Here is a 55,391-nt window from a genome sequence, read left to right on the forward strand (position 1 = left end):
ATACAATTCACCTGGGTTCGATTCCTGGGTTGGGAAGATCTCTGGAAAAGGGAACAGCTACCAACTCCAATATTCTGGCCTGGAGAATTCCATGAACTGTAGAGTCCATGGGGCAGCAAAGAGTCGGATATGACTGAGCGACTTTCACATACCTATATGGTTCCAAATACCATAGATGTAAACCATATATGTAGCCCAAGGGAGGAGGGCTTTCTATTAATATATATTCTCTTTAATTAATTCCCACCAAAATCCTTTGACACAGGTCCTTTATTATCCCCATTTGGCTGATAAGGGAATTGAAGCCTTAAAAGATTAACTTGCCCAAGGTCACACAGCTACTAAGGGGGAGAGCTGGTTCCCAAATCAGCTCTTCATCACCCTGCCATACTCCCTCATGGCACAAAAGTCTTAGTCCAAGGTCTGCATTTGCCCGCTGGATCTCTTCTCTATTAGACCTGATTTCTATTCACTGCCCTTGAGAAGTTTGCAAAAAATCACGTCACTGCGGGAGGACAAAGGCTGGGCAGCCCTGATAAGATTCAGAGAATACCCTGTTGGCTCAGAGTGTTCCCAGGAAACTTGCTGCAGATGTAAAAAGATGTTACAAATTCTCAACACTTCTCCCTTCCACTGCTCCCAAGGTTACACAATCAGAGTCTCTGGGGATGACACCTGGAAACCTGTATATTAGAGACTTCCTGGTGGTCCAGTGGCTAAGACTCTGGTGCTTTCACTGCTGAGGGTCCAGGTTCAATTCCTGGTTAGGAAACTAAGATCCCACAAGCCATGCAGTGTGGCGAAAAAAAAAAAAACCTAGCACATTCTGATGCTTGTTAGAGCTGGGGGAAGGGTGTCTGGACAACACTTTCTGTGCCTTCTGGTTAACAAGCCAGCTCCTTTCAGGACTGGAGGTTTTTCTGGCTAGGAGGCAGAAGTCACCTCTCTCATGTCCTCCCCCTGAGCCTCAGGAAACAACTAACTGCACGAATGCAAACTCTAAAAGGTCTTCTCAGAGAGGCCAGCTCTGGACACCTCTCCCTAGAAGCCCTCCTTACCTTCCTCAGCCTCTGGGGGACATAATTTCAGGAGGGACACATTATCTGGGATAAGATGGAGGCTGCTTTTCACCTGCAAAGAAAGAGTAGGTCAGTACCAAATGCTCCCTTCACTTAAAGAGAAAACTGGGGTCGATTCTCTCACGCCCAGCCTCCTCCAGCTCCCAAGTCCACCCTGAGGATGTAGATATTACCACTGTCCCACAGGGACTCAGGAGCTCAGCTTCCCCAGGATCCAAAATTGGAGTACTCTACCATATGATATTACTTGTATGTGGAATCTAAAATATGACATAAACGAACCCATCTAGGAAGCAGAAACTTAAGAGAACAGACTTGTGGTTGCCAAGCAGGGAGATGGCGGAAGTTGTGGGGGTGGGAGTGGGAGATGGACTGGGAGTTTGAAGTTAGTAGATACAAACTATACTATAGAATGGATGGACAACAGGTCCTACTATATAGCACAGTGTCAATGTCCTAGGATAAACCATAATGGAAAAGAATATATATATATACATAACCTCAGATATGCAGATGATACCACCCTTATGGCAGAAAACGAAGAAGAACTAAAGAGCCTCTTGATTAAAATGAAAGAGGAGAGTGAAAAAGTTGGCTTAAAGCTCAACATTCAGAAACTAAGCATCTGGTCCCATCACTTCATGTGAAATAGATGGGGAAACAGTGGAAACAGTGGGAGACTTTATTTTGGGGGGGGGGCAGATGGTGACTGCAGCCATGAAATTAAAAGATGCTTACTCCTTGGAATAAAAGTTATGACCAACCAAAGGTCCATCTAGTCAAGGCTATGGTTTTTCCAGTAGTCACATATGGATGTGAGAGTTGGAAAGCTGAATGCTGAAGAATTGATGCTTTTGAACTGTGGTGTTGGAGAAGACTCTTGAGAGTCCCTTGGACTGCAAGCAGATCCAACCAGTCCATCCTAAAGGAAATCAGTCCTGAATATTCATTAGAAGGACTGATGTTGAACTCCAATCCTTTGGCTACCTGATGTGAAGAGCTGACTCATTTGAAAAGACCGTGATGCTAGGAAAGATTGAGGGCAGGAGGAGAAGGGGATGACAGAGGATGAGATGGCTGGATGGCATCACTGACTCAATGGACATGAGTTTGAGTAAACTGCGGGAGTTGGTGATGGACAGGGAGGCCTGGTGTGCTGTAGCCCATGGGGTGGCAAAGAGTCGGACACGACTGAGCGACTGAACTGAACTGAACATATATGTGAGTCACTTTGCTGTATAGCAGAAATTAATTCAACATTGTACATCAACTACACTTCAATTTAAAAAATACAGGAGTACCCTGATGAGGAGCACCCTTTCCCTAATACACTCTAAGGATGCAAGTTTCATTCCCCTTTCTTAGGAAGGAGCTAGCCATCCTGCTGTCTTGGAATCCTTGGCAATTTCAGGCCCCTCGCTCACCATACCCAGTGGGGACTTCAGTCCTCTCTGAATTTCCATGGACCTCAGTCCCCATCTTCCTGAATCTTTAGCATCGAGCCCCAACCTAAAAACCCAACATGCCCCAAATCCCAGCCCTAGATCCTCCAGTTCTTCCCTTAACCATCAAGGATCCCAATCCCTTAGGCTCCCTATACCCCCCGACACTCCAGCTCCTGGGAATCCCAAACTCCAAGCACACTCCAAACCCGTTCAACCTCCCCAATTTGTATCTTTCTGCCTCCAACGCCCCTAGCCCCTGCTTCCATTTCGTCTCCCAAGACCAACCCTAGAACCCTATCCTCAGCATTCCTAAACCCAGTCCCTCCGCGCTAACCGTCCCGGGAACCCGGCTGCACCTTCTCCGAGTACACTGGAACCGCCGGTGCCTCCCCAGGATCCAGCAGCAGCCGCCGCCGCCGCCTGACCAAGACCCGAGGGGCTCCACCCGGCTCTGCGTCCGCCCCTTCGCTGTCACTGTCGCTGTCGTCCCGGGACGCGGCCGGCACGGGGGATTCGGGGAGCGGGACCTCGGCCGCGGCCGCAGCGCCGCGCGCGGTTGCGACCTCCAAGACATCCTCATCGCTGTCGCTGACCAAGTCCACGAGCACCGAGTCCAAGGTGCGTCGAGCTGGGGATCGCTGGGCGCCAGGACGTCGGCTCCGGCCGCCCCGGGATCCCCGACCCCTTCGGCCGACGCCACCACCTCTGGGACAGCCCCGTCTCCTCACGGGCTCCGCCATGGCACACACCCGGTCTCCACAGTCGCCAGCTTCTGGTCGCCTCGCCCGGCCCCCTCCAGCGGATTCCGCCCTTCACTGGGCGAACCGCCTGCTAGTCAACACTTTTCCCCGCCCACGCCCTCTGGCTCCACCTCTCCGCCTTTTCATTGGTCGCTGCACCCGCCCATCACGCATTCACCACTGAAACCAAGGCGCCAAAGATTCCAATCAACCTCGGCACAATCGTCGTAGGTTTCGATTCGGTCCGGCTCACCCATTGGCCTGACCTGCCTTCTACAAGGCCCGCCCACCGAATGGAGTCTTTTTCCTGGTTGGTGGAGGAGCGAGGCATCCTGGGAATTGTAGTCCGCAAACCCTCAGGCTAGCGTGGAGGAAATCGGGCTGGCAATAGCTTTCAGACACCGCGAATCTCATGAGTGTCCACTTTCCTCTTTCCCCCAACTGCATGGTGGGCTCAGTAATTACACTACACGCCGACCCCTTGCATACGCCTCTCCTCATGTGCAGAATCGACGCAACACACACCCGGAGCCACACTTCAACACCATACTGCTGCTACTGCTAACTCGCTTCAGTCTTGTCCGACTCTGTGCGACCCCATAAGACGGCAGCCCACCAGGCTCCGCCGTCCCTGGGATTCTCCAGGCAAGAACACTGGAGTGGGTTGCCATTTCCTTCTCCGCTGCATGAAAGTGAAAAGTGAAAGTGAAGTCGCTCAGTCGTGTCCGACTCTTAGCGACCCCATGGGCTGCAGCCTACCAGGCTCCTCCATCCGTGGGATTTTCCAGGCAAGAGTACTGGAGTGGGGTGCCATCGCCTTCTCCGCAACAACATACAACTCTCCGAATTCCCTCCTACAGCGTTCCTCACACAGGACGTCCCGACAGACACTACACGGGCCATATCAACACAACATGCACTCTTGCAACACTCTCCCTCGATATGCACCTAAGAACACCCACCTCGCAAAAAACCTGGAAGGGCAAACACAAATGAAAAATAAGAGGTTTAATTCTCCCTGTTGAAAATAAGGATCGTGATTTCTCCCCCTTCACTCTTTCAGAATTTCTTTCTTGGAACTTTTCAAAATGTGTGTAAATCTGTGTGTGTGTGTGTGTGTTTCAGTTGAAGTAGAGTTGATTTAAAACGTTGTGTTCATTTCTGGTGTACAACACGGTGATTCAGTTTTGGTTTTTTGTGTTTTTTTTTTAAGGCTAGCTTTTTTTTACATCAACGTTTTATTTTATTTTATTTATTTATTTAGTTCTACCACTTTATTGCTACCAACCCATCTCCCTCCACCCTTGTGTACACATGCTCAGTCATGTAATCCCATGGACTTCAGCCTGCCAGACTCCTCTGTCCATGGACTTTTCCAGGCAAGAATACTGGAGTGGGTCGCCAACGTTTTATTTTATTTTTTCTTTTTTTGGCTGGACTGGGTCTTCCTTGCTTTGTGCGGGCTTTCTTTGGTTGCAGTGGAGGGAGGCGGGGTGGGCGGCTACTCTTCGTTGTGCTGCCCAGACTTCTCACTGTGGTGACTTCTCTTGTTGTAGAGCACAGACTCTAGGCATGGGCTTCACGGGATTGGTATTTGTGGTGCACAGCCTTAATTGTTCGGTAGCATGTGGAATCTTCCCAGACCAGGAATCAAACCCATGTCCCCTGCTAACGCAGGCAGACTCATCCACTTTGCCACCAGGGAAGTCCATGATTCAGTTTTATATATTTTTTCTTTTTCAAATTCTTTTCCATTATAGTTTATTACAAGATACTAAATATAGTCCTCTGTGCTATACAATAGGACTTTGTTGTTTATCTATTTTATATATAGTAATTGTATCTGCTAATGGCAAACTCCTAATTGATCCCAACCCACCCCCCACCCTTTCTCCTTTGGTAATCATGAACCTGTTTTCTTCTTCTGTGAGTCTGTTTCTGTTCTGTGAATAAGTTCTGGAGCCATCTTTTTGAAAGGCAAGTGTCAGGGGAAATAGCTCCAGCTCCAACGGGAGACTAACAGCCTAACTTGTAGAAGCTCTCCTGCAATATACAAAACCACTTACCATCTGAAAGATGCTAAAAGCTTGTTTCACCCTTGGATAAAAGCCAATCGCCATGAGAAAGTATGATCTACTACGTATGTCTAAAGGTGAAGTCAAGTCCCCTTCTTGAGGCCTAGTCATCGGAAACAGGATATGGTTTTGAATATTTATATTGAAAAGAGGATAATGGGTTATACCTGCTTGGCTTATATGAAAGTGTGAGATTTCTTTCGGCTTTTGCAATCAGTCTCTTAGGGCACTGCCTGTGATGTGCATCGCATTCTATTTAATGCTTATTTAGTAATAAAATGGTTTTCTGTCTCTACCACCTCTGTAGAGAGGTTTTCTGAGTTGGAAGAAGGTTTCGTTTTTTCATTATATTTTCCCAACTGACCCAGCAAAGACACTGGGTACCTCAGAGGTTACCTACCCTCCACACGCTACAGTATTCACACCTCCTATATCAGATGCACCTCAACACACACAGTACAGACACACCCCCTCCTACATGTCACACCTCCCACATTGCCTCCAATAGCATGACCCCTGTTGACCTAAACAAAAGTCAGTTATTGTAGAGAATTCCCTGGCAGTCCAGTGGTTAGGACTCCTCGCTTTCACTGCCAAGGGCCAGGGTTCAGTCCCTGGTTAGAGATCCCTCAAGGGGAGTGGCACAGCCAAAAAGACAAAACCAAAGTCAGTTATTTTTACCAGCAAAAATAGATTTATTCAGGAACAGTAGAGAACAAGGAAGTTATAGCAAAAGCCATAGGCAAGGCCAATAAACAGAGAAGGTCATTGTATAGGAAAAAAAGGGAAGACATTGGGAGGGGTTGTTTTGAAGGAATGTCCACTGGAGAAAAGTGGGAGTTCAGGGTAATGATGGCTTCTCACTGTCCGAGTTGCTGGGGTAATGGATTTCTTCTAGGAGATGAAACGTACATCTTTTCCTCTTGGGACCTGTAACTGAAGATTCTTTCCGGTCCATGGTTCTTCCATTAGGGTCTTTAACTGACAGTTCTTCCTGTAATTGATGATGAGTGTCTTCAACTGACAACTGTTCCTGTAACTGATGAAAGCATCCCCTTCAACTGCACTTTGGTGAGGGTTCCCTTTATTAATTTTCACACCCCTGACACCTCACACTATATATGCCATACCATATTTCACACAGAACGCCCACACAGCATAAAGCCAATACCACCTGTCTCTCACACACACAGGGTTCACATGGCTTGTGCTTCACACACCCATCCAATACAGCATCTTGACAGCCACCTACATCCTATCCCATCCCCCTCCTCTGCCACACTGATATCCACTACACATATACCTCAAGTTAGCCCATATCTTAAGTCCTCCAAATAGACTCAGCCAAAGTCAAGACTGAAGTCACACAAGCCCAGCAGGTGGGGCTGTTTCCCAAGGGACAAAGACTGGCTCTGGCAGCGTGGACTCCAAGGACTTCCCAGCCCCAGGAAATCATCTTCTCTTTGCAGCAAAGCTGGAAGAATAGAGACTGCACCAAAAGTCTTTCTGCCACCTTGGTCCCTACCTGAGCATGTTCAGCCTCTCAGTCGTGTCCGACTCTTTGTTACCCAAGGACTGTAGCCTGCCAGGCTCCTCCGTCCATGGGATTTCCCAGGCAAGAATACTGGAGCAGGTTGCCATTTTCTCCTCCAGGGGATCTTCCCAACCCAGGGATTGAACCCACGTCTCTTGTGTCTCCTGCATTGGCAGGTGGATTCTTTATCACTGTGCCACCTGGGGAGCCCCTCCCTACCTGAGAGGCTCCTGCAAACTAGGGGTGACTCTGAGGGCCTGAAATTTCCCTCAAGCCTCCGTCTCCCTAAATCCTGTTCACGAGCTATAAGTGGTCCAGTACCTGCCAAAGAAACAGATCATGAGATGGGGAAGTTGGGAAACTTTGAGCGTGGCCGTCTTCTGAGCAGGTCCCTACACTAGAGGAAGTCCTGACCCAAATGTACTGGGTGTCCTCTGGCTCTTGGGACACAGAGGCCCTTAATAAATGCCAAATAATTATAATAGCTAGGACTTCCCTGGTGGTCCAGTGGTTAAGACCCCGTGCTCCCTATGCAGGGAGCCGGGGTTCAATCCCTGGTCAGAGAACTAGAAACCCACATGCCCCAGCTAAGATTCCTCATGGTGCAACAAAGATCAAAGATCCTGTGTGCCACAGCTAAGGCTCAGCACAGCCAAATAAGTAAATATATATTTTAAAAATCATAGTAAAAATAGCCAATGTTCGAGTGACTACTATGCCGCTGTCAGATGCTTCATATTTCACTTAAGACTCATTAATGTAGCTATCATGACAATGGCTATTTTACAGAGCAGGAAACTGCAGCACAGAGAGCTTGAGTCACACAGTCAAAAAAGAGTGGATCTGGGATCAAACCCAGATAGTCTGATTCCAGAGCACTGGGCTGGAGTTGGCACACCTTGGTTCCTCTCTTCCCCCAAGCATTCCCCAGGTAACCGAGCTCACATGACTCGTTTTTGCCCTCCAAATCTTAGGACTTGCCAGAGTCCTTCATTGACTCCTCCTTTCCCATTCATTTCTTCATCTTTGCCATCCTCTGATTGGGTACCAGAGGCACAGAGAAGACCCAGACCTGAATTCACCCTCAAGGAGGAAGGATGCTTTCACTAAGAGTCACAAATTTACATGCTTCAGGCATAGACAGTAAACCTACGTGAATGAAGCACGGCTGGGTGAGAGACAATAGAGAATGGTGGGGACTACGGCAATATGGAAAGTTTACATTAGTTGACGGGTACGGTAGGGAGAGGGTGAATCTTGAGCTAGATGTGGGAATTTTATTTTCTTTTTTGCCACACGGACTGTGTCCAAGATGGAAGCCTAAGAAAATGCTGAAGGTTCATTTCCCAACCCCCACACTCCAAACATACACTATGCAAATATAACAGGAAGCATCACTTTCTTTCTTTTCTTTCTCTTAGTACATACCTGAGCTCAAAAGCAGGACAGAATTTTCCCAGTGCTAGAAATCAAGAAGGAAATCAAAGTCACAGCAGTGAAACAGAAGCCCATTGGAATGCTGGGGTCCCTAAGATTGGAGTTCTAATGACCACCTGGGGACAGAGGTCAAGTCTGCAGTTTCAGGAAGAGCATCGAGCTGAAACTAAGCCCCCTGCACAAAGCTGGGAGCTGAGAAAAGACTCTCTCCTGGGCACAGAAGACAGAGGGGGGAAAAATCCACCCACACACCTTGGCATACAGCTTGGAAAAAGTCATCAGAATTCCCAGAGCCATTGGAGTATGGGTTTGGATTCAGACCAAACCTCTAGGGTAAAAGCTTGCTCTGAATAAAATGATAAGAAACCCGTGTAGCCTGTAAAACTGTGGCAGAAGCCAAATCAAGCTGGCCCCAGGAGATGTGAGTGGGGCCCTGGGAACTCAGGGGACTCCTGCAGGAGAAACTAAGAATGCTTCCATGGTGACATCACCATGTACAGATGACAGTAATCACCTCCTCCCTAATCCTACTTTATAACTGGGAACACTGAGGGTCAATGATTTTGAGTAAGTTACTTAAAGTTGGTTAGCAATTAAAGTATTTAATTTCTCTGTGCCTCAGTCTTCTCAGCTTTAAGGCAACAATAACTTTAGTGTACCTTCCTCATAGGATTGTCATAAAGATAAAATGAGATGCTACTTGTAAAGCATTTATTAATATTAGAACTATGTCTGATACATCGTCCTATGAGGAAGGTATACTAAAATAGCTAAAATGAAAGTGTTAGTTGCTTAGTAGTGCCCGACACCGCAACCCCATGGACTACAGCCTGCCAGGCTCCTCTCTCCATGGAATTCTCCAGGCAAGAATACTGGAGTGGGTTGCTATTTCCTACTCCAGGGGATCTTCCCAACTCAGGGATCAAACTCGGGTCTCCTGCATTGCAGGCAGATTCTTTACCATCTGAGCCACCAGGGAAAAAGTAAGTTTTAAAGTTTCAGAGATAAGAAGGAACAGAGTCTCAATAATAAACACAGGACATTATGAAGAAAGAACTGGAGCATTAATAAAAGGGATTCTAGGACTTCCCTTGTGGTTAAGGTGGTTGAGAATCCCCCTGACAATGCAGGGGACACGGATTCGATCCCTGGTCCAGAAAGATTCCACATGCCGCAGGGCAACTAAGCCCATGCGCCCTAGAGCTCTGTGCTCTGCAACAAGAGAAGCCACTGCAATGAGAAGCCTACACACCCCAGTGAAGAGTAGCCCCACTCACCGCTACTAGAGAAAGCCTGCTTGCAGCAACAAAGACCCAGTGCAGCAAAAAATTGAAAAAAAAAAAAAAGATGTATGGCTGAGTCCCTTTGCTGTCTACCTGAAACTATTTACAACATTGTTAATCAGCTATACTCCAATACAAAATAAAAAGTTTAATTGAAAAAGAAAAAGAATTCTAGAAATAAAAATGTAGGTATTGAAAAAGTCCAGGCAGTCTTACAGAGAGCAGGAGAGGGATGAGGTTTCAGATACCAATTTTCAGAAGAGCATTGGAGCTGGGGCGGCCAGGCAGAAGATACCAAAACTGTCAATGACTGAGTCCATCTTTGCCTGAGACAGGAATCTGGGTGTGGTGGAGATTGCTACATCAAGTTTCAGGGCCTGGAGACGTTTAGCTCTGAAGTCTTGGTGTCTGTGGTTTACATCACAGGCAGTTTACCAGGTAATAGGCACAGTGGCTAGAACAGGAGCCAGATTTCTGGATTCAGCTCTGTGAAGTGCTAGTCATGTGACCTGGCCTCTCTGACTCGGATTTCCATTTACAAAACTGCACTTAGGAAGGGAGGGTGTCAAGAATGATATAGGTTCTGGAATTAGACTGCCAGAGTTCAAATCCTGACCCCGATCTTTATTAACTAGGCAAGCCTTGGGCATGTAATTTAGTGTCTCTGCGTCAGGTTCCTCATCTACGAAATACGGTTATTTGTGGAGGTAAAATGAGTTAATATACATAAACATACATACACATGTAATAAATATAAAATATTTTGATACAGTCTTGGCACATAAGAGCTTAATAACCTTGTGAGGTGATTGGAAAGATTAAATGTATTCATTGATGTCAGACTATAGTAGACGCTCAGTAAATAACAGTGATGGGACTTCCCTGGTAGTCAAGTGGCTAAGACTCTGTGCTCCCAAAGCAGGGGACCAGAGTTCGCACCCTGGTCAGTGAACTAAGATCCTACATGCCATGGGCAACTAAGCCCGTGTGCCACAACTAAAGAGAGCCACGTGCTGTAACGACTGAATGCTCTAGAGCCCATACTCTGCAACAAGAAAAGCCTGTGCTCCACAATGAAGAGCCTACACAGTAAGGGGGGGAAATGCCGAAGCTAAAGAGCCCACATGCCACATCCAAGATTGCAGATCGGGAGTGCTGCAACTAAGACCCGGGACAGCCAAATAAATAAAATAATAAATGGAAGTGATGACTGCCAATTCCTGGATTGCTTCCTCTTCAGTTGGTGCCCCTCATACAACTGCTGAATGAACCATGACTGAATGCCTGAATGGCGGGAATGGCAGGCAAGTAAGGGGGATGAGTGCAAGCCAAGTCACGGGGGAGAAGGCCCTGTGGTCCCCAAGACACAGTTCTCCCTCCTCCGCTGGATTCCAGAGGGGCTGGGAGCACCAGCGTTCGAATCTTCCCTTCCTCTCCCCCATAAGGGCACTGTGTCCCGGAATCGGAAGGGCTCACTGAGTTTGGGGTCCCAGGTGGTCAGTGATAAAGAATCTGCCTGCCATGCAGGAGACATGGGAGACGTGGGTTCGATCCCTGGGTCGGGAAGATCCCCTGGAGGAGAAAAATGGCCACCCACTTCAACATTCTTGCCTGGGAAATCCCATGAACAGAGGAGCCTGATGGGCTACAGTCCATGGGGTTGCAAAGAGTCAGGCATGACTGAGCAACTGAGCACACACACACACAGTTTATTTGGGGAGTGCAAAGGGGGCTGAAGTTTCTCTTGTGTACACACACACACACACACACACACACACACACAGAGTTACACACATCCAAAGGCTGACAAAACATTGTTCCAGAGGCTGACGCTGTCTTCTTGGGGTCCCAGATTTCGAAGTCGGGTGAGGACCTCAGGGCCCTGAAGAGGCTCAGGCTATGCAGAAGAAAGGGTGATGGGGAACAGGTCCAGCAGCCAGCACCCCACTTCCATCCCTATTCATCTCCCTTCTTTCGCATCCTTGGAGGGCAGTTCCCAGCTTACCTGAAGGGAGTCACCTGGTGCTCCACCCTATGCGAGCCCCTCCTCCCCATGCCGGCTCTGGTCCATCGGGATTATCCATGTTCTCATAAGAGTCTGCATCTGGTCAGAACCAGGAAGGGGTAAGATGTAAGTAGAGCCGGAAGTCAGCCAGGAGGGAGGAAGTCTCAGAGGACCACAGGAGGTGGCAGGAGATGCACCCACCTTCCTCATGATTGGCACCAGGCTGGGCTCGAACGAAACGGAGCTGGGGAGCTGCATACAAGATCCCTCTCATATCCTCATAGGATTGGGACCCTGTATGGGCAGGGCACAGAGAGTTGGAGGCCTAGGAGCCATCCTGGGGACTTGGGGAAGGGAAGCGCAGCCTAAGAAATGGAGGGGGGTCTTAGGGGCTTGAGCAATATTGTGCTAGGAAGGGTTAGCACCAGGTTCTGGGCCTTTGTTCATTGTAAGGTTTGGTCACATGTGGGTTAGATCACATTCATGGTCAGAGAAAAAGTCAAGAACAGAATTGGAAGGAGTCAGAGTCAGAGTTGTCAGGAGGTTGTAGAGAGAGCTTGGGTCAAAGCTGAGGTCTGCACTGGGGCTGGGGTGAGCTGGAGGTCAAAGTCCAGGCTGGAAGTACATTGAGACTGGGGCTGCTGTTGATGATGAGGGATGGGGATGGATACTGGGGGTCAGGATAGGCTGTGGGGTCAGTGCTGAAGTTAGGGTTAAGAGTCAAGTCTAAGGTCAGAATTAGGCTTGTGTTAGGGGTCAGAGCCAAGGTCAAGGTGGGGCCTGACTTCAGAGCCAAGGCCACATGAACCCAATCTGGGCAAGACAGGCAGGTCCCAAGCACTTCTCACCAAGGGAGGTTGCCTCCCTGCTGGGGTCCCAGGCTGATCCATGGGGGCTCAGGAAGTCTGGAGAAGGAAGAGGGAAGTCATTTCTGGCTTTTGAGTCACACACACACACACCCCACCTCCCCACAGGAACGTGACCATCCTCACACACACCTGTTGTCCTGGTGACAGTCGGGGCCAGTTCTTCATCTTCATTCTCATAAGACTCAGCTCCTGCAGGAAAAAGAGAACTCCAGGGACCACTCTGCCCTGTAGGGGATTCCCAGCCCTGTGGGTTCTCCCGAGTCTCCGAGGCCCCACGAGGTCCCCAGATTACCGTTAGAAAAGGAGTCTTCATCCTGAGGATCCAAGCTCCCTTCCTCAGGGTTCTCATAGCCGCTGCCATCTGGTGGGAAAGGAGGGGCATCCAACGAGGGCCCACAGCCCACGGCCCCGAGGAGGTGGGATGGGGGAGAGCAGTCTTACCCTGGGAGAGTTGGTCCTGCCCAAGCTTGGAGTCGTTCTCGTAAAACTCGGAGCCCTCTTCACTGTCCGGTTCCTCGTAGGCCTCCCCTTCCTCTTCTTCTGGGCCTGGGGTTCGGGGATGGAGGTGGGAACCGGGTCACGGGCCCCCTCCTTTAGGCCCCAGTCCACTATTCCTACCCCAGACCGCTCCGACACCTCTCATGTGAGTAATCACCACCCCCATCAATCACCGGTTCCTGGCGGGCTCCGGGACCCCGCGGCTCTGGCCTCCTGGACGTCGCTGCGCGGGTTTCCGTAGGACGGCGCGGCGGCTCCGAGGCCCGCAGCCCACCGCAGGGCGCGTCCTGGCGGGTGAGAAGAGATGGAGGCGATCAGGGCTACGGGCAGAGGATGCTTCCAGGCCCTGCTGGAGGACTCCGCATCTTGGTACCCAGCCTTGAGCCAGGGCAGAGGCGGGACCTAAATCTAGAGACGAAGTTCTGCTCTCGCAACCCGACTTACGGTCCCGAGTCCTGGGGGCGGGGATATGAGCTCTGGGGGCGGGCCTTAGTCTTGGGGGCGGGGCTCAGATGTAGGCGGGGCTCAGCATCGCGGGGGCGGGCTCTTCACTGAAGGCGGCGCTCCGAGCTCGGGAAGACTTAGAGCTCAGGAGATTGGAGGAAGATGCGTGGGGTGCCCGCTCTGGGTCAGGTACCTACCCGTGCCAGAGTGGGGCATGGAGAGGGAAAGCATGTTTCCGTACTGGCTGCTGGCTCCGTTTCCCGGGGGAGGCGTCACTTTGAAGAACCTGGGGGAGGAAAAGGGAGTTGCACTTGAGGCCAGGCCTCAAGATTTAGGCTAGGGCTTCCCTGGTGGCTCAGTGGTAGAGAATACGCCTGCCAATGCAGGAGACACTGGTTCGATCCCTGATCCTGGAAGATTCCACATGCCGCAGAGCAGCTGAGCCTGTGAGCCATAACTATGGAGTCTGTGCTCTAGAGCCCCAAAACCTCAACTACTGAGTCCACGCACTGCAACTACTGAAGCTTGCTCACCCTAGAGCCAGTGCTCCACAACAAGAGAACCGCAATGAGAAGCCCGGGCACCACAGCTAGAGAGTAGCGCCCACTCTCGGCAGATAGAGAAAAGCCCGCGAAGCAAGAAGACCCAGCACAGCCAAAAATAAATAAATAGAAATATTTTTTTAAAAGATTCAGGCTAAACCCTTCGAGGTTAAAATGTGGTCACTTGTTGAAACTTCCCTGGTGGTCCGGTGGCTAAGACGTGCTCCCAATGTAGGGGGCCAGGTTCCATCCCTGATTGGGGAACTAGATCCCACATGTTGTAACCAAGAGTATGCATGCCGCAACTAAAGATTCCACATACAGCAGGGAAGATAGAAGATCCTGCATGCCTGAACGAAGACCCAGTGAAGCCAAAAAAAAAAAAAAAAAGTGGTCACTTGTTATTAGTTAGCATCTCTCTTCTGACATAGCCTACAGAGGGATCTGTGATCATCCAAGGAGGACTTCACAGAGGAGGTGGCTTTGGTGCTGGTCTTTGAAGCCTGGGCAGCATTTCAACCATAGAGATGGGGAAAAGACACCATGAGCAGAGGAAACTGAGTGCAAAGTGTAAAGTCAAAGTGTAGGAGTGAGAGCGTGGAGGGCACTGGAATAATTACCTTCTAGTGGGATCTGTCATTCGCTTTCTTTTCCTCCTCAGGATCAGGGCTGGTGGGAGTTAAGGGGAATAATCAGAGGAGAGACTCAAGAGTGAAGATTTGGGAGATGCTGGGGAGATAACTTGGAGGAGATGGGAGTTCAAATTCCAAAGGGCTCGGGTCATTTGGGGAGGGTAGAAACGGAGGGAGGGCGGGATTCTGAGGTCTGTTGGGGAGGTGTGGGAGGGAAAATGGTTGTCAGACTGGCCAGAGTGGGCTCTCCTGAGGAAGGAGGGGTAAGGCTTTGGAAGACGAACATGACTCACCTCTTCGAAAATAAAGAAAACCCACCAGGGAAGTCAGGCAGAAGATCAGATAAATTAAAGTCGCAACAGGGACTTTCCAGACACCAGTCTCCAGCAGCCAATGCCATACTGGTAGGGGGAAGGAGCTATGAGATGAAGACCCCAGGCTGGCATCTTGCTTTTCAGCCTCAGTTCCTCAAAGCGCCATAAGTCTGAGAGACCCTGGCCAGATACAGATCCTCAACATCCCAAGCTACACGGAGTGCTCTCTTCCCTTCCTATGAGGACCCGGAACCTCGCACAGGGCCTGCAGCGGCATCTATTAAGCAAACCATGGACAAACTATGACTATCATCAGATGCTATGTTAGGATTTAGAGGAGCAAGATGATCAGCTTCCTGCTGCAGCTAAGAACAGCCATGGTCAGTGTGAAGGGCAGAGTGGAGTTCACAAGGTTAGAAGTGGGATGTGGCCATGTGCTGAGGTTAAGTTAGCAGGGAAAATTCAGACTGAGTATGAGAGCGTGGTTGCAGTAGCACGGTAGGATTGAATGAAGGGAGACAGAATGGGCAGAACATTATAATCAATTTGATGGATGGGTAAGAAAAAAGGAAGGATGCCCAGGTTCCTGGCGTGGGCATGTGGGCAAGGTGTCCTTCACTTACACAGGGCCACCCAGAAGACTATCGAGCTTGATTTTGTAAAGGTTGAGCTTGCAGTGTCCATGGGATATCAAATGGCAGTTCCAGGTGTTGGCTGGGTGTGGGATGTGATGGAGCCTAAAATTGAGTCACAAAGCCTGGTGGCCTAAAGAGGCCTGGGAGTCAAACAGGATGCGGGAGTGTAGACAGACACAAGAAGAGGGCTCGGGGCTTCAACAGTGAGGTGTGAGGGAGGGAGGAAGACTCCCCCAAAGTCTATGGGAAAAAATAACCAGTGGTAGGAGAAGACAGGGAAAAGTGGGTATCTCGGAAGGAAGGGAGGAAAAGAGCTGGGGTCGGTGCTCAATGTAGAGGTTGGAGTTTGGGATGATGAGGCTGGTACTGGGTCTCAGGTCAAGGGGCCAAGGTTGCCTAGCATCCAGTTCTTCCCTCTCCTCAGCCAGCCCTCCCTGCCCCAGCCACTCAGATGAGCCACAGTTGGGAGAAACTCTACCTGACTGGGCCGTGACCTTCAGCTGCATCTGGGTGGTCTTGTTGCCGTGGTCACAACGATAGGTGTCAGCATCTTGAGCTGTAGCCTCGGGCAGTAACAGAACCACCTTTCCCCCAAGGGTGCCCATGACCCACATCTCTCTGTGCTGGGCATGTTTGCTCACGTTTAGGCTCAGCAATTTGACATCAGGCTTCATGGGATACTTGTGGATCCAGGAGACAGAGCCTCTGACGAGGGAGGTACGGGAGGCCCCACAGGACAGCAAGAGCGTGGAGCCCGGGGCCACAGTGAGGTCTGGGGCAGGGAGAGCCACGGCTAGGAAGGTGTAATGCTTGGGGTGGGGGGTCCTCCTCCCCTGCAGATCATCCAGGTCCCAGTCACCATCCCCCCTCTTCCTGGCACCCCCCCCTCTGCCATCACCTTACCACGGTTGTTGCTCTGGTTCAATGTGCTATTTGATGGAGCACAGGCCGCTTCTGTGTGTGAGATCTCGTTAAAGTGGTCCCAGCCCCACACATGCAGCTGGGACTTTGTGAGGTGACCAGAAGAGGGCCTGGGGCCCGTTGAGGTTCTGTTCCCCGAGTCACAGCCTAGGTCATTGTGGTCTGAAGCATTCCACCGGAACAGTTTCCCTGGGAAGATACCCAGAACCAGAATACAGAGACATCCAGGAGAGGAAGAGAGATACAGAGACCCAGAAAGGCAGAGGCAAAGACCCAGAGAGAGACAGAGAGAGAGCGACTCAGAGAAAAGAGTGAAAGACATAGAGCCACGGCGCTGACGTCATAAAGCCACAGGGGTTTTTAGAAGCCACCTAAAACTAGCTTCCAGCTTGTCCCTCGGCCCCTCCGGCCCCTCCCTCCGGATTCATTTCAGCCGCTGGACCTCCTCCATCTCTGGTGGGCCTCCCTCTTCTCACCCAGCCCTCCCTGCCCCAGCCCGGACCTCACCGCTGCCCTTCACGCTGACTGTCCAGCCGGGCTGCCAGCCCTGCTCAGAAGGTGGGCCTGGCTGGCACAGGTAGAAGCCCCCCATATGTTTGGAGACATTGAAGAGAAACAGCAGGGTTCCCTGGGGCTCCTTCAGGGTGCCCAGAGGCCCCACATGGATGCCCAGGCCTGGTAACCCCAGGCTCAACTCTAAGAAGGGTTTTGATTGGGAGCCCCGAAACCAGGCCAGGTGTTCCGGGGGACCATCCGAGGAACCTTCAAGGCATGGAAGCACAGCATTGCCTCCCTCTGTGGAGAGAGAGAGAGAGAGAGGGACCGGGTGGGGTGGGTAGGTGGAAGCGGGGAGAAAGGAACCCCTAGGCCCCTTCACTCCTCACACTGGGTGAGGAGCCCCCAACCCCACAGCCAGGAGTGGATGAGTCCTCAGAGTCCTTCCAATCCCGCCCTGGATTTTACAGATAACAAAATGGAGGCTCAGAGAGGGTAAGTGACTCAGCCAAGGGCACCCAGCCGGAACCCAGATTTCCAGCCCTTCCATCCCCCTCTGCCCTCCGGACATACCTTTAGCCTCCACTAGGCGTGGATCCTCGGGCCTGACTCCCATAGGGGTAAGGAAGAGGAGGAAGAGGAGAGGAGGTGGCATGGTGGCCAGACTCCCCGGGGCGCCCAGCTTCGCCGCGCGGGGGATGCTGGGGCAGGCGGGGACCCGGTGGGCACTGAAGCATGGGCGTCTGTGGGGGCGGGCGGGCAGTCCCCCCGGAGAGGAAGGGGTGGTCACGCCTCAGGCCCTGTCTCCATGCACCCCTCCTGAACCACAAAACTCACCTCCTCCCTGCTACCCCGTTTTATTTTCATCTCAGCCCTTACCACCATGTGAATGACCTTGTCTGTGTGTTTCCTTATTTGATCGCTTTCTGTCCCCCACCTCCCCAGAATGTAAGCCTCCTGTGGCAGAGATTGTTTGGTTCAGACTGCACACACGGTGCCCCAGAACAGGGCTTGGCACGCTGTAGTTGCCCAAGGAATATTTGCTGAATGAGTGGGTTCAGACTCCTTCCTTCTCCCCCTCCTCCCCCCTTCAACCTCAAGCTCTGAATGCGTTTCCTTTCACACACACACACCACCCTGCTTCATTCATTCAACCAATATCTCTTGGGCCTTCTTCCACCTCCGTAAAATCAGCCCATCACACATAGGGTGGGATCCGGCAGACCTGAGTTTGAATCCTCTGCCTTTGCTGCTTGGCTAAATGTCTTCATCTTTCTAAGCCTGAGCTTCATTCTCTTTATCAACTGGGGATAATAATAGTAGTATCCAAAAATTGTTTGTGGAGATTAAACTGGATGATATACATACAGCATTTGTAGCCCATCACAGCACATAGCAAGCCCTCTTTGTCCATGAAAGACGAGGTCCATTAAGAGCTAAGGGTTCAAGTCATTTTGCCACTGGGGCTCCTTTGCAGAGGTCCTGAGAAATAACTGATGGTTAATGCCCCTTTGTCTCCAGATCTCCCCCCATGAAGCTCCTGCTTCAGTTATGGGAGGAACCCATTCAGAAATGGGAAGACTGAGGCCCCCCAAAGGGCAGGGTTGTCTAAGAGCAGGCATTCCGCTGGTGGTATAATTAGACATCAGAATGCAGGCGTCCTGACTCTTAAATCTTTTCTCTGCCTCACACAACCCCGTCTCCTCCCACCCTGCTTTTCCTCTCTCACCTCGCCCCACCCCGTATGTGAAGCTCTATGTCTGTCACTGCTGCAGTCACGCAGGGAAAAGGGCCAGGGACCCAGGAGACCGGCTCTCTTGGTTGCTGGTTCCCAGGCCCGTCTCACTGGGCTGTGGCTTCCTGTTTGCCTGAGTCGAACCTCAGGGGACCCTCCAGCTGCCAGGGCCCCCACTTCCCTTTGGTCGGGTTGGGGTGGCTACAGGGGAAAGACTGGGGCATTGGGAGGATGGAGGGGGCGAGGGAGCAGGACCCCGTGTGCCTTTCATTCAACAGAATCTCTCTAATCCCTTCACTGGCTACTCAGCTGCCTCACACGCCAAGTCTTCTTGCTAAAGCATGTCAGCCCCCTGCTTAGAACATTCCAACGACGGTCATCTGCCTAAAGTCAACATTCCAAACTACGGCCTCCAAAGGTCTGAGTGAGGCTACCCGTGACTACATTTGCTGTCTCAACCCTCTGCCAGTCTGCCCCCACTCAGGGCCTCTGCATTTGCTGCTCTTCTTCCTGGATTGACACTCGGCTCTGCGCTCCACTGGCTCCTTTCCATCACTCAAGTCTCAGTTCAAACGTTACTTCCTCACAGAGACCTTCCCTGACACCCCAGGTACTTTTTTTTTTTTTTTTTTAATTATTTAGTTGGCTGAGCTGGGTCTTAGATGCTGCATGTGGGATCTTTTGTTTCGGCATGCCAACTCTTAGTTGCAGCATGTGGGATCTAGTAATAGTTCCCTGTCCAGGGATCGAACCCAAGGCCCCTGCATTGGGAGCACGGAATCTTAGCCATTGGACCACCAGGGAAGTCCCACCCCTGGGACTTTTAATTTCACACCTCTGTTTTATTTCCTTCCCATCATTTGCCCCAGTCCCAAAGTCTGCTTGATTATTTTTCAAGTCTTCTCATTGGCCTCCTGCCCTAGATTACTCACTCTGCTGCAACAAGGGTCTTTACTGCCTGGTTCACTGACATCCAGAAGGTGCTCATTAAGTGTTGGTCGTATAAAGGAAGGAAGTTAGTTATGGTCACCAAAGGGAAAAGGGAGGGGGTTTATACACTAGGAGTATGGGATTAACGGGTACAGACTGCTATACAAAAAATAGGTAAGAAGCAAGGATTTACTGTATAACTCAGGAAACTCTATTCAAAATCTTGTAATAACCTATAATGCAAAATAATTTGAAAAAAAATGTAATTGAATCAGTTTGCCATACACCTGAAATTAACACAATATTGTAAATCAATTATAAAAAAATTAAAAATAAAAAGGAAAGGAAGTTAGGAAGAGTGACAGAAAGCTTTTCTCTTTCCCCCATGTACCAAGTCACCAAAGTTACTCCATTTCTGATCCTTAATAATTCTAGTGTCAATTTTCCCCTATTTTGGACTCTACTCAACCAGAACAATTTCAACAGCTTCATTTTTTCAAAAATATTTATTTATTTGGCTGGTTCGGTCTTAATTGCAGCACATGGGATCTAGTCCCCTGACCAGGACTTGAATCCCAGCTCCCTGCATTGGGAGCTTGGAGTCTTAGCCACTGGACCACCAGGAAAGTCCCTCAATAGCTTCTCCTTTGGGCTCTCTGTCCTCTACCTTTTACTTCCCATCCACATTGCTCACAGAGAGATTTTCCTTGGGATCAGCCATGTGCTTCCCCTGCTCAACAGCCTTCAATGACTCCCAGGGTCTCAGGTTAAAATCCAAACCTGATAGTTGACTGACTTGCAGGCATCATTTCATGCCCTCATTTCATGCCTTTCCCAAGAAACCCTGCCGCATATACAGGGAGTCTGGACTTTATTCTGAGGCCAAGTGGTTCTTGGGGATTTGTAAGCTAGGAGTTGACATGGTCAGATTTATATTTTCTAAAAGTCTCCTGCTGCAGTGGCAGAGGAGGGGGTTAGAGGGAGTCAGAGAGATCAGAAAGGGAAGTGTTCATTCATTCATTTACCAAATATTTACTATTTTAATAGTGTTACGGTTTATTTATTATTATTATTTTGGCTGTGCTGGCTTTCTTTAGTTGTGGATCTCGGACTTCTCATTGCAGTGGCTTCTCTTGTTTTGGAGCATGGACCCTAGGGTGAGCAGGCTTCAGTAGTTGCACCACCTGGGTTTCAGCAATTGTGGCACACGGGCTGAGTTGTGCCACAGCATGTGGAATCTTCCCAGACTAGGGATGGAATCCATGTCCCCTGAAAGGCAAGGTGGCTTCTTAACTACCAGACCACCAGGGAAGTCCTGTTTACTACTGTTTATTTACTGGACACCGTGCTTGTGCTGGGAAAATAACAGGGGACAAGAAAGACAAGATTCCTAATCTCATGGAGCTCTGATTCAAGTCCTGGGGCCACAGAAGGCTAAAGGGGGCCAGGTAATAAAGTTAACCAATAAACAATTGTTTATTATTAACCAATAAACAAATGGTGAGATGTCTCTCTAACATGATCTAATGGTGGACAGGTTATTGAGCTGGTGACTTTAGACAGCGTGGTCAGGGAAGGCTTCACTGAAGAGGTGACTTTTTAAAAAATTATTTATTTTTACTTTTGATTGTATCGACTTTTCATTGCCATGTGCGTGCAGGCTTTCTCTAGTCTCGAAGAGTGAGGGTTACTCTCTAGTTGCAGTGTGTGGGCTTCTCATTAAGGTGGATTCTCTTGTGGAGCACAGGCTCTAGGCAATTGGGTTTCAGTAGCTGCAGTATCTGGGCTCAGTAGTTGTGGCTCATAGGTATAGTTGCTCTGCTCTGTGGTATCCTCCAGGAACAGGAATCAAAGCTGTGTCCCCTGCATTGACAGGTGGACTCTTATCCACTGCACCACCAGGGAGGTCCGAGGAGGTGACTTCTGAGCCAAGACCTGGGGTGGAGAAAAGCTTGGTGTGTTTAAGTAAGGTCATGTTTAGTCTCTAAAAAAACTGTCATACCCTTCCACAAAGCTGCTATACCATTTTACATTCCCATCAGGAGTACTTGAGAAACTCAGTTTCTCCATCTATTCACCAGCATTTGGTATTATTACTCTTTTTAAATTTTAGCCATCCTGGTAGGTGTGCAAATAGGAAATTTGAACTTCCCTAATGGTTAATGAGGTTGAGTACCTTTTTTCATGCTCTATTTGCCATCTACATCAGTGAAACTCGTGTCCTTTGCCCATTTTCAAATTGGATTGAACCAGATTTTAAGCGGGGATGAGACAAGATCTGTTTTACAAAGATCACTCTAACTGCTTTGAGAATTAGCTAAGGGAACCAAACGGTGACACAGGCGGAGCAGGAGGCAGTGTAGAAGTTCAGGAGACAGATGATGGGGACTGAGGCTGGGTGTCAGCGCTGAAGATGCAGAAATAGGGACCCATTCAGGAATATTCAGTCCTTTGGAGGTAGAGCTTGCAAGACTTGCAGGCTCCTGGAATGTACTTTACAGAAGGAGAAGCAGGTTTGGGAGAAGGGGAATCAAGACTCTAGACTTAAGTCTGAGTTGCCTGTCACTGACTAGGGGAGATCTCAGGTCGGCTGTTGGAGGGAGAGGTCACAGATAATGAGGGCTTGACCTAGGGCAGTGGCCGACAGAGGAAAGGAGGGATTTGAGCGGCACTGGGAGGGGAAGATTAGCAGGAAGCGGTGACTGGCTGAATATCAAACTGGGGTTGGGACATGGAAGTTTCTGACTTCCACGACCGACGACGCGGGGGCCCAGGCGCCCAGAGAAGTGAAGTCGACCCAGCAGCCCTTCCCCGAGGGACGCGCCCAGAGAAGTGAAGTCGACCCAGTAGCCCTGCCCCGAGGGACGCTCCACGAAAGCGGAGGTGCAGGGAGGCTCGACCACAATTCGCTGTAACCTGAGCCAAGCTCCGGCGGAAGGGCGGCCAGGGACCGATCAAAGGGGTCAGCTCCGGGGACTGGGCGAGACCGCGAGAACTCTGTCCTCCTTAGGCTGAAGCCGGCGGGCGTCCCGGAGGACGTGTAATTTGAGCAGAGTTTCCAAGCTCACGCGGAGACGCGCGAGGCCTTTGATGAAAGAGCTACTTTGGGGCTTGAAGGGTAGGCGTCCTTGTCCAACAGTGCTACTCAAGAAAGAAGGCGGGGAGCGCCGGGACCCGGGGCCGCGGCCGAGCGTCCACTCGGCAATCTTCGGCTCAGGTTCGGCCACCGCCCCCCCAACTCCGGCCTCAGCCTCGAGCCCAGGGCCGATCCGGAAACAGCCGAGCGGATCCGGAAACAGCCGAGAAGACCCGGAAGCGGTGAGCGCCGTCACCAGGGAGTGCGGGAACCCGCCGTTTGCGCGGAGGCAATGGCGGCAGCAGCGCCGGCGGCCGCGGGCGAGGATGGCCGGCGGCGGCTGCCGGGGGCCGGTACGTGAGGGCTTGTCCGTGCACGCGAGGGGCGGTGAGGCCGGAGGCGGGGCCGAGTTCGGCGTCGCTGGAAGCGGGGGGGAGTGGGGGGAGCCTGGAGAAAGGGGCGGGACCACGCCGCCGGGAAAAAAGGTGGAGGGGGCGTGGCCTAGCGATGCAAGGTGGAGGGCCAGTGGCAGGTTAGAGGTGGGGCCCAGTGTGGGAGGGTGGGGCGGGGCCAAGTGGGAAGGGGGCGGGGCCACTGGAAGGGAGGGGACGTGTCAGAGAAAAGAGGGGATTGGGTGAACCGAGAGAGGAAGAGGCGAGGCTCTAGACAACACGAGGCAGAGCTAGGTGAGAAGGAGGCGGGGCAGGGGCGGGGCCAAGTGAGCAGGGTGGGGTTAGGTAAAGGTGCAGGGACCTTGGCTATAGTACTAAATTGCAGAACTTGAGGACTTGATACGTTGGGAATATTGGGAATCTGAGAATGATGAGAAAAGAGGCTGATCCCTGTCCTCCACAGCAATGGACATCCAGCCCCAGGAGGGGGCAAAAGTTGAGGCTGAGTCCGGGGAGCTCGTGCGGCTTCGGGCTGAGCTAGCAGGCGCCCTGGCAGAAATGGAAACCATGAAGGCTGTGGCCGAGGTGAGCGAGAGCACGAAGGCCGAGGCTGTGGCGGCGGTGCAGAGGCAATGCCAAGAGGAGGTGGCCTCGCTGCAAGCCATCCTGAAAGGTGAGGCAGTCGGTCCTCCCAGACTCCCTCGGCCCCATGAGGGGGAGTGCACGACAAGAAAGGGGTCATGACCTACACCCATGGGGTAGTTGAGCAGGACTGCCTAGCACAGGCAGGCTCGGGGACTCAGAGGAAGAAGCAGAAGCCTGCCTTTTAAATTTGCATAGAACCCCAGCCTGGGCTCCAGCAGCAGCTCTGTCAGTTCCAGCTAAGTTTAGCTCAGAAGGCTACCTCTTCCCTGGCCTCATGTCATTTCTTGTCCCTCACTAATGACTGATCAACCCTGAAAGTGAGCAGTTTCTCAGTTCCCCGAGAACTCGTTTGAGTCTCTGGCCTTCAGACTCAGCCCTGGGCCTTATCTCTGTAAATCTCATTATCTGGTTTCCTTGCTTCTCCAAGCACCCCTACATCTTCCCATGACCTCCACCTCCCCCGACACGCACCAACTTCCCTCTTCCCTCACGTCCTCTGTACTTGGGATACATCAACTCCCCTTGTCCCAGATCACCCAGTGTCTTTTCCTCTTTTCCTGCTTCTCCCCTAGTCAGAGGCCAGATTCTCTGCAATAGCTTCCAGTCACGTCCCACCCCTCTGCTTCCATGGCCACTGCTGTAGTGAAGCTCTCTGTCTGCTCCCGCATATTATTGCCCCAGCCTTCTTACAAGTCTTCCTCCAGTCTGTCCTTGACCTTGGCTTCCAGATTAAATTTCTTACAATTCCCATCCCACCATGTCATTTCCTTTTCTAACGACCACTCCTGGCTCCAGACTTCTCTGGGCCCATATTTCTCACATTTCAGGCATCCGTGTCCCATCTGTGCAATGTGATTGTCTCCTTGTATGACCTACCGTGTAATCTACTTGATATTTGTTCTTCAAATAGATCCACTTTTTAAAAACTTGCATACATCTATTTTAAAGGGAACTTCCTATTCCTATAAGTAACTGTGTCCTAAATAATAACGATAACCAATATTTATTGAGTGCTGGGCTTCACTGGTGGCTCAGATGGTTGAGAATCTGCCTGCAATGCAGGAGACCTGGGTTTGATTCCTGGGTTGGAAAGATCCCCTGGAGAAGGGGATAGCAGTCCACTCCAGTATTCTTGCCTGGAGAATTCCATGGACAGAGAAGCCTGGTGGGGTAAAGTCTGTGGGTTCACAGAGCCGGCCACGACGGAGCGACTGGCACTTTCACTGAACTAAATACTTGATGAATATTTAATCTTCATCAGAATTTCTATGAGGTAGGAACTTCTATCCATCTCCGTTTTACAGAGGAAGCTCTGAGGCTCAGAGAGTTTAGATAACTTGCCTAAGGTCATACAGCTGGAAAGGACAAGATTTGAACCCCGGCAGTCTGACAACAGAATCTTCACTTCTGATGTTAGTATATGTTAAAATAAATAACTATGGAAATGAAAAATGACCATGTTCCACTCAACATCGCCTTTAACTCCCACTGACCTGTGAAGATGAATTCTAAATCCTGGCATGGCATTCTGCATCTTCACTGCTCTTCTTCCAGCGTGTCCACTATGCCCCAGCCACACCATCCACTTTCCCACCCGTGAGCCTTCGAGCCCGTTACTTGATTAATGTGTCCGTTCTGTCCTTTAGCGCTTGCTGGTGTCTTTCCTGGCCAGGCAGGCAGACCGAGGGTCTCCTTCTTCTGCGACCGCCAAGCCCAGGAGTGGTCCTCTCACAAGCTCTTCTCAGACTGCTTTGTAACTTTCCATGGCTATCTTTCTCACTGAACTGTGGGCTCCTGGTGTCAGGGTTTGTGTCTGATTAATTTCTCTATTTCCAGGGCCCAGTTCAGAGTCTGGTCCAGGATGAAATATGACTATTATTAGATATTGCTTGTTATTCTTATGTATTAATAGCAACAGATAGCCTATCTTTAGCATTTATTATGCACCAGGAAGAGGGTTAAAGCCCTTCCCGATATCTTGTCATTTGATCCTGTAACAAGCCAGCAGGGTAATCATTAGCCGAGGACATTATGCAGAGAGGCAGATTGCCCAGGACCTTGCTGTCCTGTGCTCAGTCGCTCAGTCATATCCAACTCTTTGCGACCCCATGGACTGTAGCCCGCCAGGCTCCTCTGTCCATGGGGATTTTTCAGGCACAAATACTGGAGTGGGTTGCCATCTCCTCCGTCCAACCACGGAGCCTACTGTCATCACCGCTATGGTAAATGGCCTTACAGAGAGCGGCAGTGATGGAGAGCCCCCTGTTCGCCCCCAGGTAGGGCTGACACACCGACTCTCCCTCTCCTCTGCCTTTCCTGCCCTGCCAGACTCCATCAGCAGCTATGAAGCCCAGATCACGTCTCTGAAGCAGGAGCGGCAGCAGCAGCAGCAGGACTGTGAGGAGAAGGAGCGGGAGCTGGGGCGCCTGAAGCAGCTGCTGTCTCGGGCTCACCCCCTGGACTCCTTGGAGAAGCAGATGGAAAAGGTTGGAGTTGGGATAGCCTACCCGCCCCCTCTCCAGGGACTTGGGAAGATATTGAGGCAGCCAAAGGTGACCTTGGGGCACAGGGTTTTTTGATGTCCCACTGCCACGTCACTGGGAGCAGGGCACCCAGAAATAATTCTAGGTACTAACCCTGTACTCAGCACAGGAAAATTGGGACTTCTGTGGTGGTCCAGTGGTTAAGACTCCTTGCTTTCACTGCAGGGGCCACAGATTCATTCCCTGCTTGGGGAACTAAGATCCAGCATGCTGTGTGGCATGACTCAGAAAAATTAAGAAAAGTCATGTGTGGGGGGCGGCTAACATTTAAGGATACCTCTTATGCACTAGGTACTGTGGACAGACTCAGTCTCCCCAGTCTTTCCCCTGAAAGACAGGTCCATTAGATCCATTTAACAGATGAGTAAGGTGAGGCTCAAAGAAGTGTAGTCATTCTCGACAGGTTATACGCATAAAAAGGAGCAGATCTGGGACTTTCTTGGTGGTCCAGAGGTTAAGAATCCTCCTCCTGCCAATGCAGGGGACACGGATTTAATCCCTGGTCCCGGAAGATTCCATATGCTGCGGAGCAACTAAGCCCGTATGCTACAGTTACTGAAACCCAAGAGCCCTAGAGCCCATGCTCCACAATGAGAGAACCCACCACAATGAGAAGTCCATGCAGCACAGCTGGAAAGTAGCCCCTGCTCGCTGCAACTGGAGAAAGCCCATGCACAGCAAGGAAGACCCAGCACAGTCAAAAAAAAAAGAAGAAAAGAGCAGATCTGGGATTTTAAAATCTAGGCAGTCTAGTTCTAAAGCTTTGTTCTTAGTTTCTATGGTATATCATCACTTCAATTCCTGCTATCATAAACAATCATAGGAAACACATATTACCAAACTCTTCACCTTTCAGGGCAAGTTCACATCTCCCCCTCATTTGAGCCTCACAGCTGCCCTGTGAGGTAGGTACTTACCTCACATTATACGTGAGGAATGTGAGGCTCACCGTATACATGAGGCTCAGGGAGATGGAGTAAGTCTCCTGGTGAGAAGGACAAAGATCTAAACAGGAGCCCAAGAAAGGAAGGCTTTCAACCTACAATTTGCCTGCAGAGGCTGCCACTATACTTGCATTCCAAGTGTTCCTCAGGGAGTGGTTCGCGGGGTAGTGAAGGAGAAGGTTCTGCTAAATTAAATCTGCCGGGTATGGTGAAAAGAGGCACAGGCCCAGAGTCAGGAAGTTCTGATCCTGGCCCTGCATCCAGCCATCATTCATCCACTGTGTGGGCATCTGCAGAGCATGTACTGCAGGGCTTGAGATGGGATCGGAGGTGTTTTGTTTGGGCCACACAGGCTTACCCTACCTGTTGGCAGTGTTCACATAAGAGATTTGGAGGATTATACTGAACTTGTCTGAGATGGGTTTTTGAGTTACTCAAGAGGCAGGAATTGTATGAATTGGAAGAGGATGGATGAGTGGCCAATTTCTGCCTTGGACAGCTGGGTGGATAGCAGGGTCATTGTTGTTGACCTAGTGCTACAAGAGGAGAAATGGCAGTGTGAGTCAGTTTAGATTGGCTGTTCAAGGACAGAAGAGCCTGTCTAACACCGAAGTTGAGGTGTCCAGAGGCTGTTGACTGTGCAAGTTCAACAGAATCCCAGACCTGAAAAGAGCAAAAAAGAAGAGGCCAGCAATATGGCAGTGATGGAAGTGTGGGAAGACACGTCAGGTAGGACAAAGTTTGAAAACTCAAATCAACAGTGGCTTAAATAAGGTAAAAATTTATTTTTCTTGGGCTTTCCTGATGACTCAGGAAAGTTGGTAACTCAGTCAGTTGGTAAACAATCCACCTGCAATGCAGAGACCCCGGTTCGATTCCTATGTCAGGAAGATCTGCTGGAGAAGGCATAGGCTACACACTCCAGTATTCTCACCTGGAGAATTCCATTAATTATATAGTCCATGGGATCGCAGAGTCAGACATGACTTTCACTTTTCACTTTTATTTTTATTAGAGTTCAGAAGTAGACATTCTAGGACTGATGTGGCAGCTCAACAAGTTGTTAGGAACCCAGGCTCCTCCTATGTTGCTGTTTTGCCATAGGTAGCATACTGCCTCATGGTCCAGGATGACTGCTTGAGCACCAGCCATCACGTTTGCATTCTAGCCAGCCAGAAGGAGGAGGAGGAGGAGTAAAGAAAATACACCCTTTCCCCTTGAGGGGTTGACCTGGAAGTTACACCCAGCATGTCTGCCTACATCTCATTAGCTGAAACTTAGTCATATGACCATGCTTAGTTATAGGGAAGCTGAGAAATGTAGATGGTATTCTAGGATTCAGGTCATTAGCCCAGCTAAAAATGTGAGGCTCTATGATTAAAAAAAGGGACACATGATATTGGGGGAGATAGGTATGTCACTCTACAAGTGGGCAACAGGAAGGCAGTTGTGACTTTAGCCACCTACCATGTGACCTGGGGTAAGCCTCGTAAGCGCTCCGAGCCTCTGTGTTTCTCTTTCTAAAATGGGGGTGATAGCATGTACCTGGGAGGATTAGAAGAGCTGATGTGCTTGGAGGGAAAGCTCTGAACAGGCCTGAGGCTCCTGCAGTCAGGAGGACTACCTGTCACTACCCAACGCCCCTTCCCCTTCCCCAGGCCCACGAGGACTCGGAGAAGCTGCGGGAGATCGTGCTGCCCATGGAGCAGGAGATCGAGGAGCTGAAGGCGAAACTGCTGAGGGCCGAGGAGCTGATCCAAGAGATCCAGGTGAGGGGGTGGCCAGGGGGCGCTGAGGGAGGCAGGGGCCCTGCGGGACCCCAGCCCCTCAGCCTCTTCCCTGCCCCCTCTCCCTAGAGACGGCCCCGGCATCCCCCTTCCCTGCACGGCTCCACGGAGTTGCTCCTGTCCCGGGACCCATCTCCCCCGCTGGAGCCTCTTGAGGAGCTGAGTGAGGACGGGGGCCCAGCGGCCGAGGCCTTTGCCCACAACTGTGACGACAGCGCCTCCATCTCCTCCTTCTCCCTCGGCGTGGGGGCCAGCGGCAGCGCCTCCCTGCCCCGCAGCCGCCAGGGCCTGAGCCCTGAGCAGGAGGAGACAGCCTCTCTGGTGTCCACGGGCACCCTGGTCCCCGAAGGCATCTACCTGCCCCCTCCTGGTTACCAACTGGTCCCAGACAACCAGTGGGAGCAGCTGCAGTTGGAGGTGAGTGGAGAGGGCAGGGCAGTCTGCCACCACACACGCATCCATCCATCTATCTCTCCCTTCAAGTCCTTGCTGAGCTCCTTCTCTGTCCCAGCCCTGAGCTAGAGCCAGGCATCCTGCAGTGAAGAAGAAAACTCCTACCCTCTTGGAGCTTCCTCTCGTGAGGGAGCCAGGCCCAGACATGCACATGGGCCCATGAGGAAGAGTGTCACAGGGTGAGACTCTCACCACAAAACTTAACAGGGTTGTGGGGGGACTTCCTTGGCGGTCCAGTGGTTAAGACTTCACCTTCCAATGCAGGGGCTGTAGGTTCGATCCCTAGTCCCAGAGCTGAGATCCCATATGCCTTGCAGCTAAAAACCCAGAACACGGAAACAACAGAAGTAACATTGAACAAATTCAATAAAGACTCTAAAAATGATCAACATACAAAAAAAAAAAATCTTTAAAAAAAAATAGGATTATGGGGTGGAGACTGGCAGGCAGGAGATCTTCCTAGCTGGCACGAGAGGTGCTTTTTGAGGATCGGAGACCAAAGGAACTCCAGGTTCCAAGGACCAGAGGATGGACATACCATGGTGTGTCTGAGGAGCTAGAAGGCTGCCAAGGAGGGGAAGAGAGATGAGGTCAGAAAGGCAGGCAGGGGCCACAGGAGGTTGGGTTTGGCTTCGGGGTCTGCCATGATGTTTGCATTTCAGACCAGGAGCTGTGGGAAGCCTCTGTGGGGTTTAAGACAGAGAGAGGCCTGCTCTGCTTTAGGCTTATAATGGGTCACTGGGGTCTCTGGGTGAGAATGGATTGTAATCAGGGGAAAGGGCAATGGGAGAAGCAAGGTGGCTGGTTGGAAGGGTGACGCTTGACGTAGTTTAGAGGAAGGTGGTGACTGGGACCAGAAGGTGGCGGCCAAGATGGAGACAAGTGAGTGGATTTGGAATTCATTCTGGAGGCTGCCGGGCAGGGCCTGCTGGTGATCTGGACCCAGGGAGTGGAGGACAGAGAAGAGTCAACATCCGTTCCCGAGCTTTTAGCTGGAACGACTGGGCGGACGCTGGCACTGCCCAGGGAGATGCAGGAGACAAGGCGTGAGAGGCCTGGAGAGGAGGGAGGCCTCCCCTTGGCTGTCGAGGCTGAGGCTGGGATCTATGGCAGGGGCAGCAGCTGCAGAAGGACCTGGAGAGCGTCACCCGAGAGCGGGATGAGCTGCAGGAGGGCCTGAGACGGAGCAATGAGGACTGCGCCAAGCAGGTGGGTTCAGCTCCAGCCCCGAGGGGCCTCTACTCCTGGCCTCCTTCTGGCCCCGCCTCACCCTTGCCCCCCCCCTCCACCCACAGATGCAAGTCCTCCTGGCTCAGGTCCAGAACTCAGAGCAGCTGCTGCGGACCCTGCAGGGAACCGTGAGCCAGGCACAGGAGCGTGTTCAGCTGCAGATGGTGAGGGCTAGGGGGCCGGGGCCGGGGCCGGGGGGGGGGGTGCAGGAGAGGAGTGGGAGGGGAATTGGTTGAGGCCCACGTGGAAGGTCGAGACACCTGTCCTACTGCCCTCCCCAACCCCGATCTGCTCTGGCTTTGCCCTGGAGTTGGTGCCAGGCAGATAAAAGGGCTTCCAGGTACTGAATTCAGACAGAGCCCCCCACACACTCAACTCCGTGATCTTTAAGCTAATCCCACAAGCCCAGAGCCTCAGCCTTGATGCCTTGAAATTGAGATAATGGGTCCTAGCTTGCAGAGTCATGAGGATGAAAAGCAGAGATTGCAAAATCGGATGCTTCTCAAGACGAGACGAGAGGCAAATGATTGAATGGGGCCAGGTGTATGGCCAGAAGGAGCAGCAGGCAAACAGAGAACTCTGCTGACCGCGGCACGTGGGAATTCAGGCTTCATGCTGCCTGGTTTTCTCATTTGTTAAGAGAAGCCGGATCCAGATATTTATGTGTAGTCTCCCAGGTTTTAAAGTTGTTGTTCAGTCATTCAATCATGTCCGACTCTTTGCAACCCCATGGACTGCAGCACGGCAGGCTTCCCTGTCCTTCATTGTCTCCTGGAGTTTACTCAAACTCACATCCATGGAGTCGGTAATTCCATCCAACCATCTCATCCTCTGTCATCCCCTTCTCCTCCTGCCTTCAGTCTTTCCCAGCATCAGGGTCTTTTTTCCAATGAGTGGAAAAGCTCTTCGCATCAGGTGGCCAAAGTATTGGAGCTTCAGCTTCATCATCAGTCCTTCCAATGAATATCCAGGGACCACATAAGACAACCGATGTGGCCTGTGGCTGCCACTGTGTGACCTTGAAGTCATCGAGGGGGCTATAGAAAGAGCTTAAGGGTCTTCCTGGTGGTCCAGTGGTTAGGACTCCATGCTTCCACTGCAGGGGGCCCGGTTCCATCCGTGCTTGGGGAACTAAGATCCCTCAAGCAAACAAGGAAAAAAAACAATGAGCTTGGGAGCCAAAGACACTTACTCAAGGGTGTTTCTTCCTTTCTCAGCTGAGAAGGAGGGCGTGGGCTTCCTGGTTCTCCTTCCAGTGTCTGGGAGGAGGGCTCAGGGTCTGGCCTCACAGGAGATGCCCGTCCCCTCACCGCCTTGTCCTGACTGTCCACCCCCAGGCGGAGCTGGCCACCTCCCACAAGTGCCTGAGCCACGAGGTAAAGCGCCTGACGGAGGAGAACCAAGGGCTCCGCGCTGAGCAGCCGCCGTCTTCAGCCCCCCGGGGCCTAGAGCAGGATGAGGGCGGGGAGGAGTCGCTGCCCAGCTCGCTGCCGGTAAGGGGGGTGCGGGCCCTTCCTCTCTACCCGCAGCAAAGCACTGGCCTGGGGCCACAGGACTCAGGGCCGGGGCCACGGGACTCAGGGCCAGACCCAGGCTTCTGTATCAGCTGCATCACCATGGTCAAGTCATGTGGCTTTGCTAAGACTGTTTCCTCCTCTGCAAAATGGGACTACAACCCCTCCCAGCATTGGCATGGAGAGAAAAGGAGCTCACAGAGCCCTTGACATGAAGAGGGGCTTCCCTGGTGGTTCAGAAGGTAAAGAATCTGCCCGTAGTGCAGGCAGGCTACAGTCCATGGAGTCGCAAAGGGTCAGACACGACTGAGCAACTCACACTTTCACTTTGACACAAAGGAAGCAGTCATTTGGCTTGTTGTTTTTACTTTATCAATTCTTTTGGCCTCACGGAGCATGTCTGTGTGCTAAGTCACTTCAGTCACGTCCAGCTCGTTAGGACACTATGGGCTGTAACTCAGTAGGCCCTTCTGTTCATGGGATTCTCCAGGCATGAATACTGGAGTGGGTTGCCATGCCCTCCTCCAAGGGATCTTCCTGTCTCAGGGATCAAACTGATGTCTCTTAGGTCTCCTGCACTGGCAGGAGAGTTCTTTACCACTAGTGTCACCTGGGAATCACTGCACAGCATGCGGGATCTTAATTCCCCACCCAGAGATTGAACCTGCGCCCCCTGCAGTGGAAGCACTGCTTCTGAAGCCCTGGACTGCCAGGGAAGTCCCTACTTATTTTTAAGTGGCAGGAGATCCACAAAATTGAATTCATCGGAATCTTGGGTTCATTGAAAGCTATTGTCATTGATCCGTGAATGGCCTCCGTCCGTCAATTGACTTCATTAAGAGTATGAAGATCACCTGGAACCCTTGCCCACCCTGAGAACTCTGACTGACATCTCCTTACGTGCAACTCCCCCCCCACATTCCTTGGCTCTGCTTCTGCCATCCCCAACTTTATCATTCCTTTGCCCTTCTTTGGTGTCATTTTTATTATTGGATTGGCCTAAAGAGTCGTTCCGGTTTTTCCATAACAGCGCCCAGAAAAACCCGAATGAATGTTTTGGCCAACCCAACACATACACACGTCTGCCTAAACTGTGGAGTGCTCATAACTTTAGTTGTTTTTGAGCATTACAAGAACTCCAAATCTTCCTCTGGGTAGTCTGGAACTTGCATCAGCTCCACTCCCGAGGGTCCTCCTCCCCGGGCTTGTGCTGCAGGAAGCAGCCATCCAAGAGTGTGTGTGTCCACCCTCCCCACCATCCCCCTCGAGTCCCTGGCCCCCAGGGCCTCTGCCCCCCTCCTCCCCACACACACACCACCCTGCAACCAGCCTGTGACTTGCTTCCTCCCAGGAGCTGCAGCAGCTGGTGCGCCGCACGCAGCAGGAGGCGCGGGCCCGCCAGCAGGCCCAGGAGCACGAGGCGGAGAGGCTGCGGATTGAGATCGTGACTCTGCGGGAGGCGCTGGACGAGGAGAGGGCGGCGAGGGCCAGCCTGGAGGGGCAGCTGAGGGTGCAGCGGGAGGAGACAGGTGAGAGGGAGGGTACCAGCTCCCACGAGGAACGCCCCTGCCTGGGCTCTGGGAGGGGTGAGGGTGCAGGGCGAGAAGGATGAGCCTTGCTTGACCTGTCTTTCTTTCCTTCCCACACAGAAGTGTTAGAGGGTGAGTATGGGCAGGAGCCTGTCCCCGGCCGGCCGGGAGGGGAAGGAGCGAGGGTGTGGTCCTGATGTCTTGGCCTTGCCTGACTCCCCAGCCTCCCTGTGCAGCTTGAGGATTGAGATGGAGCGTGTCCAGGAGGAACAGAGCAAGGTGAGGCAGGACTCGGGTAAGGCCGGGGTGATGGGGGAGGCTGGCAGCACGGACAAGACCCTCACCGGTCCCTGCTGCCCTTTATGTCTCCCTCAGGCCAAGTGGCAGGAGGTCCTCAGGCCGCCACAGGGCTCGGGCCGCACAGAAGAGGTCAGGATCAGGGTGGTACTGAAGGGGTAACCCCATCCAGACTTCCCATCCAAGACCCCAGCTCTATGTCCTGTGCCCCCCAGGCCCAGCTCACAGACCTGCTCTCGGAGCAGCGGGCAAAGATGCTGCGGCTGCAGGCGGAGCTGGAGACCAGTGAGCAGGTGCAGCGGGATTTCGTACGACTGTCCCAGGCCCTGCAGGTACGGTGTGTCCCTTCCCCACCGGGCTGGCGTGACTCCCGGCGACTTGTCCTAGGTCTCACAAGGACAGGCCCCCAGCTAGAGGAGTCTTCTTCCTCCCCCTGGGGCTGGCACGGCCCTTTCCTCTGAGCTGTTGCTCAAAAAACACTGGCAATCTCGTGTGTCTGTGTTTCTCGGTCACGCGAAGCCCGTGGCCCAGGGCCTGGCATGTGGGCATGCTTATCACGTCAGTCCCGCCTGCCCCTGCCCGCCCCTCCTCGGCCTGCTGTCTGAGGACCCGCTTCTTCCCTTGAAGCCAGTTTCACTGTGGGTTGGGGGAGGAGTCCTGAGCCTTTGCCCCTCGTGGGATGGGGGGGCGGCTGCCTCCAGCGGGGTGGAGGCTGCATTTTCCCACGGAGGGCCCTCTGCCTCCTGCGCCGCCCCCACAGGTGCGTCTGGAACGGATCCGCCAGGCAGAGAGCCTGGAGCAGGTGCGCGGCATCATAGACGAGGCGCCCCTTCGGGACGTCAGGGACATCAAGGACACCTGAGGGGCCGGCGCCTACCCACCCTGGGGGAGACCGCCTTTCTCCCCTCCTGAACTGTGAGGCTGAGGCTTGCGGGGGGTGGTCTCAGGATGGAGTCGTCACCCTCTCCAAGGCTGGGGTTGAGGTGATGGGGCCGCCGCTGCCCCGTCTCCTGCAGCGCTCCTCCCACAGAGGCTGGGCCTTCTGCTTCCAAAGATAACACCCGGGCGAGGGTCCCAGGCCCCTCCATGAGCCAGTGGGGCGGCTCAGCCCTGTGGCTTTCTGGCTGCCATGCTGCCTCCTGGGTTCCAACCCTCCTGCTCCCGCCGCCACCCAGACTAACAGCCACACCCGTCACCTCGCGTCCCCTGCCCCCAGGGACGGCTGCGAGTGGTGGCCGGGAGCCTTGGGGGTACGTCCCCAGGCCCCTCCGCACCCGCACCCTGGGCCAGGTGGCTGCTTCCCGGACCGCGTTGACACTAAGATGCTTGTCCCCAGGGGCCCGAGCCAGGCCCCAAGACATGTGCACGGAGACAAGGCCAGATTTTTCTGTCATTTATTTTCAATAAATAAGCAGCTCAGCTCAATCAGTCGCCTTGTCCCTGCGAGCCCCACGGGGTCGGGGAGGGGAGGTTTCACAAGGGCAAAAGGGGGACAGGTTGCTGAGGGGGGGAGGAGAAGTGAAGGGGACATTGTGTTTATAAACAAGAATGTCGGGGCGGGAGGAGTAGGGAACGTTGTGGGGGGTGGGGGGGCCTGTGCCACAGCTCTGGCCGAAGATGCGTCACTATGGGGTGGGGAGGGAGGGCAAAAGGCCTGGTTGCTTCCTTCTTTCATCTTCTGGATCTGGAAGGGGAAAGGGAAGGATGAAACTTTCTCATCTTAGGAGGCATGGGGCAGGACCCGAGAAGAACAGTCCCTCCCGGCTCCCTGCCTGTCCCCTGGCCCACTCACCTAGAGGGCCCCCCCCTACCCCCCACTCTCCTGTGTCCCCAGCCCCCCTCCTCCCAACCACTGCAGCCCCAGCGGCAGACAGCTCAGCGCCCAGCCAGCGCAACGCAGCGCAGCCCAGCAGACAGTGGTGCCCGACACCCGGCCCCACTCGGAAGCGCGGCAGTGGCAGCGGCAGTGGCTCTAGGCAGAGCTGCGAGGACAAGTGACCTCGGCGCCACCTGAAGGGAGAGGGGCGGGCAAGGGGCACAGCAGCTGGGGCGAGGGCAGGAAGAGGGGTGATACCTGTGACACAGTTCAAAGAGATGGAGGAGGGGGAAACGGGTTATCCTATGGCCAGAGAGGACAGAGAGACACCGTTATCCAGGGAGGGAGGCAGGCACAGGGGCCAGGAGAGCTGGGGAGGTTGTGGGGGTGCCTAGGAGACCATGTCTGCACGGGGCTGAGGGGCGAGCGGGGGGAAAGGAGGGAAGGGGCTGAGTGGGCCGCTCAGCGAAGGGCACGGGCCCGACGGACCCCGGGAACTCACCCACCTGAAAAGGAAGTGGGGGGGGGCAGGCGCCTTCGCAGCGCAGAGGGAGGGGGCTGTGCCAGGGCTTAGGGGGACGGATGGGGCTCCGAGGCGGGGAGCCTCTTACCCTCCAGGTAGTTCCGAGCAACAAACTTGAGGATTTCGTCGAGCCCGATGACTGGTAACGAGATCTTGAGGACCATGAGCCAATGGTACAGGTCCAGGGCTTGGAGCTTGAAGATCATCTGGTGAGGGGGCAGGGGGGAGGCAGGAACGGCAGTGAGAAGGAGCCAGCAGAGCCGCCACTGCACCAGCCTGACCATCCCTCCCTCTGGACCCCTGCAGAGGCCCCCGTGCGTGGGAGGCAGGCGGCCCCTGGCAAGAAGAGGGCTCACCGGCAGAGGGTCCACGTAGAGGATGAGGAAGTGGAGGGACATGGAGAGGCAGATGGAACCCACCAGCCAGATGTTCACCCAGGGCGGCATCCGCACAAGGGACTGATTCTCAGACAGGCTGCAAGGGGGCGGCAGGTAGAGCCAGGGTGGGGGGCGCACAGGGGAGAGAAGTGATGAGCAGGAGGGCCGGAGGACAAAGGCGGTGGTCTCCAGATAGGCAGGGGGAGGGGGCGTGGGCCCACCTATTGAGAGCATTGCACATCTCGATGGTAACCAGCACAGACAAGGCCATGGTCATGGGCTCAGGGGCCTCGAAGACCTCACAGTCCACACCCTCGAAGTCGGCGTTGTGCTCCGTGCACTTCATGAAGTGAGTCTGCCGGGGGTGAGGGGAGAAGCTGGGATCCCCCAGAAGTCTCCATGTCACCCTCCTTCACTGCCCTCTCCTCACGCCTCGGTCCTGCCCTACCAGCTGGCTGTAGGTGACATGAGGCCCGTCCTCGGCATACAGGAACCACCAGGCCGCTGCTCCCACGGTGGCTGCACCCACATAGCCTATGGGGGAGAGGAGATGGGAGTTGGGGGCGCCAGGGCTGGGGAGATAGGAGGGCTTGAGAGGGCCTGGTGGCCATGAACAGTGGTGGAGGCAGAGGGCCCGCCAGCCAGGGTGGCTGCCATGGGGAAGCTGAGGGTGGGGAAGAAGCTTGGGCTTCCATCCTGCTCACCCCCAATTGCCATGTAGCGGAAGAAGAGCCAGCCACTGATGAGGGGCTCCTTGGGGGTCCGGGGGGGCCGGTCCATGATGTCCAGGTCTGGGGGGTTGAAGCCCAGGGCTGTGGCCGGGAGCCCGTCCGTCACCAGGTTCACCCACAGCAGCTGCACGGGGATCAGGGCCTCAGGCAGCCCCAGGGCGGCTGTCAGGAAGATGCTGCCAGAAGGAGGCGGTCACAGGTCTGTCCTGCCTCCCAGGCCTGTGGTCACCCCGTCCCCCACACCAGCCCCAGGTTCCCCACCGATCACCCTTCCTGCTGCTCACCAGACCACCTCACCCACGTTGGAGGAGATGAGGTAGCGGATAAACTGCTTCATGTTGTTGTAGATGGCGCGGCCCTCCTCCACGGCGGCCACAATGGTGGAGAAGTTGTCATCAGCCAGCACCATCTCAGAGGCCGTCTTGGCCACGGCAGTGCCAGATCCCATGGCAATGCCGATCTCTGCCTTCTTCAGCGCAGGGGCGTCATTGACGCCATCACCTGTCTGCAGGAAGAGAGAGAAGGTGGGAGCTGACGCCTTCCTCATACCCTCCTTGACACTCTCCCATCCGGGCCCGAATTCCTCCCCTCTGCGCATCTCACCAGGGCCCCTGCTCAGCCATGTCCTGCCTGGGCCCCCAGCTTCCCAAGCCCAACATCTCAATAGCCACGGAGCAGACCCCGCATGCCCTGGTCCCCGCACCATCGCCGTGATCTCATCGTAGGACTGCAGATACTCCACGATCTTTGACTTGTGGGAGGGCTCCACGCGGGCGAAGCAGCAGGCGCGTCGGCAGGCCTCCCGCTGCTCGGCCAGGGGCAGGTCATCGAACTCCCGGCCAGTGTAGGCCCGGTCAGCCACATCCTCGTTCTCCCCGAAGATGCCAATCCGTCGGCAGATGGCAATGGCCGTGCCCTTGTTGTCCCCAGTGATCATGATTACTCGGATTCCGGCGTCTCGGCATAGTTGGATGGAGCCCATGACCTCCTTGCGGGGCGGGTCCAGCATGCCCACCACGCCAACGAACGTCAAGTCCGTCTAGGGGGGCAGAGCAGAGAGCGACAGGCTCAGGGGAGGAGGCTCGGCGGGGGCAGGAGAGCTGTGTCTACGCCTGGTGCTCAGACCTCAGCCAGGGCTCTAAGCGCAGGGGCCGGAAACGTTCCTTGTTCCCATGATGGCCTGCAGGCCTGGTGATGCCAGGGCATCCTTGGTGGCAGATCCTGTCTTTCATAGAAAGAACACAACCTGGATGTGAGGGAGGTGCTTTCTGCTTCCAGCAGGGCCACTTGCTTGGTCTCCAGCTTTGAGTGTTACCTGCCAGGCCACACCGTTCTCTCTATAAAATGGAGTGGACTTCTGTGCTACTCAGAGCAGGTCCACGAGATAAAGAGCCAGTGCCAGAATACAGGTGGGTGCACCTCTTAAGACAACCTCACTGTGGGACTTCCCTGGCAGTCCAGTGGCTAAGACTTTGCCTTCCAATGCAGCGGGTGTGGGTTCGATCCCTGGTCGGGGAGCTAAATCCCACATGCCTCGGGGCCCAAAAAATCCCAAAACATAAAACAGAAGTAATATCATAACAAATTCAACAAAGACAAAAACCACCCCCCACAAAACCTCACTGTGGAAACACCCAAGCTGAACCCAAGCCGGCTGGCTTCTGTTCTGGAACAAGTGCCTCACCCTCGTATCAGATGAGTCCATGGACCACAGGCCAAGCGGCCTGGACTGGAAGACTCCTAAGATTCTTTCAAACTCTGACATCCTGTGACTCCAGGCCCCGTGACGAGGGAGGACGTGACGGGTGGCAGAAGGGGTGAGGCAGGTGACTCACCTCGTACTCCATGAACTTGGTAGAGTCATCCAGGACCATCTCCTCTCGCTTGGGGGGGGTGTCCCGGGTGGCCAGCGCCAGGCAGCGCAGGGTGTCCCGGCCAGTACCCCACTCCTTGATCACCGACAGAATCTTCTCCTTCACCGGCCCTGTCATGGGCACCCGGGTGGTGCCAACTCGCACGTAGTTACAGCGATCGATGACCCCCTCGGGGGCACCCTAGTGGAGCAGAACAACACTCAGAGACCGCTGTTCTTTCCAGCACACGGTGAGGCAGCATGGGCAAAGAGAGGGGCTCAGGATTAGGAAGAAGGGGGGCCAAGGCACACGCGGAAAGTCCTGACCTTGACAAACATCTTATTGCCCACAGCAGCCCGGGATTTCGCTGGAGAGCAATAGACAGACATGGACTTTCTGTCCCGGGAGAACTCCAGGGTGAATTCTTTCTTCATTAGCTGGCGGATCACCTGGGAGAGAGGAGACAGGGAGGGAGAGGCCAGACTTGAGACGGACGGGGAAAGAGCGATGATGCTGTGCTAGAGGGGAAGAGTCCCAGACCCCTAAAAGCATAGCCAAAAAAGATCTGGAGGTCAGAGCAGACCGCAAGCTGAGTCTGAGATCAAGCTGAGTCTGCTACCTACAGCAGAAATGGAGAGAATTCCAAGGCTAGTGGTGCTACAGTCTTAGTGTCCAACTGAAAGCGTGATAGAAACAAGATGACGTAGTGTGGCACTGTCCAACAGAACCTTCCAGAATGATGGGGATGTTTAATAATCTAGGTGGTTGAATGCAGTGCAACTGAACAATGGCTGCTGAGTCCAGGATATGTGGTTAGTGCAATTGAAGAACTGAGTTTTTACTTCGTTTAATAATTTAAACATAAGCAACCACATGTGTGGGTCTCTGTGTTGTTAGACAGTGGGGAGCTGGTGCCTGGCATGCAGTACTAAGCATCTCATCAAAATGAATGTGCCAAATGCAGCCTGGATGTTTCTCCACAAAACAATAATAGCAACAATAGATACAATTTTAAATATGTTGATGTCTATATCATCATTTGTAAATTTTTTTAAATGAATCCTCTATTGATACTTAGGTGGTTTTCAATATTTTTGTTATATTAAAACAGCAATGAGCATCTTGCCTTTACCAAAAAAAGAAGAAAAGAATGAGTGGTGTGGGGAATATAATGAGACACCCCTGAGGAAATCAATATAGACATTCAGTAAATATTAACAGTGGGAACTTAGAGTAATAATCTCAGATTTGGACTTGTGTATCAGGGAAGCAGATGCATATGAGGTAGTCATATTTCTCAAATCCTAAATCAGGTATTGAAAGTGTTAGTCACTCAGTCATGTCTGACTCTTTGCAGCCCCATAGACTGTAGCCCGCCCCCATGACTGTAGCCCGCCAGGCTCAGAGGATCCTGGACTTCATGGAATTCTCCAGGCCAGAATACTGGAGTGGGTAGCCATTCCCTTCTCCAGGGGATCTTTACGACCCAGGAATTGAACCCAGGGTCTCCCACATTGTAGGCAGAATCTTTACCATCTGAGCCACCAGGGAAGCCACAAATCAAGTCTTGAGAGCTGATAAAAAAAAAAAAAAATGAGTGTGTTCCTAGAGGCAATGGGTAGCCGTTGGCATTGGGCTATCCCAGGATGGGTCACTTATGGTTTCTGGGACCAGCTCAGTCCCTAGGAACATGGTGGGGAAGGTGACTGTCGGTGCCTCCAGGGATGCTCCAGCTGGGCGCCAGAAAGAGCGGTGTAAGTGAGGGACAGGAGGCCTGCTCCGAGTCAGCCTCGCCAAGGAAAGCTGTGGGCAGACTGGCTGCTTGTTCGGGCTGGCTCCCAGCACAAGGCCCTGCGGGGCCCCGTCTCCTTAGGTCCTGGCCTGTACAGGGTGGAGACAAACGGGAGGGAGCACCCAGACTCACCGAGTTGCAGGCGTTGGCCCTCTCTACCTTCGAGAGGTTTCTCACTTCAGTGTTGAATACATTCATCTTCTCCACCAGGGTGGTGAGGGCCGTCTCGGTGGCCTCTCCCACCTTCTCATAAACACCTTTGGTCTGAGAGGGCAGAGGAGGAAGAGGAAGTAGGTGCCCTGGGCTCCTGGCCCCTTGCTCCCACCTTCCACCTAGAATGGGAAGGGAGCAAGCTACTCTCTTCCCCTTACACCCCGGAGAGGCTTGGTATGAGGGACGCCCTCCCCCAGACCCCTTCTTTACGGCCTGTCGGGGAGGCCTGGATGCAGACAGCTCAAGGGGGAAGGAGGGGCCGCTTCAGGAGAGGAGAGGTTACCTCATTGAAGTCCAAGGAGGAGTCATTGCAGAGGGCACAAATGGTGGCCAGCTCCACCAGCCCGTCATACTGCCCTGAGCGGACTGGCTTATCATTCTTCAGGCTGGTGGCGGGGTGGGGAGGAGGGAAGGGAAAGAGACAGGTAGAGAAGATGGGGGATGAGATGCAGAGAGAGCCTGGGGAAAGCAGCGAGGGACGGGGGGTGGGGAGGTGGCACCAACGTGGTGATGAGCGGCGGGGGGAGAGAGAACAAGGTCAGGGAAGGAACAGGAGAGAAACAGGAAGACAAAACTAGAGGGAGGGCCCTGGGAGAGAGGGGAGGTGTGTGTGTGTCTGTGTGTGTGGTGGGGAAGGGGCACAGGGAAATGGAAGACGACCTTTGGGGGGACTTACACCTCTCCTTCAGGAGCGTAAGTGGAGCCAGTGATAGAGAACTCGTTCAGCAGGCAGAGGTCCCCATCTACCCTGTCGATGATGAACATCTGAAGAGAAGGGGGTGCACACACATGGCTAACTCTCCTTGTGTCCAAAGGCAGTCTGCCCCGAGGCGAGGCCCGGGCCACGAGCATCCCTGTCCAGCCAGCTGCACACACTCACCCAACTTCCCCCCCGCCACTCATTCTTTCTTTTTCCTTCCTGCATCCTCCCCTGGCCCACCACTCCCTTGCAAATCATTCTTCTTATTCTGTGTCCATGGCCTTAAAAGTTACGGGACTTCCCCAGTGATCTGGTGCTTAAAACTCCACGCTCGCAAGGCAGGGGTCTGGGACTGGCTCCCCGGTCAGGGAACTAGATCCCATGTGCTGCCACTGAGAGCTCACATGCCGCAGTGAAGACCAAAGGTCCCGGTACCACGACTAAGACCCCGCACAGACAAATAAATAAAATGAATAGATATATATTTTTAATTATTGCAGGGCTTTCCTGGTGGCTCAGTGGTAAAGAAGCCGCCTGCTTATGCAGGAGACACAGGTTCGATCCCTGATCTGGGAAGATCCCACATGCTACGGAGCAATCAAGCCCGTCTGCCACTACTGTCAAGCCGTGCTCTAGAGCCCAGGAGCCACAACTACTGAGGCCACGTGCCATGGAGCCCAAGCTCGGCCACAAGAGAAGCCACCACAAGGAGAAGCCTGCACAGTGCAACGAGAGAGTAGACCCTGCTCGCCACAACTAGAGAAAAGCTCGCGCAACTAGAGACCCAGCATGGCCAATAAAGAAATAAAATTATTTTTAAAAAAAGTTATTGCAGGTCACACTGAAGGTCCCTCCAGACCAACTGGTAAAATAAGAGGTGCATCACAAGGTGTTCTGGGGACTGTGGCCGCCAGTCCACGTGTCAGCACGTGACCCATCTACAGCTCCAGCCTCTTGCAGCCAGATCTTCCAGTTTTGCAGGAAGAACTAGAAATTCAGGTTATTCTTCTACGAAATCGCTTAAGTTTTCAAATGTGGGCAATGAGTTCATTTTTATGAAACACGACAGGAGCCCAGTGGCCTGGCTTTGACGCCTGTGCTTTGGAGGGAATGTAGGTCACGCAGCACAGAGGTGAGAAGGCCACCCTGAACCAGCGCAAGTGTGGAAGGGATGGGGCTTAAGACACGTTCCAAGATAAAATGGTTCTGTGGCCAGCATAGTCTGCGAAAATCTGGGTTAAACAGAGTGAAATCCACCCTCTCTATGGTCAGCCTTCTCCGAGACTTTCAAACCCCAGCAGGCCTGTGGTACAGCCTTTCTGTGCCTGGTCTGAGAGGCCTCGATGCTTAGGACAGTAATTTATTTCACAGACATGCTAGTCCAGAGAATTGTGTTTAGGTCAGGGGTTCTTTGCCTGGGGTCCATTGATGACCCCACAGACCAAGGGGTCTGTGAACTTTGATCGCAAAACAAAACTAACATCTTTTTCAGGTATACCTATGGCTGATTCATGTTAATGTTTGGCAGAAACCAACATAGTACTGTAAAGCAATTATCCTTCAATTAAAAATGGATAAAAATTTTAAAAATTACGTTTCATTTTTTCTCTGATACTTAGCATTTCCGTCCAGTTATGAATGTGGGCAACGCACCACGTTAGCATTAGCAAGACCAGTGACTTGGCCACCAATAAAATCATAAACACTCTCCTATCACGTTGCATTGTTTCAGGGCTCTCAAAATAGCATTTATACTCATCCCTGCCTCAGCGTTAGGCGCTTATGAGAACTACTGCTGGACTTGCTACTTAATACATTATTAAAGGAGCGTATGTGTTACCAAATCACGAATCTGTTTTTAAAATATTTTGATTGCTGTATTTCAATCAGTGGTTTCCTCTGTAATCCAGTGTATTTTATTTCTGTTTTTGCCTGCGCTGCGCGGCTTGACAGGATCTTAGTTGCCCGACCAGGGATGGAACCTGGGCCACGGCAGTGAAAGCATCAAGTCCTAACCATTGGATCAGCAAGAATTCCCAATCCAGTGTATTTTAAAAACAGGATCTTGTGTGTTTTATTTTATACACTGAAAATATTAAATGTAGAGGTCCAGACAGCCAAAGGGTCCAAGGCACAGAAAAGATCAAGGGCCCTGGTTTAGAAAATGCCATTTGGGATTCATATAACCAGGTTCCTCCTGCCCTGTCATGAAGAATCACTCTGGAGGGTAGTCTGGTGCACAGGCAGGCACTCTAGGGCCAGATAGACTTGGGTTTGAAACTCAATTCTCCTCCTTATTAACTATGCATGGAATTTCCCAGAGCCTCAGTTTCCTCCTCTGGAAAACTAGGTAACAAAACCTTCCCCTGATGGGGCAGCTGTGGGGGATTAGAGATAACACACGGCAGTGTCTGGCACATGGATGGAGGCCACAGAGAGCTGTCCACCCAGGACAGGGGGGCTTCTCTGCTCCCTCTCATAGCGGGCAGGATGGCACCCTGTGCCTTCTGAGCATTTCTTTCTCAGGCCAAAATGAGAAGCTGCCCGTGATGAAGGGATCACCCCACCATTTCACCTCCCATATGAGTGGGAGTTGCCACCCTGCCCTGACCTTGCAGACAGACATCTGGTTGGTGGTGAGGGTGCCCGTCTTGTCGGAACAGATGACAGAGGTGCAGCCCAGAGTCTCCACGGAGGGCAGGCTCCTCACAATCGCGTTCTTCTTTGCCATCCGACGGGTACCCAAGGCCAGGCAGGTGGTGATGACTGCAGGAAGGCCTGTGGGGAAGAAAGAGAGGGGGTGAGGGAACTCAACCAGGGGACAGAGGAAGACCTAGTGGGGTAGGCTGAATGTGTGTGTGTGTGTGCGCACGCGTGTGTGTGCACATGCTCAGTCATATCCAACTCTGTGGGACCCCATGGACTGTGTAGCCCACCAGGCCTCTCTGTCCATGCAATTTCCCAGGCAAGAATATTGGAGCAGGTTGTCATTTCCTTCTCCAGAGGGATCTTCCTGACCCAGGGATTGAACCCACGTCTCATCGCGTCTCCTCCACTAGCAGAGAGACTCTTTTAACAGCTGTGCCACCTGGCTGAAGAGCAGCCCCCAAAGATATCGGGTCCTAATCCTTGGGACTGGTAAATGTTATCTTATTCAGATAAAGGGTCTTTGCAGATGAGAGGGAGGAGACAGAGAGGTTGCCCTACCCTCGGGGATGGCAGCCACAGCCAGGGCCACGGCGATCTTAAAATAGTAGATGGCACCACGGATCCAGGAGCCCCCATGCACGGGGTCGTTGAAGTGGCCAATGTTGATGAGCCAGACAGCCACGCAGATGAGGGAGATGACCTTGGAGAGCTGCTCCCCAAACTCATCCAGCTTTTGCTGCAGAGGGGTCTTGTCCTGCTCTGTGGCGGCCATTTGGTCACGGATCTTCCCAATCTCGGTGCCCACGCCGGTGGTGGCCACAATGCCGATGGCCTTGCCGGCTGCGATGTTGGTGCCCTGAGAAGGGGAAGAAGAGGCAGGGAGTCAGGCGACGCCCCTCGTGCTGCAGTGCACCCCATGCCCAGCTGTGGGCCTCATCTCTTCCCTTGCCATCGCATCTCTCCCAGACCAGGGCCCCCTGGCTGGAGCACAGGACAGCTGGCCCTGGAGGGCTCACCGAGAAAAGCATGTTCTTCTTATCCTGGTTGACAGCTCGGGGGTCGGGAACAGGTTCTGTGTGCTTGATGACAGAGACAGACTCGCCTGTGGAGAGGGGCCGGAAGGGTTTTCAGATGACGTCATGTCCTCCTCTCAGACTTCCCGCCTGTAACTCTCTCCCTTCTCAGCCTAGGAAGGACCAAGCAATAATCCTGGAGGAAGTATGGACTCTGAAAAGAAGCCCCTGGAGGCAGATGGGAAACTCATTGCCCTTAGAGTAAAAAAGCCTTGACCCCAATCCCCGCCTGACTACTCACAAGCAGCATGCTTTGGATGACTTAACCTCGGTTTGCTCTTCTGTGAAATGGGGCCAATGATGTGTACATTTCAGAACACAGTCTTAATGAAAATCAAATAAGCGGATGTACGTGGAAGTGTGTTCTCAATTGGAGAGTGCTTTCCTGGAAGGGAGAGGCCCCCACCCTGGGGACCTTGTCTCCCTCACCAGAAGGGCAGGAGCTCAGGCAATCACCCTGAGCCAACCCAGCTGGCCTCCTTGGACCACAGAGCAAGCTCACTGGCTCTCTCCTCTCTCTCCCAGGGCAGGAACAGAAGCAGCTGAGGTTTTAAGTGGATCTGAACCCTGTATCTGATCCTAGGACCTATGCTTCCTCACTTGGGGGCTTTTGAAAAGGCAGGATAGTTCTCTGGGCAACCATGCCCATGTATCTGTGTGGAAGGGATGGGTTATTGGCCATCTGGAGATGGGCACAAAATCCCACTGTCTCCCATGACCCACTGTGTTCCAGGTTCAGGCTGTGAGCAAAGCTGACCAGGGCAGACGTCGCTGCCATGATGGGGCCAGGACGGGGGCCCTATGGTCAGGGGTCCCCTTTCTCTCTGTCCACTCAGTTCCTCCTGCATCAAATCCTCCTGTGATGTACCCCTCCCCCCGCCCCCTGGCCAGTAGACCTGTCAGGATGGACTGGTCGACCCGGAGGGTGGTGGACTTGATGGTGAGGATGCGGATATCTGCCGGGACCTTGTCCCCCACTGTGGAGAGAGAAGAGGAGCGTGAAGTCAGCAGAGAAGGGAGTTTTCTCCCTTCCGAAAAAAAACTGTCTTTGTCTGAAGACCTCACCTCCTCCTTCAGGTCTTGGGGTGGTCGCCTGGGCTATGCTCCTGTCATCCCAGCAAGGCTCTCCCTCTAACCCTCACTCCCATTGTCCCCCTGCCGAATGTTCTTCTCCCTATTAGGCTGTGAACCTGGTGAGGGGTGGGCTGGGCACACAGTTTGTGCTCAATACGTGTACACTGTGTGATACAGGGGAAACGGGACAATCTTGTCATCTAACAAGAAACTAAAACTGAGGATTATTTCCTGTTGCTGGTCAGTAAATTGTGTCCAACTCTTTTGCGACCACACGGACTGTAGCCCACCAGGCTCTGCTGTCCATGGGGATTCTCTAGGCAAGAATACTAGAGTGGGTTGCTGTGCCCTCCTCCAGGGAGTCTTTCTGACTCGGGGATTGAACCCACGACTCTTGAGTCTCCTGCATTGACAGGCGGGTCCTTTACCACTGAGTCACCAGGGAAGCCCTAAAAGTGAGGATGGGAGACAGCAAAACAGAGGGGGAAATGAGAGGGAGAAAGGTGAGGAGGGACAGGCATGAAAAGAACTAGAATAAATAGAGTGAGTCAGGGACTTCCCTGGCAGCTCAGTGGTTAAGACTCCATGCTTCCAATGCAGGGGTTGCAGGCTCAATCCCTGGTTGGGAAACTAAGACCCCACATGCCACAAGAGGCAGCCCTGGCCCCCAAAATATAGGGTAAGTCGGATAGACGTGTATCCATGGACGAGAACAAAGTGGAACAGCTGGAGAAGGTAGCAAGAAACAGGAAAAAAAAATTGGGAATTGAGAAAATCAGTGTCAGCCCAGACAAAAGGTGGAGGAAGAAGGCAGGACAGGGAAGTGTGAGAAGAGAAGATGCCGGAGGAGAGGGGGCAGAGGTGGAGGCAGAGGGTGCAGGCCCGCCAGGTCCACGTGGAGGGGATGGATGCACATCAGAAGCCTGCTGGGCCGTGGTCTGAGCATCAAGGGAAGGCAGGAAGCCAGTGTGAGTGAGCTGGGGAGACGGGCTGGGGAGAAGGGGCATTTGCAGGAAACAGGCAGTGGGGGTTGCTGTGGGGGGTGTGGGGCGGGGGTGGGGGCCATAGACAGCAGGGAGCTGAGAAAGGTCGGGGGAGGCCAAGGGATGTTCACAGAAGGAGGGGGTCAGCCTAGGAAACTGCCTGGGAGACACGGCGGATGCCCCACCAGACTTAGAGACCTCTCCAAGGAAGAGAACCGCCCCCTAGCCTCATCCCGCCTGGTCCCAAGGCTGGTCCTAGGGATGGGGTTTGACTGCTCTCCTTTCGCTGCTCCCAAGGTTCCTCCTCCCGTGCCAGAGGAAGCTGACGGAGGAGGGAGGAGGTCAGCAATGGAGTTGGGCGGGACACCCTGTCACCCAAGCCAAAGGGATATTTATAGACATTCATGGCGCTGACTCCAAAGCGTCACGGTGGCAGATGGGCCCTGGGATGCGGCACTGGGGTCTTCAGCCTGCCCGCCCTCCCTTTCGCCAAGCTTCCCAGGGTGGCGACTTGGGTGTCTGGTGGAGGGAAGCAGGCCCTAGAAAGACACGGCTCCCTATGCCAGGGGCCTGGAGACGTGGGAAGACCGGCGTGGGGCAAATATAAAAACCGCTGAAGGGGGCAGAATCCCAGTAATCTTAGCCTCCTGGCCCCCACCCCTCCCTGGTCAGGCATTAAGTGTCCCTCACCGGAGAGGCGGGGCCCTCCTTGAGCTCCCCTCCTCCAGGTCCCGTGCTCTCTGCTGGGGCCTGAGTTTCCCTTACATGGTCGGGGGCTCGAGCCTCTGGCCCCCCCTTCCCTTCTACCATCGCTCCTTCCCCTTTGAGAGGCCTCAAGGGCACTGAGAGGTCAAGATTTAAAGCTGACCAAGCTTGGGGGTGGGTGGAAGGAGAGGGAAGCCAGGCCTCAGGAGGGGGTGGAGACGGGGCCCTTGGCAGGGACTGGGTTCCACCTGTTGCTCGCAAGAGCTGGCTGAGAGGAGGGGGAGCAAGGGGTCTGCCTGCAGCTTCGGGGACAGGACTGGCTGTTCCTGCTCAGACTCTGATGGAGAGGATGTGCCGTGGCCACAGTGCCCTGGAGTGACCCCCGAGGAGTCTGAGAAGGAGAAGCAGAGACTACCAGACACCATCCTGGCTACCTCCTGGACACAGCATCGGGGCTGAGCAGCCGCCACCCCCCACATACACATCTTCTTGGCCTCGAACCCATCCTGGACCACTCGTTCCCATCACTCACCAGCCACCTCCACGATGTCTCCGGGAACAATGTCCCGAGCCTTGATCCTCTGTACTGACTTGCGGTCAGCCCGGTAGACCTTCCCCATCTCGGGTTCATATTCCTTCAGAGCCTCAATGGCATTCTCTGCATTCCGCTCCTGGGGGGAACAGGGTTGAGGAGAGGAGGGTCAGCAGAGAAAGGAAGGTGGTGGAGTGAGAAGGAACTGGTCAAGGAGGATGGGGAGGGGTAGAGATGAAGGAGCAGGGGCCAGAGTATGGGGGAAGTTGGGGCATCACAGAGAAGGAGGCAGGTTATGTGGTCCTGGCTCCTGGCCCAGGGGAGCAGATAAACCTCACAGGACGAGTGAGGAAATCGTCACCCATAGCTGAGAATAGGTAAGGGGGTTTAGGGGTTTTCCTGGCGGCTCAGATAGTAAAGAATCTGCCTGCAACGTGGGTTTGATCCCTGGTTAGGAAGATCCCCTGGAGAAGGGAATGGCTACCCACTCTGGTATTCTTGCCTGGAGAATTCCATGAACAGAGGAGCCTGGCAGGCTCCAGTCCACAGGGTTGCAGAGTCGGACACGACTAAGCGACTAACACTGCCACTACTACTATGGGGGTTTGGGGAAGAAAAAGAAGGAGAATCAAGGAAAATCAGGAAGCAGGGGATAGAAAAAGCAGAGGGTGGTGGAAAGCAAGAGGAAGAAGGATATCAAACGAGCATTTACTGAAATCCTCCTACAGGCCAGACACAGGGCTGGGTACCGTCACACTCATCATCTTGTTAAATTTCACCACAACTCAAGGGACAGGATTATGAGTCCCATTTTATGGATGAGGAAACTGAGACTCAGAGATGAAGGCACCTGCCCAGGGTTGAACAACCAGCAAGTGAAAGTGGGAATACCAAGTCTCCTGAACTGGGCAAAAGGATCAGATGCCAGGCAAGCCCAGGGTAAGTGATGGAGAAGGAGGAGACAGGGAGGGAGGCTGACCTCAGGTCCAGCATCAGGATGTGAAAGAATGGGGGGTGGGGTCAAAGCTAACCTGCCAAACCCCCACGATGGCATTGGCAATGAGGATCAAGAGGATGACAAAGGGTTCAACAAAGGCGGTGACGGTCTCTTCGCCTTCCTCAAACCAGGCCAGCACCTGGGGAGCAAGGGAAGGAGATCAACAGACAATAAAGCCCCTCAAGTGGTTAAGGGGAGCAGACAGAGATGAGAACATGTGCAGGAGCAAAGGGGGCGGGGCATCACGGAGGCACTGCAGCCCCACATCCCTTTAAGTGCCTACATGGTCCACTCCTTTAACTCACACAAGCGCAGCCACTGCTGTTATTCAGCGGGAACAGGCGGGCACAGACATGCACAGCTCGGGGATTAACTGGGAATGCTTTCAGGTTTCCCTGACCAAGTTGCTGGCTTGTAAACGAAGCTCAGGGGACACCCAGGCCAACTACCCCCAAGCCACATCCATCCCATGGGAGCCAAAATCCGATAGAAAAAACCCTGTGGTCCTCGCAGGCGCCCTGCCCACCCGCAGCCCTCCCCCACAGCCCGAGGCAGGGAAGCTCCAATTTCATGAGGGAGCAGGAGGAGGGGATAGTGTTACGGGGCCTCCTGTACACACCCCACCCCAGCTGTTGCCACTGCCAGGCAACAGCCACAGGCAAATGTCAAGGAGCAAATCTGAGAAGGGAGAAGTGAGGTTCTGCCAGCTAGTACTCAGGGGCCCACGGGGCCTCTACTAAGAGACCAGGGGACAAGGAGACGCTTTTGCCTCCAGAGTCCTGTCTTCCAGGAGGACTACAATGTTAAGGAAGGAAGTCCAAAACGCAGGCGGGACTGCTGGGATGGTGGGTGCGCAGGGGAGCTCCAGGGCAGGAGCAGAGGCAGGCCCTAGAGAGGGGGGTGGGGGCAGCCCTGAGGCTGAGGGGTAAGGGGAGAGTCAGGTCAAGTGGACGAGAAGGGGGTCCCGGGAGTTCCAGCCCTGATGGGGGGAGGGGGGGCGAGGCCCAGGGACAGGTGAGGGGTCTGGGCCTTTAGAGTCCCCCTCACACCAGCAGCTCTTTCCCGCCTCTAGGAGGGAGTCTCTGTCTCGACCAATCAGCGTCAGGAGGGAGGGGCAGGAGCTCCGGGACGCTTGGGGATTGGCGGAGCCGTGTGTGAGCCCCGGGGCATGCTGGGAGCCGGCGGTGGCCTGGGAACAGCAGTAGCATCTGAGCCCCGGAGCCCGGCGCTGGGGGGGTAACCCGAGCCCTCGGAGCCCTTGAAGCTCCGGGGGCGGCTTAGCTTCAGTGTTTTGGCTGAGAACATCCTTAAAGCTTAAAATAAAACCTGCCTGCGGGGTGTGGGGGAGGACAGAGGAGTATGCAAGTCAGCGTCACCCCACTCCCTCAGTGCTAGTCTGTAGGATAGGATGCTGAGGGCTTGGACCAAAGAAGCCGCTGATTTGGGGCTGCCCACGAACATATTCTCCAGATCCCCCCAACCCACAGCCCAGGCTAGCCCCTAGATGCACCCCACCCCCAACACACTTACAAAGGAAATGCAGGCGGCCAGGAGAAGGATCCGCACCAGGAGGTCTTCAAACTGCTCTAACACCAGCTCCCACAGGGACTTCCCTGAGGGCAGAGGCAAGGGGAGGGGACGGGGTGGGGGGCGGTGTGTTAAGGTCTAACGGATGAATGCAGGGACTCCAGGTGCAGGCTGGGGTCCAGCCTGGAGCAGGAAGGGTCTAGGGTGATGGGCAGGCCATTTGGTGCTGAGATAAGGACAGAGGGAGCTGGCCCGAAGTCCAGAAACAGGCTCCTCAAAGTGGTGGGCAGTTGTTCAAGGATTGGATGCCTCAAGGAGAACGTGCCTGGAAACTTCTGCCCCCAGCCAGACTCTAACCTTTGGGGAGGAACATTTGCCCCAGGAATTGGAAGGAGAGGACAGGGAGAAGGGAATGGGGCACAGAGGGAAGGAGGTGTCATTTATGAGAGCTCAGGGCTTCCAGTAACTTACCCTCCTCAGCAGGGAGCTCTGCCCGGGGAAAAAGAAGAAAAGGACATTATTTATTTGGCATTCAGTCTAATGCCACCCACAACCAGGACTTTGTGGTAAGGTAAGAGAATCAGGCCACCAAAAAGCTGAGGTTCACCGAAGTTGTCCCAAAAAACTTCCCAAAACTCAGGGACTCAGGGGTCCTGCTTTCTCAGTATCTTCCCCTCCCTTGCCCTCATAGGACCAGGTCTTGCCTCTTCCCTAAGATACCCTGGAGGGAGAGGCTTCAGTGTGTGTGTGTCAGTGTGTGTGAGTGATTGTGTGTGTGTGTGTGTGTGTGTGTGTGTTGTGGGGATGCAGGAGGGCGTTACCAGCCTTTTCCTCCAGGGAACACTTACCATTATGGCCATATTTCTCCAGATGCCGCTTAACTTGGTCCGGGGTGAGGCCTGTAGTTTCGCTCACCCCAAAATAGGCCAAACATTCTTCTGTGGTCTTGGAGTGCGCAGCCTCCATGGTGCTCCCTTCCTGGGGGCCAGGGGGCAGTGTGTTCCTTCTGGGGGGGTTCTCACACGTCGGGGGCCTTCCTCAGTGTATCCACCTGCCTGTTTGTCTGGGTTTCTTCCTCTTTCTTTCCTTCCCCCCCCCAGGTTATTCTTCCCTCCACGAAGCTCTGACCCCCGTTCCACTTGCAGCAGGCGGCCACCCCCCCAGCCCCCAGCTGGTCCTTATGAGGGAGTAGGGGGGGCCAGGCTCCCCCCTCCCTCAGACCAGGGATTGGCTGGCCGGGACTCTAGCAGGAGGGGTCAGAAGAGAGAGATATTTCTGCTGACGAGGGGGAACAGTGGGGCTGCAGCCTGAGATGTCACTCATGAGGGAAGCTAAGGTGGCCCCAGCCCCAGGGAAGGGGGGGTAGGGAGAGAGACCTCATTTTCTGTCTTCTGCTGCTGAGCCCTTCCCCAATTGCCCCGACTTCTTCAGCTGGACTGCATTTCTTATTCCACAGTCACCCCTTCCAGCTCTTCCCTTCAGCCCGCTTCTCTCCATTCCCTTTCCTCAAACCCCCTTCCCATCTCATCCCTCCTAAACCTACTTCTACTGCTGCAGTCTCATCCTTCCTTCCTGAGTTTGTTGAAATGGCAGCAGAGATACCCAACCCTCACTGGGGCTGAAAAGGGGGAGAACATCCTTTGGGGGCAAGAGGAAGTGGCTCTAGAGGGACAAGGGGAAGCAGGGAGGGGAGAGGGTCAAGGAGACAGGGCAGAAGACGGTAACCCTACCCTAGGGAGGGGTTGCTGCAGCTATCAACAAGGGATTTAGTGTCCAGGCCCCGCTAAGCAGAGCCAGGACTGCTCGTCTCTCCCTAAACACCCCCCTCCCCATGGCTCTAACTCAGCCTCTGGGAACAGAGCCTTCAGGGCCCCCCCACCCTTAAGAGGGAATCCCCCCCCCCAAGAAAATGGGATACCCAGGCAGCCGGGAAACCCAAGAGCCTACAGAATGTGCTGATGGAAGACAGAGAGGGATCAAAGTTTCAGAATGGGGGCAGGGGTCACCCCAAGTCACGGAATGAGGGTCACCTCATCCCACACTGTGCTCTCTTCAATCCACAGGGTTTACATGGCAGACCCTGGATGGTGTGTGGTCTGTACTCCACCCTGGCCCTGAAGGAGCTGTGCTCAAGGGGAGTGAAGATGGAGCTGTGTGCTCAGGCACTGGGCATACCCTGTGGGCAGAGGCGCGAGGGAAGGGGCATCAAAGGCAGGGGCCAGGGAAGCAGAGGCTCCAGACGCAAGGAATGGACACGGGCAGATTGATGGGGACAGGTCTAGGGGAAATAAGGACAGACGGAGCTGGGGGACTAGAGACAAGGCTGCCGGGGTCAGAGGGAAGTCTGAGGAGCAGTGGGGAAAACGGACAGCAGGGAGCTGGCAGGCGGCAGCCAGGTGGGTGGGGGCCCAGAGCTGGGTGCAAAGCCACAAGTTGTTGCTGAGCGGCTGGCTTCGGTGTCAGCTTCCTCGGAGCAGCAGCTGCTCCGAACCCCCCGCCCCCACTCCTGCTCTGGGATAGGGGCGTCTGTTGGTCACTACTAGGGCAGCGGCGGGAGGAGCAGACAGAGGGTGGCATGGGGCGTGGGCAGGGGAGAAAACGGGGGCAGAGAGGAGGCAGGTTCCGTGAGAGAATGGTGCGAGGTCAGTGAGGTGAAGCAGCAGCCTTGGGGAAGCAGCCCTGGCCTCAAGTCCTTCTTCTGTCTGGGGCCCAGTTTCCTAAGTGCACAGTGAGGCACATGGACCGCTGCAAGTGTTCTCACAGGTGCTTCCCTGTCTGGCGCCCAAGTTCCCAAGCAGACAGTGGTATAGGAGACAGTGGGGCAAAGGAAAGGGGACCCCCACTTTTGGGGGGTGGGTAGGCCAGCAGGGGTGGATGGCACTGCAGGATTTAGCCCCCCGCCCATGCTCATCCTTTCTTCTGCCTGCACTTGGGGGGAGGGTGACCTCTCAGGTGACTTAAGGACACAGTGCTCCTTGCCTCCCCCTTTTCACGGGTCCAATAAATCCCTCCCAGAAGCAGACTCCTGCGGTGACCTGGGGGAGTTTGGGGGGCACAGACAAGGGGGTATGCGTGCTGGGGGTCACATCACCAGGCGCCTCCACCTGGCCGAGCACCCACCTTCTTAGGCCAGTATCAAGCCTTTCAGAGCTGGCTGGCCTGACCCTGCCACCACCTGGAGGAGTGACAGGGCCACTGTCTTAAAGGAGCAGGAATGCCCAAACATGGAGAAGGGGGAGAAGACTGGACAGATCGCGGCTTCAAGGGACTCAGAACATGAGGCTGAGGGAAGGACGCAGGCTTTACAGGGCACCGCTGCCAACGAGGCCCTTTAAGGTTATTCACTTCTGCCTCCCCCAACTTCTCAGAGGGGAAACGGCAGCCAGGAAGGGAAAGCCACCAGCCAAGAGCTGCGAAAGGATCACCGTCAGGGAGGCTGGGTGTGAACTGGGATGGAGGCGCATCTCTTGGAGCACCACCCCCACACACACACCACTACGCCAGGGTCTCCAGGCCCAGAGTTGGAAGGTGTTCATCCCATCCTGAGGGCTGGGGCTGAGAATGGGAGCGGTGGATTTCTGAGGGACCACTGAGGCACAGCCTGGCCATTCCCCATCAGTTCGGAACTTCAGCCGAAACATCCGTAGACAGGCTTAGAGGGAAACAGTTTCCTAGGCTCCTCCAGCCAAGACTTGCACATCTTGGGGGGGTGGGGGAGGGGGAGCTCAGGGGTCCTGGTACCCTTTGCCCACCCCCCTTCAGAAAGCAAGGCCCTGAAGGCTGGCAGGGTTTGGGGGGGGGGAGGGGGAGCCTCGCAGCACCA

The 55,391-nt window shown here is 53.7% G+C and overlaps 4 protein-coding genes across 9 annotated transcripts in view; 1 reads left to right on the top strand and 3 right to left on the bottom strand.

Annotated features, from left to right (window-relative positions):
- LOC122433156 (nuclear factor of activated T cells 2 interacting protein) overlaps nucleotides 1-3,382 on the bottom strand; it is an 11,698-nt gene extending 8,316 nt beyond the window's left edge. Inside the window, exons 1-2 of the mRNA XM_043455779.1 lie at nucleotides 2,881-3,382; nucleotides 1,059-1,131 (exon numbers count right to left, since the gene is read on the bottom strand). Coding sequence (XP_043311714.1) covers nucleotides 1,059-1,131; nucleotides 2,881-3,264 — 457 coding nt within the window. The 5' untranslated portion in view covers nucleotides 3,265-3,382. The remainder of the gene's footprint in view (nucleotides 1-1,058; nucleotides 1,132-2,880) is intronic.
- Nucleotides 3,383-6,013: 2,631 nt separating this feature from the next.
- Nucleotides 6,014-17,634, bottom strand: CD19 (CD19 molecule). 5 transcript variants are annotated; one of them, XM_043455778.1, is made up of 16 exons: nucleotides 17,522-17,632; nucleotides 16,961-17,248; nucleotides 16,436-16,642; nucleotides 16,011-16,304; nucleotides 14,877-14,984; nucleotides 14,572-14,620; nucleotides 13,607-13,695; nucleotides 13,139-13,252; nucleotides 12,909-13,013; nucleotides 12,760-12,828; nucleotides 12,597-12,656; nucleotides 12,447-12,503; nucleotides 11,800-11,892; nucleotides 11,599-11,697; nucleotides 8,302-8,335; nucleotides 6,014-6,333 (listed from the first exon to the last, which is right to left on the bottom strand). In XM_043455778.1, exons 1-14 carry the CDS (start codon nucleotides 17,601-17,603, stop codon nucleotides 11,609-11,611), a joined length of 1,704 nt encoding a protein of 567 aa, XP_043311713.1. In that variant the 5' UTR covers nucleotides 17,604-17,632; the 3' UTR covers nucleotides 6,014-6,333; nucleotides 8,302-8,335; nucleotides 11,599-11,608. The 5 variants fall into 5 exon arrangements, with proteins under 5 accessions (XP_043311713.1, XP_043311709.1, XP_043311711.1 ...); XM_043455774.1 differs by having other exon boundaries at nucleotides 6,014-7,194; XM_043455776.1 differs by lacking the exon at nucleotides 8,302-8,335.
- Nucleotides 17,635-22,308: 4,674 nt separating this feature from the next.
- On the top strand, nucleotides 22,309-35,448 carry RABEP2 (rabaptin, RAB GTPase binding effector protein 2). 2 transcript variants are annotated; one of them, XM_043456705.1, is made up of 14 exons: nucleotides 22,310-23,042; nucleotides 23,545-23,754; nucleotides 26,055-26,212; nucleotides 28,872-28,982; nucleotides 29,070-29,417; nucleotides 30,567-30,662; nucleotides 30,749-30,847; nucleotides 32,021-32,176; nucleotides 33,549-33,726; nucleotides 33,847-33,858; nucleotides 33,950-34,005; nucleotides 34,102-34,155; nucleotides 34,239-34,355; nucleotides 34,784-35,448. In XM_043456705.1, exons 1-14 carry the CDS (start codon nucleotides 22,982-22,984, stop codon nucleotides 34,883-34,885), a joined length of 1,758 nt encoding a protein of 585 aa, XP_043312640.1. In that variant the 5' UTR covers nucleotides 22,310-22,981; the 3' UTR covers nucleotides 34,886-35,448. The 2 variants fall into 2 exon arrangements, with proteins under 2 accessions (XP_043312641.1, XP_043312640.1); XM_043456706.1 differs by lacking the exon at nucleotides 34,102-34,155 and having other exon boundaries at nucleotides 22,309-23,042.
- ATP2A1 (ATPase sarcoplasmic/endoplasmic reticulum Ca2+ transporting 1) lies at nucleotides 35,402-52,743 on the bottom strand. The gene is made up of 23 exons (XM_043456695.1): nucleotides 52,417-52,743; nucleotides 52,040-52,057; nucleotides 51,572-51,654; nucleotides 50,076-50,180; nucleotides 49,045-49,183; nucleotides 46,647-46,727; nucleotides 45,694-45,779; nucleotides 45,236-45,533; nucleotides 44,640-44,806; nucleotides 42,005-42,093; nucleotides 41,612-41,714; nucleotides 41,248-41,379; nucleotides 39,650-39,772; nucleotides 39,306-39,524; nucleotides 38,174-38,509; nucleotides 37,755-37,975; nucleotides 37,444-37,646; nucleotides 37,188-37,273; nucleotides 36,961-37,094; nucleotides 36,719-36,836; nucleotides 36,451-36,568; nucleotides 36,098-36,142; nucleotides 35,402-35,707 (listed from the first exon to the last, which is right to left on the bottom strand). Exons 1-22 carry the CDS (start codon nucleotides 52,532-52,534, stop codon nucleotides 36,138-36,140), a joined length of 2,982 nt encoding a protein of 993 aa, XP_043312630.1. The 5' UTR covers nucleotides 52,535-52,743; the 3' UTR covers nucleotides 35,402-35,707; nucleotides 36,098-36,137.
- Nucleotides 52,744-55,391: the final 2,648 nt, after the last annotated feature.

This window comes from Cervus canadensis, chromosome 32 (genome assembly GCF_019320065.1).
Source record: "Cervus canadensis isolate Bull #8, Minnesota chromosome 32, ASM1932006v1, whole genome shotgun sequence".
Taxonomy (NCBI): Eukaryota; Metazoa; Chordata; class Mammalia; order Artiodactyla; family Cervidae; genus Cervus; species Cervus canadensis.

Excerpts from the sequence above, each read along its gene's own strand:
- CD19 (XM_043455776.1), bottom strand. The coding sequence starts at position 17,603 with ATGCCACCTCCTCTCCTCTTCCTCCTCTTCCTTACCCCTATGGGAGTC. Across the intron at positions 12,657-12,759 it reads TGAAGACTCCTTTTCTAACG|GAGCTGAGTCTTATGAGAAT; the intron begins GTAATCTGGGGA and ends TTTTTCCTGCAG. Across the intron at positions 12,504-12,596 it reads GACTGTCACCAGGACAACAG|ACTTCCTGAGCCCCCATGGA; the intron begins GTGTGTGTGAGG and ends TTCCTTCTCCAG.
- RABEP2 (XM_043456705.1), top strand. The coding sequence starts at position 22,982 with ATGGCGGCAGCAGCGCCGGCGGCCGCGGGCGAGGATGGCCGGCGGCGG. Across the intron at positions 30,663-30,748 it reads ATGAGGACTGCGCCAAGCAG|ATGCAAGTCCTCCTGGCTCA; the intron begins GTGGGTTCAGCT and ends CTCCACCCACAG. Across the intron at positions 30,848-32,020 it reads AGCGTGTTCAGCTGCAGATG|GCGGAGCTGGCCACCTCCCA; the intron begins GTGAGGGCTAGG and ends GTCCACCCCCAG.
- ATP2A1 (XM_043456695.1), bottom strand. The coding sequence starts at position 52,534 with ATGGAGGCTGCGCACTCCAAGACCACAGAAGAATGTTTGGCCTATTTT. Across the intron at positions 45,780-46,646 it reads CGACCAGTCCATCCTGACAG|GCGAGTCTGTCTCTGTCATC; the intron begins GTCTACTGGCCA and ends CCCTCTCCACAG. Across the intron at positions 36,569-36,718 it reads TCTACGTGGACCCTCTGCCG|ATGATCTTCAAGCTCCAAGC; the intron begins GTGAGCCCTCTT and ends CCCCCTCACCAG.